The sequence below is a fragment of the Balaenoptera acutorostrata genome, chromosome 2 (assembly GCF_949987535.1).
Source record: "Balaenoptera acutorostrata chromosome 2, mBalAcu1.1, whole genome shotgun sequence".
NCBI lineage: Eukaryota > Metazoa > Chordata > Mammalia > Artiodactyla > Balaenopteridae > Balaenoptera > Balaenoptera acutorostrata.
Window position 1 is genome coordinate 41463486 of NC_080065.1, and position 72089 is coordinate 41535574.

The following is a 72089-nucleotide window of genomic DNA, read 5'->3' on the forward strand; positions in this document are numbered from 1 at the left end:
ATCTTCTATTTATCTTCTGATACTTTCTATTTATTTGCTTTTTTTCCCATTTGTTCATAAATGCTCACTGAAGCATTTTGATGATGGCTGTTTTAAAATCATCATCAGATAATTCTGTTTTCATCATGGTATTGGCATCTGTTGATTGTTTTTTCTTATTCAGAGAAACATTTTCATGATTTATGGTAAAACGAGTGAGGTTTTTATCGAAACCTGGATACTTTAGGTATTGTGAGACACTTTGGTGGGAACAGGGGTACTTCACCTGGTTACTGTCAGGTAGACTTGGAAATCCAAGTTCTTTTGCCTCCACATTGACATCCAGGGAAGGAGGGGTACCTTGTCCCTCTAGGATGGAAGTGGGAATTCAGCCTTCCACTAGGAGTGGGAGAGGTGCCTCATTACCACCAGGTGGGTTGAAAGTCTCAGCTCCCCACTCAGCTTTTGCTGCTGGTTGTGCATGGGGGAGCCCCAGTGGTGGTGTTTGGCTGGAGAAAAATAGTTATTATCTGAATGTCTTTCTGCCTCGCTAGATTTTTCCTTTCCTGGTTCTTTGGCCAAAGAGAGGAGAGCTTTCTGTACCTGAACCCATTGGTTTTTCCAGGCTGTTGGCTTCTCTAGCACCTAGAATCAGGAATCTCATTGGTGTGTCATAACTTGTTTCCCAAAGTTCCTAGTTGATCTGCATTCTTGTCCTCACTTTTCAGAATATTTTACTGTAAATATTAAATATTTACTTACTTAATAAGGCACAAGATTGTTAGCTATACTTGGATGGAGGAATAGAGGAAAATATATCAACTACATCTTTCCAGACATGGATCTCCCCAGTCATTTCTTTTTTTTTTTAAATCTAGTCACTGCCCAAATACAATTACTCCTTTTAAATTGGCCTCGTATGCTTTACAACACAAACACTTCTTTATTAGCCATTCATCATTTTAATATATATATTTAATTATTTCAATTAAAGTAAGAGTCAAGTATAATACATAGTGAAATATGCTATTATTCTCCCTAATGTGTTTTCCTTTTTACCTTGACTGACTGGCAGGATCATTAAAATGCTCTGTTTGGAATATTGATTCTCTTTTGTGGCAGTAGACATTTGTATAGAATACAAATTTTGAAATATTTTGTAACTTTTTGCTAAACCAATTGAAAATGACACTGCAATGCTGGGGAAAAAAAATCACCCAGGACAACAAGCAAATATGTTCTATACATTAATTTCATTTTAAATGTCCATTTTTGTCAAGGCCACAGTTGTCTTTTAAATTTTCTAAACATATCTTGGTATATTTTGAAAATTCCTTTCTAACTTCCTATTTGATGTGTCAAAATACAGAATCCCAGCTGTAGGCAGTTTTTTTTGTTGGACTTGAGAAGCATGAATTGTTTTCAAAACTTGAATTTCCTGTGTGTATAATCAAAAATAAAAAATAAAAAAGTCAGTGTTTTCTATTATCTAGTGCCTTTAAATTCACATTTAAGTGATTATTAAAAATTAAAAATTTAAAATACATTTTATAATACTTAAAATTTTAATTCAGAGTACATTTTATTGAATTTAAATACATATTAGGCATATCCTTTGAGTTAATGCAACAAAAACATTTTTAAACATTCTAGTACAAACATTTTCTGTGCTGTTTACATAATACAGAAAGGCATTAATGAGAATTTAGACACACATGCTAAAAAAAAATTACAACTACTAGGAAATATGTCATAATAAATCCATGGTCCTTGACTTAAAAAAAAAAAAAAGTAAAGTTTATGGTCAAATTTCTATCTTAAGAGACACAAAAGCAGTTCATGTCATCATATTTTGTGATATTTTTAAACAATTACATAGCATTATAGTTAATTATATATGTAATAAGTCTAATATTTTCATTTGTTTATCAAATAAACTTTAGAAAAATAAGAATTTGTGCTAATTATTTTCTGAAGTAAATTACAAATTAAATAGCAAAATCAATTTTTATAAGCAAAAGTTCTTAATAGATAACACACCAAAATAATATATAGACTTTAACCAATACCCTAAACAAGTTTCACTAGCATTCTCCCATTTGGGACATGAGAAATAATGAAATATAAATGTTACAGGTTAATCATGTGATTAAAAGTAATTTTGACAATGTTAGTCATGAGTGGTGTTCACTGATTTCATAAGTAAATTTTATTATAAGGGCATAATCAGGCATTCCTGACTTATTGAGAATTACATAGATATTATCATTATGACACATTAATCATGAAGGTAAGCAAGTCCAAAGAATTGTCTAGTTCATTTCACAGGCTATCAAAAACAGGACTTTCTTTCCCAGCTTCTCTTACAACTTGTGAATCACATTTTCAAATGCTGATACACTTTAATCATACTACTTTTGAAAAGTAATAAATCTTTAAGCTTACTAAATTGTCTCATTATAGGCACATCTCTATAGTGAGACTCACCTGGCATTTGCTAAAGATAGGTCGTTCCTTGGAGGTAAATTTCAAAGTGTTTATCACTCAAAATTGCAGATATTACTGCTGTGCCTAGGCTAGATCATCCATAAAGTACTTAGCTCCTACCTACAGGCTAAAAATGTGACTTAACAGTCTGTTTTCTGTTTGTCCTGGTAAAATTACAAATAGCACTTTATTTCATTCTCAGTGTTTGGATGATAAATTTTATGGTCACACTAGTTATTGAGAAAACAATGAAGACTCTCAAAACAAACAGAAGTATATTGATTCCCCAGGACCACTGCAGGGACACAAGTATGCCACAGAATAGGTTCTATAAGCCTTAAGAATAAAATTATGGAACTTATGATTTAACTGACCATCGAAAGGAGTGAAATTTTTTTTTTTAAAAGACAGTTAATAGATAATAGCCTCATTTTTCTAAGAAGCACCTAAGTAGCAGGCCAAAGCTGTTCAACGTAGTTAAACCTAGACTCTTGAGGAGGACTCCTTGGATTTCAATCCCAGATCCAAATACCTAATCTCTCAAGCTTTAGTCTCCTCATCTATAAAAAAGTAGTTAATAGTTTCTATAGCATAAGATGATGTGTAAATTAAATGAGATAACACATTTCAAAGTATTTAGCACAGTACCTGTCACATGCTAAGCACTCAACAAATGTGTTTATTACTATTTAATAATATGATATACCCTCAATAAAGAACTCAGCTGATAAACTGAGCATGTAACTGACCTTTCAGGTATACTGCAAATACATTCCTAAATATCACGTGAAAGAAATGCATGTAGATAGTTCCAGTTTTCTTTTTATCTATGCTAGAGAAGATAAATTCACAGTTAATTAATCAAAATCAAAGTAGATATTACATAAATATGTATAATTTAAGATTCCAAAATAATTGAGTCGTTCATCTATTTTTCAGTCATTCAATAAATATAAATTCAGAGAAAGCTATAATAGGTCAGTGTGCCTTTTAATTAATACTGGAACACACACTTGAACTTGCTGCCACCTAAACATGCTAACAGGAAGCAAGTCCCTAATTCACTGCATAACTTGTTCAGTTAGAGAAGATTCATTTTCTATAAAGAAGTAGATATTCAGTAAATAATTTGCATAAATCTATTTAAATGCCTCAAAGATGAAAACCCAGGGAATAAGTGAGCAGAACTGACATTTTTTCTTTTGATGAATTTAATTAATTACAAACTTTCAGTGACCAAAACTAACCAACGAAAGCTTTCTAAAAAATATATTTAATACAAATTTTGAATTGGATTCTGAGATATTCTGAGGTACTCTTGAGGTACTGGCAGGGAGGAGGAAAGAGAAAGTTAGGGAAGTGGACACTAATATCTACAGTACCATGCAAAGAACTACAATTACTAAAATTCTTTATGTATATAAAGTCAATACACTATCTTATTAAAATAAAGGATAAAAATAAGGTTAACATTTGCACTGCCTATGAAAAATAAAGGACAATAGGAACATTTTTTTTAAAGTTTTTTTGATGTGGACCATTTTTAAAGTCTTTATTGAATTTGTTACAGTATTGCTTCTGTTTTATGTTTTGGTTTTTTGGCTGGGAGGCATATGGGATCTTAGCTTCCTGACCAGGGATCAAACCCGCACCCCCTGCATTGGAAGGCGAAGTCTTAACCACTGGACCGCCAGGGAAGTCCCAATAGGAATTTAGATAAGTTGAAAGCAACATACCCTGTATAATAGTTTAGGAATCAGAACTCCCTTTGCTCATTAGATTATTACACATTATTAAAATCTGACAGGACTTTTTATTCTATTACTACTGTTTTTCAAAGAAGTAGAAGCAAACAGTGAAGTTTTAAAGGCTTGTTTATCTCTGTTAAAATATTTTGTTTCAATTTTTTTTAACATCTTTATTGGAGTGTAATTGCTTTACAATGGTGTGTTAGTTTCTGCTTTATAACAAAGTGATTCAGTTATACATATACATATGTTCCCATATCTCTTCCCTCTTGCATCTCCCTCTGTCCCACCCTCCCTATCCCACCCCTCTAGGTGGTCACAAAGCACAGAGCTGATTTCCCTGTGCTATGCGGTTGCTTCCCACTAGCTATCTATTTTACGTTTGGTAGTGTATATATGTCCATGCCACTCTCTCACTTTGTCACATCTTACCCTTCCCCCTCCCCATATCCTCAAGTCCATTCTCTAGTAGGTCTGTGTCTTTATTCCCATCTTGCCACTAGGTTCTTCATGACCTTTTTTTTTTTTCCCCTTAGATTCCATATATGTGTGTTAGCATATGGTATTTGTTTTTCTCTTTCTGACTTACTTCAGTCTGTATGACAGACTCTAGGTCCATCCACCTCACTACAAATAACTCAATTTCGTTTCTTTTTATGGCTGAGTAATATTCCATTGTATATATGTGCCACATCTTCTTTATCCATTCATCTGATGATGGACACTTAGGTTTCTTCCATGTCCTGGCTATTGTAAATAGAGCTGCAATGAACATTTTGGTACATGACTCTTTTTGAATTATGGTTTTCTCAGGGTATATGCCCAGTAGTGGGATTGCTGGGTCGTATGGTAGTTCTATTTTTAGTTTTTTAAGGAACCTCCATACTGTTCTCCATAGTGGCTGTATCAATTTACATTCCCACCAACAGTGCAAGAGGGTTCCCTTTTCACCACACCCTCTCCAGCATTTATTGTTTCTAGATTTTTTGATGATGGCCATTCTGACCAGTGTGAGATGATATCTCATTGTAGTTTTGATTTGCATTTCTCTAATGATTAATGATGTTGAGCATTCTTTCATGTGTTTGTTGGCAATCTGTATATCTTCTTTGGAGAAATGTCTATTTAGGTCTTCTGCCCATTTTTGGATTGGGTTGTATGTTTTTTTTTTTTATTGAGATGCATGAGCTGCTTGTAAATCTTGGAGATTAATCTGTTTCAATTCTGATGTCACAATTTAGATTGTTCTTCTAAAAATCAGTGTAAATTTATGAAATTTGATGTTTACCTGTACATTTATCCATGCACCACACACTTCATGGCATCTCCAATGTACCGTCTCTGTGGGAGGTACGGGATACAGAAATAAAAGCAGAGTCCAGGAAGGAGGCGTATAAGTGCGTATTTGTAATACAGGGTAGTAAGCACAAAGAAACGTGGAGTTATTTGAGCTCATAAGCTGGCACATACTCAGCTGGGTGTGAGGGATCTGCCAGGAAGTCACATCAGATTAAAGTCTTGAAAGCTAAACTTGAGTTCATCAAAAGGGAGGAGCACAGGGGGCAGCATTCTGGACAGACTCTCTCTATGTCAAGGCTAAATCAAGACAGTGGGAAAGGATTTGCAATTTGGAAAACTGCAATATTAAGATATGGCAAAGGTGAGCCTGTAGAGCTTTGTCATGGAAGCTGCCACATTAAGCTACATAGTGAGATTTGTGTTTCAGAAATATGGCCCAGCAGCAATGCAAAAAATGATTAACCGAAGATGAGACTGAGGTAGGAAAATCAAGACCTTAGCTGTTGCAGCTGGCGAGCGTGGGGTAGGGGAAGCAGTGGGTGGATTAATGAGCTATGAAAAAGGCCAAAGGAATAGAGATTCATGACTAATAAACATTAGTTAATAGAGAAGAAAACAGCACAATGAGCTCTAGGTTTTGGCCTGGGTAACTAGAGGCTGAGAAAAAAGGGAAAGACTGCAAAGAGAAGATTTGCATTAGAGCATAAACTGAATATGAAAATATCTGGGAATTTTAAGACATCATTAAATCTACTTATTATGCTGCAAAACTCTGTTAGCTAGAAAGATTAATAGAATTTCCCAAGGTGTCTAATATATAAACGTGGAGTAGTTTTCCTACTTCAGCTTTTCTGCTTGCTTAGTATTTTCAGTTGGTCATTTCAATTTACAGTTGGTCATTTTTAGTTAATCCATTCATCTCCGTGAGGTTAGTTAATGGAAGCATTCCATTTTTAACCTAACGGTGGTAGAATAATTTTCTGGAAGTTCTCCGGAGAGACTCTGAAAAGGCAAAATTCAACTTTAATTTTCTGAGTACCTTTTCTGCTTAAAGTTACTGAATTGAATTGTCTTTGCTAGGAAAAATAGCAAGCATTAACACTTAAAAATTCAATTTACTACATAAATATTTCAGATTATTTTACATTGCAGAAGCAATTTTTCTTGCTTGAGAACCATTTTGTGGTGGCAAAAGAGAAGAATGCATACTGCATATGAGCTACAAATTGGGGATTTGTATATGTCCAGTCACAAATACATTGTTTTGAATTGGACTTAGTCAAATAGCAGGTCTGAATAATTTTTCACTGAATTCAAACTGTTTAGATTAATTAAGTGAACTGCTTGGTTGTCTGCCATCATATAGATACCACCCAAGATCATTTTGTCAAATTAATAATTAATTAAACCAAAACAAATGCCTGGCTTATTGCTCTAAAACAATAAGGTGAAACCTGCCGTTACTTAAATGATGTAGTCTGTTCAGCAAAACTTGTGTCAATAGTTAACATGCTTTACACAAAACACTGCTGCAACAAAATGAGTAGCTTCCAAGTGACACTTTATGTGTATTATTTATACTAGTAATATTTTTAACATTAGTTAAAATGCCATATAAAGTATAATTTTTCACTACCTGAATTTTATTATAATTTTCTCAGCCAGAACATCATGTAAATGTCTAAAAAGTATTTTTTTCAAACAATTGAACTCCTCTTTTCAAGCTTTAATCCCCTAGTCACCAAGATCATGGGTTCTTTGCCCCCATCCCAAACCCTTCCCTCTTTGCCTGTGATTGTTCTGAATGCTGCTGCGCTGTGAGCAGGGGGACAGTGGACTCATCAGCACCAAGGACCCCCAGCAGGTTTCACATCACTGTCTTCAACCTAACCTAGTGTCCTGCCATATGATGTTAATGTTACATTCAAAACCATTAACAACTTTCCATGTCTGTTCAGATTTCATTGGACTTACAGTGATTTTTATAAAATAGTCCAGTTATATATGCAATAGAAACAAAGTATTCTATTTTTAAAGAAAAGTCTAAGTTACTGGCAGCAACATAGAACTACTTTAGTACTTCTTGATTTCAGACAAAGGCATTAGTATTATAAACCACTAATAATGCATTTTTAGATATTTAGCCAGCCATGGATACCAGGAAACCATGAAGCACGGAAGCATGCCAGTAGCAGTGCTACATCCCGTCTGTGTGAACCTGTACCCTACAACATCAACACCAGCTGTCACTTAAGAAATCCAAAACCCATAGCTTTAAAAAAATGTTCTCCAGAAAGACTAAAAATCACTTTAGCCTGGTGTGGGAAAACAGTGGTGATGAGTGGAATGAGATTGGGAAATCTGCTTTTGTGGTGCTGGAGATTTGGGGCAAGTGTATGGTTTCATTTTCTTGCCTTAAACCAATATTTTTGTAGGAAAAATATGTTTTTCTTATGGAGATTGTAGAGTAACCATCATTAACAAAGGTAGAAAGTACTAATTTCCCCTTGAGGACACTTTTTTTCAATATGACTGAAGGATGAACTTTACATGAAAATTATTACAAATACTTCTACACCTAGTAAACATGATTGGGGAAAAAACCTTTTTAAGACAAATGGCAAAGGGTTTGTCTTTAATGAATTCTTTGGTTATAAACAGGTCTTGAGTGACATTCGCTCTGTGTACTATTTGGTTTTGCTGGTGTCTGTTCTGTGTGTCCCTTGAGGACTAGAATGAAATTAATTGTCCTGGGTTACAGCTCATAGAACATACTTAATACAATTTACCTTGCTTTAATGTAAAATAATAATAGAATGAAAATATATCTTTAGATCTGAAATAGCATATATTATTTACAAAGCTACTGCTGAGCATCTTGCATAAACTTTTCATCCTTTTAAAAATAAAAATTCACGTGTTCTTAACAGGAAGCAGAAACAAAGCTGAGATCCAAACTCTTTGACATCTTCCTGTGACTCTTGACATGATGTTTCTCATTCACTGGCCCACAGATTCCTGAGTTACATAAAGCATAATGAAACATAATTAGCATAACCTGGTTATTCTATAATAACTTATTATCACTTTAGCAAAGCAAAAATGTCTGGGAAGAGGTGATCCAAACTACTGCCAAAACCAACAGTTCCTATTCTAAATACTCAAGGAAAAAAAATGTTTATGAAATATGAAAATTTTGATTCTAATCAGTGAAGAAAATAAGCTAATATTGATTCATTCATAGCACCAAGTATATGGGAATATGTGAGAATAAAATAAGAGAATCCAGAAAAACTGAGAGAGAAAAAAAATAAGACCACATAAAAAGTTGTAAAAGAAACTAGCCTGTGGTGACAAAAGAAAAAATATATATCTGCAGTGTAATAGATTCACTTTTAGATTGGTTGTTACATGTTCTCTGGTGGAAAAAAGATGATTATTTTTGTGTAACTATGTATATTCTCCTATAATATTGTTTAAAAAAGCATATCCAAGCACATAGTGAATGACTAGGTCTTTTTAAAACTAAAAAATGTAGATGGATTAATAGCCTATGCATATTGAATTTTAGCTTTTATTTGGAATATCATTTGGAAGCAACTTACATTTTTTCTGTGCCTGGGGGCATTATTTTCTATACCATTGCTATCATCTGATTTCCTGTAGAGAAAACAAGAAAGAAAATTACTAGATGTTTACATTGCATAAAACTAAGTCAGTGCACCATCTATATCATGGCCATCAGGTTAAAATTTAAAAGGTCAGTACAGACAGAATTTATTCTTCCTAAAAATGTTTTACTCATAGTGTTGATTTTATTTGTATGCCATTGCTTGGAGTGGAACTGTTGCCACAGATGACAGTGACAAAGGCCTGTTTCTTTCATGCAGAGGGAGAATTGCTTCTCCCCAGGCATGAGTGGAGGCTTGGGTATATAGCCTAACTTATATGTTGCTTTGACACGTGCAAGATAATAGCCAATCAGGAGCTCAGCCAGTATGTGCGATACAGGTGCTATAATTCAACATGTTTATTACATTGAATTAGAGGTTAAACATGTTTCTTTATCTACCCAATGTGTATCAGAGTAAGACCACAATGTGGGCTCCAGATTCTTAAGGAAGACTAAACTAGGTTACAAGGGTGTATAATAAATACCCTTCTAGATGTTATTGGCAGGCTTGAGCTCATTAAACTAGTACCACCAGATAATAAATTCAACCACCTAATCAGCTATCTCAAAATTTGGGGGATGGGGCAGGTAGGTTCAATATTGTGTGAAATTGTGTGGGTTAAATATCTGGGTGGATCAGATAAATGCTGTTTGAAATGACTAGCTTGTTTTGATGTTATATGTTTATTTAGTACTGTACTATTTTTTTTTAAATTTATTTATTTATTTTTATTTTTGGCTGTGTTGGGTCTTCGTTTCTGTGTTAGGGCTTTCTCTAGTTGCGGTAAGCGGGGGCCATTCTTCATCGCGGTGCGCGGGCCTCTCACTATCGCGGCCTCTCTTGTTGCAGAGCACAGGCTCCAGACGCGCAGGCTCAGTAGTTGTGGCTCACGGGCCTAGTTGCTCCGTGGCATGTGGGATCTTCCCAGACCAGGGCTCGAACCCGTTTCCCCTGCATTAGCAGGCAGACTCTCAACCACTGCGCCACCAGGGAAGCCCAGTACTGTACTATTTTTAAAAGTCATTTTCACCAAGAAATTCTATGAATCACTGGTATCTAAACACATATATAAGCATCAAATATAAAATGTATTGATAAACAATATTCTCTGTAAAGAAAAATTTGTCTCCTAAACTAAAAATTCTAAAAACATCATTGGTGAAAAGTTGCTCTAAATGAGTACAAGTGCCCTTGATACTTGATTTAAATCTAAAGATACTGAAATAACCTAAAGATGAGAAATGTGACTGCAAGGGACTGGATAGAAACACTGGGGAGGCTGAGCTGGGAGAACAAAAGAATCCAGGCAAGGGAGTAATTGTTTCAAATATCTGCATGACGGTCATGTTTTTTATATGACTCTGAGTATTAAGAAAGGTAATCAATACATGGGAACCAGAAAGATAAAATGTTCAAATCAATACAAACAAGATGTCCAAGTTCTCCGGAAAGAGGTTCAAATTGCTTCCAACCATGAGAGTCTCTGATTCTAAGACAACACTTTTTTCCTATCTGGGGTTATGGAACTCCTGATATAACTATTTTATGCTCTTAATTTAGAAGTTCATATCCTGTTGATTTAAGTTACCTGCCGTGTGTGAACTGAGTAAAAAATAACTATTTGAATAATGTCTACGAATATCTGCATGACAGCTGTCCGCCCCACTCCTGCTTTTTAACCGTGGCTATAGCACTCACACCTCAGAGCCCCTGTTGACTGAAAAAGATAAACTTCACGTGTCATTTTGGGTTGGTAATAGCTGCTCAGCCCTCCCATTTCCTAGGTTTCTTTCGGCTCCTTTAATCTGGTCTCATTTTCTTGGTCCCCAGTCCTTGGCTGTGTTACTTGGACTTTAAGCACCTCTCTCACTGGGCTCCACTGTCAGTTCTCTGGCTTGGTGGATCCAGTAGCTCCCACGTTCACCAAACCAAATGATATCCCTGGTAATTTTCTTCCTAGTCCTCCTCATGCTCAGCTCAACTCTAAACAAAGGAGACTGTAACAGAAATATGGCACAATTTGTGTTCCTTCAAAAATAATGACACACAATTCTAGCCCAGTGATTTTCAACACTGAATTCTGAGAATCACAATCAGTGATAGGCACTTTAAAGAAATACAGATGCCCAGGCACCAATTCCAGAGGTTCTGATCCGAGATATCCAGTTAGGTCTGAGTAACTGTAATTTTAAGGAGCATCCTAAGTGATCAAAAATATAGCCAGGGTTGAGAATCACTGCTTTACACAAATAATACTTCCTTATGGTTCTTGAGTGCCTCCTGTGCATCAAAGCCTATGCTAAGGATTTTTACACATAGAAAGTCATTTAATCCACAAACCTTATGTGGTAAGTAATATCATTAAACCCATTTTGTTGAAGAGAAAACTGAAGCACAGAGAGGTGAAAGTAAGTGGTGGAGGGGGATTCTGTTGCATGCAGGTAAATGCCAAACGCCATTTTTCACCACAACACGGACATGTACAGAAAATAACACACACGTTATATACTCTTATACTTTCTTCCTCTAACTGCAAACATCTTATTTAATTTCATATTTATCTGTATTTTACGCAAGTGAAAATTAATCTATAAAAAAATAATACTTACAGCTGTTCAATTTGTTCAAATTCCTTCCCATCATCTGTGTAACAAAAGAAGAATTTAACTGTTAAGATTGGTTTATTACTCTTACAAAGCATATATGCTCAATTCTACTTTCCCCTGAATTCAACATCCCCTGACTGCCTGTGCTGTTTTCCCGCTGTGGAATGAGAGAGATGGGCCCCATCAGACAGCTGCCCCTCCATCATGTCCACTCCTTCCCTGCTCTCCCGACTTGCGAGATCGCCTGCAGTTTTGATCAGGCATAGTCTGGTGCCTGGGATCATCAAAAACAGAACTGACTGATTTGTAATTATTTAAGTTATGAAAAATTTAGTACAAAATCAGGAAAAAATACAGAATGTAAGATAAATTTTCTTAGGGGACCATTGGTTTCTCAGTCTGTTATCCATCAGGCACAGGCTATGAAAACAGAAAGCTGGCAGGCAATGTCTTTTATGAGAATTTCAGAATGTTTGATAAAACGTTTTTAAAAATGAGTTATCTAAATGAAAGAATAATTGTTTGTCTTTGAGATCTTTTATATTAAGCTAATGCAGAATTTTCTAATATTCCGGTACCAATGCACATATCACTTAATTGGTGTGCTGGTCCCAGTAACACCAAATACAAGGGAAAAAAGGTATATTTTAACATTAAAATTTTTTAGGCAGTTGACACAGGAAGACCATCAGTATAAGCTCATAGCTCACTGTCACCGCTGTTATTAACATAAATACCACTACAAAAAACAAAAGTTAGATTTTTCTCTAAAGCCACCATTAATGGATTAAGTCATAACATGAGAATTATCTAAAAAATAGAAATCCTACCTGAGTGCTTCTTTTTCTTTTGGGTGTACATTTCACAAAGCAGAATAATAGCCACTAAAAGAACCACCTCAGCAGCTATTCCAAGAAATGCTTTGAGGGGCACCCAATAACTCAGCACGACAATTTCAATGTGTTCTTCACTCTCGCCTAATTGGAATATTGCCTGGCACCAGTAAGATCCCTGATCTTCCTCTGAAAGTTGCATTATCTTGAGCCTTGTTTCATTAGCAGTTTTTCCATTGATCACATACTTATTGTTTATTGGAACACCAACAGGAACCTAATAGAAGGAGACATTAAAATCCATTCCTATCATATTGCATAAAAGATACATGTCCTGCATGATCTAGTTTTGAGTGAAAGCTACAAGATAGTACCAAGAAAACTGCTTACCAGAGAAAGGGCATATTAGGGACTTCCCTGGTGGCACAGTGGTTAAGAATCCGCCTGCCAATGCAGGGGACAGGGGTTCGAGCCCTGGGCCAGGGCAACTAAGCCTGTATGCCACAACTACTGAGCCTGTGCTCTAGGGCCCGCTAGCCACACCTACTGAGCCCGCGTGCCACGACTACTGAAGCCCGTGCACCTAGAGCCCGTGCTCCACAAGAGGAGCCACCGCAATGCGAAGCCCGCGCACGGCAACGCAGAGTAGACCCCGCTTGCCGCAACTAGAGAAACCACGCGCGCAGCAACGAAGATCCAATGCAGCCAAAAATAAATAAATAAATATTTTAAAGGGGGCACATTAAAGTATGTGAGAAGTTATACATACAGAGCTCAAGTCTTACCATAGTTTGATCTTTCAAAGGTAGCAAACAAAGGAAAAGTACACTTTGCTTTAACTACTTAGCACTGAATGTTTGAAACTACAGTGTGCAAGTCATCGTGGGTAAATATTCTATGAGAATTAGAAATACAGGGCTTCCCTGGTGGCGCAGTGGTTGAGAGTCTGCCTGCCAATGCAGGGGACGTGGGTTCGAGCCCTGGTCTGGGAAGATCCCACATGCCACAGAGCAACTGGGCCCGTGAGCCACAATTACTGAGCCTGCGCGTCTGGAGCCCTTGCTCGGCAACAAGAGAGGCCGTGATAGTGAGAGGCCCGCACACCGCGATGAAGAGTGGCCCCCGCTCGCCGCAACTGGAGAAAGCCCTCACACAGAAATGAAGACCCAACACAGCCATGAATAAATAAATAAATAAATAAATAAATAAACAAACAAACAAGGCTTGCATTCCTTTAAAAAAAAAAAAAAAAGAATTAGAAATACAGAAAAATTCCAGCCATCCGGGTTTCATGTTATAATCCCTGACTAGTTCAAAATACTTCCTCCTTCACAAGTGCAGGCATACATTCATTAAATCAACTATTAAATTAATGAAGCTATTATATCTGATCATTCCTGTAAAGGAAGTTCACTGGCTCATGGCATTGGGAGTTCCTCAAACTGGAACTGAAGACGAAATCTTCAGGCCTTTGAAGCTGATGTAGAAGAAATGGTAGAAATCCCTGTAAGCCTAGTATACATGGTGGTCTGCGCACCTTCTGTCTTCTCATAGCTGAATTTCTCTCTCTTTCTGACACGTTGGCTTCTGAGATTCACTGGCTTTTCCTCAGCCTTTTTTTTTTTTTTTTAATTTTATAGCTACTTTATTTATTTATTCATTTTTGGCTGTGTTGGGTCTTCGGTTCGTGCGAGGGCTTTCTCTAGTTGGGGCAAGCGGGGGCCACTCTTCATCGCGGTGCGGGGACCGCTCTTCATCGCAGTGCGCGGGCCTTTCACTATCGCGGCCCCTCCCGTTGCGGGGCACAGGCTCCAGACGCGCAGGCTCAGTAGTTGTGGCTCACGGGCCCAGTTGCTCCGCGGCATGTGGGATCTTCCCAGACCAGGGCTCGAACCCGTGTCCCCTGCATTAGCAGGCAGATTCTCAACCACTGCGCCACCAGGGAAGCCCCCCCTCAGCCTTTTAAGATCCATACTAAGCCATTTGGTGGCTGATTTATTTAATCCATTTAAATTGAATTTTATTCTCAGGCCATTTGATGCCTTTGTTGCTCTATCACTCAACTGCACTGCTCAGTAAATGCTAATTTGCATACAAATATTCTTGGAGGTTATCTGATGAAGAACTGTCTGTGTGTTTATTATTTGCCAAAGAAATTATAGCAACCTGGCTCACTGTGCACAGCATTGCCTGTGATGCTTGTTACAAATGTACTCTCTCTAACTCAGAGCTGATAAATCAAAGTACTGCATGTTTAATAGGTGCCCCAGGTGAGTCTGATGCAGATGGTTCGCCTACTTTTTGAAAAAACACTTGACCTAAAGTTTTGACTTGCACCCTCTTCCCTGCACTTTTCTTATATCCTAATATAACCCATGCTTAGGGCCAAATTGAGAGAAACTTAGTATAGCAAATGGAGAGAAGTACAGACTATATTCTAAAAGTTTAATATAATTAGACAAGCTTTTTTTGTCTAGTATCACATATGCATAAATAAATTAGGCTATGTAATTCAAAAACTGTCTGTTACTTGTTTTTACAAATTTACATGCTCTTTAAAAATATTTCCATACACAAAATGATTGCCTTTCCTAATCATCAATAACAAGATAAGTACAAATATTAATAGTTTAAGTGATTTGGAGCTATCTCTTTGAAAACTCAAACCAATCACAGAATCAGTAACTCACCCTTTTAAGTCCTTCCCTCTGTCATCGTCAACAGTCTACAATAGCATCAATATTGTCTAAGAAGGAATTTAATATTTCACTAAGATCTACACTGTTTCATACCGTTCCTTCTAGAATTGCCTTTACAAGACTTCATTCAATGCTCATTAGCATCAGGGCAATAAAAGGGTGTCCCCTAAAGGACAATGTCCTAAATTTCCCTGCTATTAGAGGCTATTTGGGAGGAAGAAAACCAGAAATGATTTCTTAAGTACTCATGTTTTTCTTAATATCAGCTCTTTGAAAAGCCATTAATTCTTTACCAGGAATTTAAAGTATTTGGCTTCCCTTAGGTCTCTGGAAGTCCAAAAGAGGTCAGTGACACTAAAAGAACCTAAAACCTGAGTTTAAGTTACCAAATTTTCATTCTTTTCTCAGATGCTGCCAGTGTATTGCATTCTATCACAAATGTTTCCAGAGACAGAAGCAGGAAAAGAAAACTCCCTTTCTTTTTTCTAGTTACTCTCATGAAATGATAAGAAAAAAAAGAATCTTTTTTGTTGGGGTTATATCTAAACTTGTCAACTAAAAATGAATTGTAACTTCCTTTCATAGAATTTTAATAAATTGCTAAATCTAAAAAACAAAGTACCACCTAATGAAACATTAAGAGTATCTTCAGATGTATAATGTAATATGCTAAAAACACCAAATGACAGCTCCATTCATCACTGTTCTTTCTTCATGAACACATATTAAGGAACAACAGAAGTATAAATATTCCTAAGAACTGTGAGTGTATTATAATCATTAAATAAAAGTTTTTATTTTGTTTTCTTCAAGTCAAAGAAATATGATCTTACCTGTACACTCCCATTACTACTGTACCAGGTCCAATTTAAAGGAAAACAGCCTTGACATTTACACATCAAGACAACTGAATCCCCTACATAAGTGATCAACGGTTTCTTTTTTTCATGAAGTTCAGGGACTAAGAAAAATGGAGAGAAATGTATGTTACTGAAAGAGTTTGAATAGGGGGAATGTATTCAAGTTGAATATAATTTCTCTTTTCATGTTTTCACTAATATATGATTTTATTTCTGTAGTTTTAGTTCTATATAAAATGAACTAATTTACAGTATCGTTAACTATAGTTAGGACGTATAGTTGTAGTAGGTAGATGGTTCAATATAATTGTCAGTAATATAGAAACAGAAGGAAGGTCTTCTATTATTGAGCCAATAACAATTACAAGTATTGTAATAGACTGTTACATGCTTTGGATAAGAAAGAAACTTCATGTTTTCAAGACTATTCTTTCTTCCCACCTACTAAGTTACGTTAGAGCAAATATTTTTTCAAAGTTTACCCTTAAATGGCACTCTAGTGAGGAGACAAAATTTTCGGGATTTAAAATTTTTATTTGACACAGATTTATGAAAAGAGTTGGAGAAGATGGGAAGATGAGAAAGGAGCAAAGGAAATTTAAGAGAAAGAGAAAAGAATAGGAAAGAAAATGAGATAAAAAACACTTTCATGTGGTTTTGTAGGAAAAAAACAAATATTCATTGTGATAAATTTCTTAAAGTTTGAAGCAGATGCCATTAGTAAAAATAAAAATGAGCACTGAATTTAGAAAAATTAAGTTTTAAGGCTATGAATAACTTGGTAAAGAAAATTAAAGCATAAGAACATAAGCAAAGCAATAAAAAGCCAACTAGCAGCTTCCATGGTGAAATCAGTTCCTTCTGATTGACCTCAAAGGACGTATTATAAAATGTACACTTTTATGGAAGACAGACTTATCAACAAAGATGACTTCTGTTGATTTTTTTTTTCTTTTACTAATTTTAGCAGGTTTTGTGTTTTGTTTTTCCTTTTTGTTTTTTTGGTTTGCCAGCAGAGAGACAATGTCTAAATTTTTAATACTGTGTTGACAAATTTTATAGATACTGTTTGCTATTCACTTGTTATCCTGTTTTTAGATTTTATTTTGGGGAGGGTCAGGGTGGAAAATGGAAAGATCAATTTTAATTGCTAATATTAGGTTTCCAGATTAAATACATTTTCTAAACACTCTTGGCTTTCTACTACCAGAAGAATATTGGGCATTTGCTGGATGTATGAATTGTAAAGATGAGGAAGGGGGAAATAATTGGTAATAACTGGAAAAGAAATTCTGACTTCTATAATCACTTGTATAGGGGTAAAAATAGGGTTGGATTTCTTCACAGGTTCTGTCTTTAGGTGATTAATGTTACAGTGATGAGTGTCGGAAGTCTTCAGTTTTCCTTATGGTTTAATGTGGCCCTAAATACAATTGCACATATCACCCCCCTCCTTCATCAGCAATGCTGACCAGCAGAGTGTTGAATGAGGCACTGCTAATAATAAAGAGATGCAAATAAGGAAGGTATATCACCACTGAAAGTGTAAATCATAAGATGACAGAGCAATCTATAAGTCAACGGTTCTCATACTTTTCATAACCAAGGAAATATGTTTTGATAAAATTGAATGATCTACAATTTTACATTACCCAAAGATGTGAACTGCCCATCAGAATTTATAATCATCCCACTAATAGTTTATGAGCACCTAGTAAGGTACCACTAGGGTACTCCTGAGGTAGGAGAGAAGTGAACACATGTGACTGGCATGACTGAAGTCATCCCAGCCAGAAGAAATTGGTGAGCTGACCTTGCCAGAGGATATTCTGAACACTCCTTTTGAATGGCTACTAGTGTCCCACACTCCTTATTGGTCACCATTAGGCTGAGGGACACTAAGGGAAATGTGGTTAATATGTGTCCATTTCAAAGGTCAATGAGCGTTTGAAGTAGTTAGCACAATGAGACAATGATGTGACAAACATATAAGATTTGGGTCCAGGAAATATTTGAATTAGAATTATAGCTTCAGTGTTACTAGTGTTGAGGACATAGGTTGGTCATACCCTTCTACAATGTTACTGTAAAGAATTAAGTACAGGAACACAATATATAAAGGGCTTGGTGTAGAGTAAACACCACAAAATTCAAACTTTTGTTGTCATCATGTACTGGTGTTGCTTTCTTAATTGAGTTATCGTACAATTTGTAATGCCCACGGCCTTCCTACATTAGCCAGCTTAATGGCATGGATTATTGTCATGTGCAAGAATGATTTCTAGGCCAGTTGGCCATGTGGAGCAGAAAAGAAATAAGACACAGAATAAAAGAACTGGCAATTCACCTAAATTCATCTCACAACCATAGGAATGTATAAAAACACCCCCAAATGTGGAAAAGGGTCCAAACTGAGCCATTTACAGAACACCCAGCCCATCTGAGAAAGGCCATTAAAAGAGATTAAAATGATGAAAAATAAAAGATGAATTCACAGGAGACAAGGCCCAGAATAATGAAGAAACAGTAGCGTTGAGATGCTGGAGGTGGCACCAATCCATCCTTTAATAACATATATTAAAAAACTTTTCAGTGAAGCTGTAAAACAAATTCTGCTGCTTGAAACACTTATGCAAGTCCTTGGCTAAAGCAGATGAATAAGAGTTTGTGGAGAGGAACCAATATGGCAGAGTAGAAGGACGTGCTCTCACTCCCTCTTGCGAGAACACCAGAATCACAACTAGCTGCTCGACAGTCATCAACAGGAAGACACTGGAACTCACCAAAAAAGATACCCCACGTCCAAAGACAAAGGAGAAGCCACAATGAGATGGTAGGAGGGGCGCAATCACAGTAAAATCAAATCCCATAACTGGTGGGTGGGTGACTCACAGACTGGAGAACACTTATACCATGGATGTCCACCCACTGGAGTGAAGGTTCTGAGCCCCACGTCAGGCTTCCCAACCTGGGGGTCCAGCAACGGGAGGAGGAATTCCTAGAGAATCAGACTTCGAAGCCTAGTGGGAATTGATTGCACGACTTCGACAGGACTGGGGGAAACAGAGACTCCACTCTTGGAGGGCACACACAAAGTAGTGTGCGCATTGGGACCCAGGGGAAGGAGCAGTGACCCCAGGGGAGACTGAACCAGACCTACCTGCTAGTGTTGGAGGGTCTCCTGCAGAGGTGGGGGGTGGGGTGGGCTATGGCTCACCGTGGGGACAAGGACACTGGCAGCATAAGTTCTGGGAAGTACTCCTTGGCATGAGCCCTCCCAGAGTCTGTCATTAGCCCCACCAAAGAGCCCAGGTATGCTCCAGTGTTGGGTTGCCTCAGGCCAAGCAACCAACAGGGAGGGAACCCAGCCCCCACCCATCAACAGTCAAGTGGATTAAAGTTTTACTGAGCTCTGCCCACCAGAGCAACAGTCAGCTCTACCCACCACCAGTCCCACCCATCAAGCCACTTAGATAGGCTCATCCACCAGAGGGCAGACAGCAGAAGCAAGAAGAACTACAATCCTGCAGCCTGTGGAACAAAAACCACATTCACAGAAAGATAGACAAGATGAAAAGGCAGAGAACTATGTACCAGATGAAGGGACAAGATAAAACCCCAGAAAAACAACTAAATGAAGTGGAGATAGGCAACCTTCCAGAAAAAGAATTCAGAATAATGATAGTGAAGATGATCCAGGACCTCGGAAAAAGAATGGAGGCAAAGATCAAGAAGATGCAAGAAATGTTTAACAAAGACCTAGAAGAATTAAAGAACAAAAAACCACAGGTGAACAATATAATAACTGAAATGAAAACTATACTAGAAGGAATCAATAGCAGAATAACTGAGGCAGAAGAACGGATAAGTGACCTGGAAGACAGAATGGTGGAATTCACTGCTGCAGAACAGACTAAAGAAAAAAGAATGAAAAGAAATGAAGACAGCCTAAGAGACCTCTGGGACAACATTAAACGCAACAACATTCGCATTATAGGGGTCCCAGAAGGAGAAGAGAGAGAGAAAGGACCAGAGAAAATATTTGAAGAGATTATAGTCGAAAACTTCCCTAACATGGGAAAGGAAATATCCACCCAAGTCCAGGAAGCGCAGAGAGTCCCATACAGGATAAACCCAAGGAGAAACACGCCGAGACACATAGTAATCAAACTGGCAAAAATTAAAGACAAAGAAAAATTATTGAAAGCTGCAAGGGAAAAATGAAAAATAACATACAAGGGAACTCTCATAAGGTTAACAGCTGATTTCTCAGCAGAAACTCTGCAAGCCAGAAGGGAGTGGCATGATATACTTAAAGTGATGAAAGGGAAGAACCTACAACTAAGATTACTCTATCCAGCAAGGATCTCACTCAGATTCGATGGAGAAATCAAAAGCTTTACAGGCAAGCAAAAGCTAAGAGAATTCAGCACCACCAAACCAGCTCTACAACAAATGCTAAAGGAACTTCTCTAAGTGGGAAACACGAGAAGAAAAGGACCTACAAAAACAAACCCAAAACAATTAAGAAAATGGTCAGAGGAACATACATATCGATAATTACTTAAAACGTGAATGGATTAAGTGCTCCAACCAAAAGACACAGGCTTGCTGAATGGATACAAAAACAAGACCCATATATATGCTGGCTACAAGAGACCCACTTCAGACCTAGGGACACAAACAGACTGAAAGTGAGGGGATGGAAAAAGATATTCCATGCAAATAGAAATCAAAAGAAAGCTGGAGTAGCAATACTCATATCAGATAAAATAGACTTTAAAATAAAGAATGTTACAAGAGACAAGGAAGGACACTACATAATGATCCAGGGATCAATCCAAGAAGAAGATATAACAATTATAAATATATATGTGCCCAAAATAGGAGCACCTCAATACATAAGGCAACTGCTAACAGCTATAAAAGAGGAAATTGACAGTAACACAATAATAGTGGGGGACTTTAACACCTCACTTACACCAATGGACAGATCATCCAAAATGAAAATAAATAAGGAAACAGAAGCTTTAAATGACACAATAGGCCAGACAGATTTAATTGATATTTATAGGACATTCCATCCAACACCCATTTATGATAAAAACTCTCCAGAAAGTGGGCATAGAGGGAACCTACCTCAACATAATAAAGGCCATATATGACAAACCCACAGCAAACATCATTCTCAATGGTGAAAAACTGAAAGCATTTCCTCTAAGATCAGGAACGAGGCAAGGATATCCACTCTCACCACTATTATTCAACATAGTTTTGGAAGTCCTAGCCACGGCAATTAGAGAAGAAAAAGAAATAAAAGGAATACAAATTGGAAAAGAAGAAGTAAAACTGTCACTGTTTGCAGATGACATGATACTATACATAGAGAATCCTAAAAATGCCACCAGAAAACTACTAGAGCTAATCAATGAATTTGGTAAAGTTGCAGGATACAAAATTAATGCACAGAAATCTCTTGCATTCCTATACACTAATGATGAAGAATGTGAAAGGGAAATTATGGAAACACTCCCATTTACCACTGCAACAAAAAGAATAAAATACCTAGGAATAGACCTACTGAGGGAGACAAAAGACCTGTATGCAGAAAACTATAAGACACTGATGAAAGAAATTAAAGATGACACCAACAGATGGAGAGATATACCATGTTCTTGGATTGGAAGAATCATTATTGTGAAAATGACTATACTACCCAAAGCAATCTACAGATTCAATGCAATCCCTATCAAATTACCAATGGCATTTTTTACAGAGCTAGAACAAATCATCTTAAAATTTGTATGGAGACACAAAAGACCTCGAATAGCCAAAACAGTCTTGAAGGAAAAAACGGAGCTGGAGGAATCAGAATCCCTGACTTAAGACTATACTACAAAGCTACAGTAATCAAGACAATATGATGCTGGCACAAAAACAGAAACATAGTTCAATGGAACAAGACAGAAAGCCCAGAGATAAACCCACGCACCTATGGTCAACTAATCTATGACAAAGGAGGCAAAGATATACAATGGAGAAAAGACAGTCTCTTCAATAAGTGGTGCTGGGAAAACTGGACAGCTACATGTAAAAGAATGAAATTAGAACACTCCGTAACACCATACACAAAAATAAACTCAAAATGGATTAAAGACCTAAATGTAAGACCAGACACTATAAAACTCTTAGAGGAAAACATAGGAAGAACACTCTTTGACATAAATCACAGCAAGATCTTTTTTGATCCACTTCCTAGAGTAATGGAAATAAAAACGAAAATAAACAAATGGGACCTACCAAAACTTCAGAGCTTTTGCACAGCAAAGGAAACCATAAACAAGACGAAAAGACAACCCTCAGAATGGGAGAAAATATTTGCAAAGGAATCAATGGACAAAGGATTAATCTCCAAAATATATAAACAGCTCATGCAGCTCAATATTAAAGAAACAAACAACCCAATCCAAAAATGGGCAGAAGACCTAAATAGACATTTCTCCAAAGAAGACATACAGACGGCCGCGAAGCACATGAAAAGATGCTCAACATCACTAATTATTAGAGAAATGCAAATCAAAACTACAATGAGGTATCACCTCACTCCTGTTAGAATGGGCATCATCAGAAAATCTACAAACAACAAATGCTGGAGAGGGTGTGGAGAAAAGGGAACCCTCTTGCACTGTTGGTGGGAATGTAAATTGATACAGCCACTATGGAGAACAGTATGGAGGTTCCTTAAAAAACTAAAAATAGAATTACCATATGATCCAGGAATCCCACTACTGGGCATATACCCAGAGAAAACCATAATTCAAAAAGACACATGCACCCCAATGTTCATTGCAGCACTATTTACAATAGCCAGGTCATGGAAGCAACTGAAATGCCTATCGACAGACAAGTGGATAAAGAAGATGTGGTACATATATACAATGGAATATTACTCAGCCATAAAAAGAAATGAAATGGAGGTATTTGTAATGAGGTGGATGGATCTAGAGGCTGTCATACAGAGTGAAGTAAGTCAGAAAGAGAAAAACAAATATCGTATATTAACGCATATATGTGGAACCTAGAAAAATGTACAGATGAACCAGTTTGCCAGGCAGAAGTTGAGACACAGATGTAGAGAACAGACGTATGGACACCAAGGGGGGAAAACCGCGGTGGGGTGGGGATGGTGGTGTGTTGAATTGGGTGATTGGGATTGAGTGTATACACTGATGTGTATAAAATTGATGACTAATAAGAACCTGCAGTATAAAAAAACAAACAAAAAACAAAAAAACAACTAATATTAAACTTTCTTTGGGTTATTTGTATGGAAATATGTTAATATAAAAGTTTCAGGCATTACATGAAATTTATAAAAATATTATATGTTCTGGTATAATGTTATAAGTCATAATTCTAGTTATTACTTTAAAATGTATATCTCAGAAATAACTAAATTTCCTTGTCAATTGCATTATTATGAACTTTCATCAAATATTTAACCGTGGTCATTTTTAAGGCTTTTGTCATTTACAGACAGTTCTGGGTGTACTCTGATGCTTTTCAAAAATGTTCCTATAAAAGGGTTTCATATTCAAGGAATTCATGGAAAAGACTCTGGCAAGTACAGGTTTCTGGTAACTGACTATACTGCTGAACTGAATGAATAAGCATTTTCAGAACTCTAATGGAAAACTGATGAATTCATAAAAGTGCTAATAAAAGATCAAGATGAAAAAAAAATTAATTACATGGGACTGAGTGAACTGATGAGGATGATTATAATTTTTGTGACTTTCTGTTTGAATTAAAAAAAAAAAGAAAAAATCCCACAAGTACTCAGAGGCAAAAAGTATACAAATCAATTTTCACTGCAAAGTAAAGGAGCTGTTACAGTGGAGGATTACTGGACTGAATGTCAATATTATGACAGTATGAGTGTGTTTCGTGTGTGGTAATTGAAATCATTGTTGCTTTTGTTGAGGTCATCCATTTACAATGCTTGGTGTCAGTTTATCTTTTGTAAAAATATAATACAGTGTGTGTGTGTGTGAGTTGTGAGCAAAAAAAAAAAGAAAAAAAAAGAGTTTGTATAAGGATTACAATTTAAGTATAAATTAGAACAATTTCAATCAGGGGACCTAATTACCGCTCCTTACCATAAAAAGAAATGAAATTGGTTAAAGGTTAAAAAGAAATTATTGTTTCCAGACCTACGTAGTATATGGAGCAGAAAGAACAAATGCAATAGTAACTTTACATATTATTATAAAACCTAAGAATAAAAAGGAAATAGCCCATTCACCACGTACTGGATTTAATAAGAAAAGGCAAGAATAAAGCAAGTAATACTTTGACACACCATGAGCTAAATTTTAAAATAATATACACATGTTTTTATAATAAAAGTTTTTTATAATAAAAATTAGTTCGGTTCAGGGCTTCCCTGGTGACACAGTGGTTAAGAACCTGCCTGCTAACGCAGGGGACACAGGTTTGAGCCCTGGTCCGGGAAGATCCCACATGCTGCGGAGCAACTAAGCCCATGGGCCACAACTACTGAAGCCCACACACTTAGAGCCCGTGCTCCGCAACAAGAGAAGCCACCGCAATGAGAAGCCCTTGCACGGCAAGCAAGAGTAGCCCCCGCTCGCCGCAACTAGAGAAAGCCCGAGCGCAACAATGAAGACCCAATGCAGCCAAAAATAAAATAAATAAATAAAAAATAAAAAAAAATTAGTTCGGTTCAATTTCCTCAGTCTGCGGCTACCCCTTCAGGGCCATTTGTAGACCCAGACAGCACTCTAATGGAGGAACCAATATAAGAAAAGTGGAAGCAACTCTAGGATCTAAGAGAAAAGGTTGACCATACGTACTGAGATATTAACATAACTATATTTTAAGTTCCTGAAAAACAAGACAATAAGTTTAAATGTCAAAATGTTAAAGGCCTAAATTAGGCTGAGCCACGGAACATCATATTTTGTTTCATTTCTCTTATGGTAAAGCTAGTTTTCTCACTAGACACTGGAAGCGAAGGCAGCAGAAGTCTGGGCAGTGGTCTGGACAGAAGTCCTTGGTGATCTCAGTTTTAAATTCCCTCCTCTCATTCAACCGTCCAGTTTTCCAGTCCCAGAGAGGAAGTTAGTCCTGGATTGGTCATATTCCAGGGCACATATTGGGTCTTGTTTTCTAGGGCTGGGAATTTGGAGATGTAAATAACTCAGCCTCATGCTCAGCATGTGTCTTCTGGTTCCAGAGGGTATATCCTCCTATCTAGAGTAGTAAGTACCAAATTGAGCTTGGACTGTGAAATAGATGACTCTGCTTTGGTTTAAGGTTAGTAAGACCTAACTGAGAAAAAAGAAGCCATCTAAGGATTTCAGCGAGGTTTGTGGCCAAGGCTGGCCAATAATAAGATGTTACTTTTCTTTGGTGTCTCTGTTTTGTGTATATTTCCACATTTGAGATTTGTTGTGAAGAGGAATGACTGGACCAGGTGAGAATGGAGTTGTTCTTGGGTCTGCTGACAAAACACTATTGGCTTAATAGCACTTTCTAATCATACTTCATTCCAATATTCCCAGCATCTGGTGTGGTTTTTATTACTAAATGAAGTATGAGAACACACAAGCACTTGAGGGATAAAGTCCCACTTGGAAAGATCAACCCTACTTTAGGAGAGGCCTCAACTAAAGGCCTGCAGATTAAGTAGAGATTTGAGCTTGGCTAAAATAGGGATTCTTTTCTGAAGCCACAAGGTTCCTTCCAAACCTCCAATGGAGCAGAGCCACCCTTCTTCAGTTCCACATGGAGAGGTACAACATGTACATATTTGGCACTGCTTTTTGATAGTGTGGCTCTGGTGCAGTACTTCTAGAGCCAGGCTAGGCTCCCCTTAAAACAAACACTGCTTTGAAGGCAGACCGCAAAACTGGTTTTGTTGAGCACTAGTTAAGGGCACAGTTTCTGCTTTCCCAGCTTATGGATCTCCCAGATATCTGTGCTGTTTCTCAATTTCAGCATGCTTCTTTCTGGAAATCATGCTTCAGCCGGGAAATGTGTGTTGAAATATGATCAAAATATTGAAATCCACCCACAAGCTAAGAATCAAAAGTAGAAGAAAGGTAACATTTGAGGGGGAAAACATGCCAGAAGATACATTGGTCTGCAGTAAGCCTCTAAGAGGCACAGGCTTGGGAAGCATAACAGGTAGCTGAAGGGTGCTTTTCAAGAAAATCTTGGGTATTTTGAGGTTTGGGTGAGGAACACATGGGTATGCTATTAAACCATCCCAGTTAACTGTTAAGATTTGGGTACAAACTGCAGATAACTGACAGTGACTGAGGGATGCCACAGGGAAACAAAACCCACATTCTATTTTCTTTTCATCTCTTCTGTTTCCTTGACTATGCCCTAAACTAATGGCCAAGATGACATTAAACACTGCTCTATTATGCTTTATATGGCTGATAACAGTGGAACATTAATTTGTTCAAACTTCTCCAGAGGTAACAGTTGGTTCTGGGCTTCTGCTTATGTTTAGAAATATTTATGAATAGGAGGACAGTGATAGAGCATTCTAATGTGTCCTTTTGACCTTTTGGAACTCTGGATAAAGTAGGACACAGAATCTTGGGGTTGAATTCAAGTTTAAAGATGGTGAAATTGCTGATTCAGACTAGTGTCTAGGAAGATGCGTGTCTAGGAACTACTCAGTGAAAGTGAAAACCCTATGGAGTTGTAAGTCTTAGAGATTTATATTTGCATATTTATGGACTAGAAAACATTAGCCTGTGTCATTTTTGGCTCAAGGATGTTTAGGTGTTATCAAATTAGGAAAAAGATTCTTCCATATAGTCAAAGACAGCTAACTAGGTTTTAGCACTGGGGTATGAAGCTTAAGTTCAAACTGATTCTATTACTCTGCTCTTCCATTTGACTCCTTGGATGCTTCCCAGTGAGGACAGATGGCTGGGCCAAGGCAGGTTTCATAGCACTTGGTACTATCAGAATCTCACCATGTCTTCCAAGAAGTTCTATGTCCTATTACTTATGCTTAACCAACTAAGTTTCTGCATCTTTTTACTAAGAGATTTTAACATTGATGGTTATTATAGAAATTTTCAGCATCTACCTCAGAATATTTGACCTACTACTAAAAAACATTGCAGACCATCACCCATCTTTCTTGGTGAAAGGCCGTCAGTGACATTAGCAGTTGCAAGCTTCCAGTGTGACTTTTGCTTTCTCCCCTGTACTGTCATCAACAGCCAAACACACAAAGTCAGCAGGTTTTTCCACACTGTACTAATCAGTGATGTTGAGGCCCTTTTATAATCTGGTGTCCCATAAAGGCAGAAGGAGGGACTTTGCTGATAAATTGTTCTGAGGACTCAGGCTCATGCACTTTAGTTGACTCATGTGATCAATAGCAGAATTTTTTTTTTGGCTCAATTTTAAAGGGAGGATAAAACAGGCTTTTCATCCACACTCAATTGAAAAGATAATCCTCTTCTTAGGAAAAGCCATAAGCAATCCATGTGGAGAAAGAGTAAAATAGGATATTTGTTAAAAAAAAAAAAATACACCATTCTAGAAGCCTTACAAGATCTAATTAAATAATAACTAAAATATGAATTGTTCTGCAGATGCCTTTAAACTGTACTCAAATGAAATGATTCCTCCAAGCAATATTCAACTTAGATAAATTAAAGAGAATTATTATTTTCCCAAAGAAAATCTGGGAGGGCCCAACTTATTAATTGTATAAAAATCTTTAAGATATAGTACATACTTAAAAGTTACATTGTTAAGTGGGCATTTAAAACAAATAAACTGAACTAAACTGCTTTAAGAAAACTATAAAAAGCAAAAAAGTAAATATTCAGTGGCTCTTTGCATTCCTCAAGCACTTGATTTCAAACCTAGACCTTGTGTAGGTGCTTCTGACACCAGCCAGCATCAACCTAGTTACTCAAAATAGATACAGATCAAGAGGCCTTCTTTAAGACTACTTGGCATTAAATTTATTAGTACACTGAAAACTAAAATGCTTCTGTTAATCTTCACATTAGAGACTAGACTAGAATGATCACTTCCAAGTAATAATTTAAGTAATTTATCATAACAGTGCTAATAAGAAAAAGTGTAATATATTCGATATTTAAACTTTGAACAGGCATGACTAGTACATATTTCTAGAAAACAGTGCTATTTCGAAGAGGGGAAAAAGCAGTTTTTAAAGTTGAATCTCTTGGAGGCACTTTGAGCCTCAAGATTTGATGAGTATTTCCTCAAGACCTGTAGGCCTTCTTTACACATTTAAAGGAGACACATAAAATGTGTACTAGGATTGTGTGTTTGTGTGTGTGTATGTGTGTCCATGTGTTTAGTATCTGTTAGTTCATTAGGATGGCAAGGCAGGGGCAAGAGAAAAAGACTGAGGAAAGAAAAAGAAAAGGGAAGGTAAGAAAAGGAATAAGGGAAGGAAATGTATATGATATATCTATCCTTCACTAGGTTAAATTTGGCAAATGGAGGAAAGAAGGTTAAAAGAGAATGTACATGATCAAAATAATCAAAAGATGATAATAGTTTCTGCCTCTGCAGAGACCAAAGTGCATAAATACAAGGATTTATTATATTTACCCAGTAGGAATATTTATAAAACCACATGAAGGAAATGAGTCTGAGTGCAGAGGGACTATAGGGAGGGATTAAGGAGGGGACCATCTTAAACCATGGCAATGATGAATCAGGCCATTCTGCTATTGATGGGACTGTGGGGATAGAATTCATATTTTGTCATAGCAGCTAGCTGGATTTCACAATTTTTAGGAAAAAGTAAACAATTTCTCATGTGTGCTGGGAAATTAATGTGAAGCAAAGCCCAAGATAGTTAATATGGCAACAGACTGCATTTCCCAAATACCAGCAGGGACAGTGACATTCACTTATCTATCAGAGAATATGGGTTTTTTATGAAGATAATTACCCAACTTGAACAACGTCTTTATTATGAGATTGAGACCTTTAAAGTTTTGGTTTAATGATGGTAAGAGTAAAATACTTCGAGTTTATTTTTTCCTATGGGGGAGAACTGTGGATTACATTCTGGGGTTTGTCCTTACTTGATGAAATCAAAAGCAGGCAACCTTTGTGCATCTCCAAATTATTTTTAAATTTTATGGGTTCCTAAAATCCCAAGTCCTGGAGCCACTGATACAGAACACCAAAGCATATTCTCACAGTCTAGGAGTGCAATAACTCAGACACCTAGAGGAGTATTATAAAAGGTCTGAGTTTGGAGGGCTAAATAAATAAATTCAAGAAACTGCTACAAGAGAGGTACAAATAACCTGGCAGCCTGGTCTTTCAAACTAAAACCTGTGTTTTAAACTGGGGGAGGGAGCACTGGGAAGACACTGTGAAGCTCCATTTTCAAGGTCACCACTTATGATTCAATAGAAAGCACATGATGCCTTTTTTCAGCTGTATTTTTAGTATTGTAATAATAATTTTAAAACTTGAGGATTTATTTGTTTATTTTTTACCACAACAATTATTTTGTGAACACAACAGGATTTTAGACGATGGCATAAAATCCAAGACCTTTACATAATGGTAAAGATTTATTTCAGCACAAAAACTAGATATTTTCTTCCCAACAAATTTGAGGATTTAGAATTCTAAGAATATAATGCTAAAGTTATTACTCTACAAATTATTAGTACTGACCTTTGAAATTAAATGTGCCCCTTTGTTCCTTTTTCTCCTCAAAGAAACAAGAATAACTTCCCATTTGTTCGCTATTAACGATGGTGAACCTAAATATAATTTAAGTTATTAATACAGGCTTAGTTCTCAAAAAACTCTCCTTAATGAAAATGAAAGACTCAGCCGTTAATCAAAATTTAAAGATGAAAACATTTTGTAAATGTGCAAATTAGAATATTAGCATAACATTCAAGTGACAGCAAAGGAAAGAATGCTCAGTCAGGAAAATATTTAGAATTTAATTTCATCTAGCCATACAGGTTAAAATTTTGTTTACTCACATGTATTGGGTATACAGGATGCTTCCTGTTGCATTGATGAGATAATTATTCTCAAGTAGTTCATCACCTTTTCTCCAAGTCACATTTACTGAATTCAAATCTCCAGATGTCGTGAATTGGCATGTGAGTTCTATATTAGAAGGTCTTTCTAAAGTGATATTTTTTTCGACTGGCATATTGGAATGTTCTATTAACCACAAAAGAAAACAAACAAACAAAAAGATGTTGTAAAAGTTACATTTAGGGGAAATCCAAGATATAAAAAATAATCAACAATAGGGCTATATCAGCAGTTTCCTAATGTAACAACAGTGCTATATCAGCAGTTTCCTAATGTAATATTCCTTTGAAGAATTATTCCTCTGTAACATATATTTAGTTCCCTTTATTATTTTCTTTCATAGGCACAGCTGAAGAAAAGTTTTGTTACAACAGTAATGGAATCACAGAAGCCTAACGCTGTGATCTTCATCTGCTTAAACTCACTAGCTGACAAGGATATAGGGGGAAGAGTACTGTTTAAAGAAGTGCCATGTGCTCTGACAGTGTAGAAACAGTACAACCGTAGAAACTAACAGAAACTAGTAAGGAGAGAAAGGAGTGACCGTTTCAGCTCCTTTCAGTAATCATGTTATTGGTAGTTACTACAAGAAAGTTTTGTGTGTAATGTAGGTTTGTGTGATATACTAATTCTATCATTCCCAGTCTTCTTACTCCTTAAGAATTTGTAGGGATGGGATAAAGATACAGTCGTGAGACAGAAGAATTTAAATAAACATCTTGCAGTTCTGAATTTTCACTGCATTTTAAATATCAGTACAAAGCCATTAGGTGATATATCTATATATAAATATGTAGATATAGATATTGATATATATATCCAACTTAGAGCCAGCTTTTTAAAATTTTGAACAGTGGTAAATAAAGAAAAAAATAACAAGTAAGCACACTGCTCTTCCTATACTAAATGTACCACTGGTAACTAAATAATAAAGGAAGATAACTTTCTCTTTATAGAATTCCAGCAAATAAATGAAGAAATCATAGACATACAGTACAATGATGCAGGAAACCCTGGTGAATCATGAATCCAGTCATTTTGCATCAACTACTGCAATCAAAAACAGAATTGTGTGTCTCCTGAAGAGGAACACCCCACTACCTAAGAAGTAATCTTGTCCAAAAAAAAAAAAAAGTAAAGTGGAAGGGGGCAGAGCATGGGCTCTAGGCACTCAGGCTTCAGTAGTTGTGGCACGTGGGCTCGGTAGTTGTGGCTCGCGGGCTCTAGAGCACAGGCTCGGTAGTTGTGGCACACGGGCTTAGTTGCTCCGCGGCATGTGAGATCTTCCCAGACCAGGGCTCGAACCCGTGTCCCCTGCATTGGCAGGCGGATTCTTAACCACTGCGCCCCAGGAATATACACCTATGTAATAAAACAATTTTAAAAAGCAAGGAAGTGACTAAACAAAAATCAGAACAGTGATGCTTACTTTTAATGGGAAGGAAAGGGCTGTGTTTGGGAGAGGGCACTGCATTATATAAACACATTTCTCCAGCTCACGCTCAATAGTATAGTATCATTAAAAGTAGAATGCAGAGCCAAAATGTAGAAGGAAAAAAACCAGAACTTAAAATAGCATAACATCACTTTTAATTACATTTAAAACTTCACAAAAATGCTTCCTTAAGCAATGACTACGTGCAGAGTTTTGTCAACAGTGGAGTACAACTAGTGTGAAGTGCTTTGTGAGCACATGCTTGAAATAACTGCTCATGTAATTCCAAAATTGCTGAATTGGATTTTATGCCCAAAAAGGAAAACAAAACAAAACAAAAACCCTAGCTATGGGAAGACCTTAACAAAATTCAATTATACAGGGAAAAAAAATTGAGTCAGTAAAACTGAAGGGATTTATACATTTCAGCATATGTACGTGCAGAATTATACTAGGTACTAGTAATAGGAGAAAATGTTTCAAGATCTGCTGTATTTGGTTCTGAGCTTCTGTTTTCTATAAATTTTCCTCACTTCATCTTTAGCTCTATGATAGCCTTAAAACAGTCCTGTCTGCTGTCTGTCAAAGAAACTTACTTCGTTAGCCAATTTCTGAAGAGTTTTCTACACACAGTCTCTGTCCTCACCCACGTTCTCATTTCAGTACAGCATATTCTAGTATTTTACCACATTACAGAAAGTGCTTTCTCTTGGGTTAAAAATGGCCTATTTAACCTGATGACCTCTTTTCAGAGCTCACGTTTTGTTTGATGTCTCTGAAATATCAGATGTTGCCAGAGACTACCTACTCCTAGCAGTTCCCTTTACTTCGCTCCTATTTCATGATCCTAACATTCCACTAGCCACACCAATTCTTCCAACTACCCCTAAATGTTGGTCTCCCTTGGGACTTTGCTCTCTGGTCTCTTTACTTTTCTGTTTGACACTCCCATGTTGGATTCAATTATTATTTCTAATATCCTTTATTTGTAAAACTCTTGGCTCCATTCAAGACTTCCTTCTTGATCCCCAGGCCCACAGCTCCAGTTGCCTACTGAGCATCTAAACCTAGATATCCCAAAGGTTCTTCAAACTCAAAATATCCGAGGGAGGTGCATTAGCCTTCTCTTCTCCTGACCCCTAAGACTAAATCACATCCAGTAGAATTCAGTCGATTCTTACCTCTGAAATGTCAATCAGATTTGCTCAGTTGTCTCCAACTCTTCTTACTGTAGGGCTTTGATGGGGTTGAGAACACGCTACCCCCAAAATATGGCACCTTGGTATACTAAATGTCTTAAGCTGAAGGAGTTGGTGAAAATAGCAGAAGCAGAAAGGCCACTCTGACATTCCCCCTGCGCTTCTCCCCTGAAACAGGTCATAAAACCTTCATGAGAGAGGTGCCTTCCCTATACCTGGGGGAAAGGAGCATCCTTATCTCCAAAGACAAAGGGGCACATAGAAGAATTCTAACAAATAGGACTTGCTACATTTCCCCCAGTTTATTACACTTATCTCATACTCTCTGATCTATCATATTCTCCCACGACTCTCCACTCTTCATCAAGCCTAGCATAAAAATACTCAGATTTAACTGTTTCTTTGGGTCTTCCTCTCCTTATGAAGGATGCTGTGTCACATAAAACTTAAATTAATTTGTATGCTTTAATCCTGTTAAACTATGTTTGTCAGTTTAACTTTCAGACCCAGTTAGGGACTCTAAGAGGGTCAAGGAAAACTTTTTCCTCCCCTACACCTTCATTACCTTTCACCAGGATGAGAAAAATGACTTCCTAACTTCTCTTGGGTACAGTTTCTCCTCCTCTACATGTTTTTATTTAACACCACCAAAGTTGTCCTTCTAAAGTAAAACTCAGATTATTATTCTACTCTGATTAGATACCTTTCATTTGCCAAAAAAAAGTATACTTTTTTTTTTTTTAATTCGTGGTAGTAACACGAGACCTACCCTCTTATCTGTAGGCACAATGTTGTACAGTAGATCTCTAGAACTTATTCACCTTGCTTAACTGAAACTTAGACATTTGACTAATACCTCCCCATTTCCCACTCCTCCCCAACCCCTGGCAACCACCACTCTATTCTTTGCTTCTGTGAATTTGACTGTTTTAGATACTTCATGTCACAATAGCCAAGATGTGGAAACAACCCAAACGTCAATGGATGAACGGACAAAAACAATGTGGTATATACAAACAATGGAACATCCCTCATCCTTTAAAAAGGGGAAATTCATTTGTCAATATGCCACAACATGGGTGAACCCCAAGGACACCAGGCCCAATGAAATAAGGCAGCCAGAGAAGGACAAACACTGCACGACTCCACGCATGTGGAGGGGTCTGCATTTTTGCAGTCTCTGCTCATAGTAGTTACAGCCACTCTTGGTACTGCATGGCTCCTTTGAAGACTGAACTGGTTTGGTTTATCTCCCTGCCTCGTGTATGAAAGGAAAGCTTAGCTTATAAAGAAAGAAGAGGCCTCAGGAGGTCAAAATGCCTAGGACACGTGGTAGATGGACCATCACTCAACTCTACAAAAGATTCTTGCACATCTGGCAAAACTCTGCTTTAGGAATAAAATCTTTGTAGACGTCTGTGAGTCTCCTCCCTAGGTCTGAGCTGAGCTGATTCCTGCTGGATGCTGCTCAACCCAAGTCTAACTCGTGCAGGGTTCCTCTGCTCAGAACGAGGAGGCCCAGGCCTCGCTCCAGGGCATGGAGCTGTAAGAGGCTCCGGCGGTCGGAGCACCCAGAAAAGGCTATTTGACTCTTGCATTATTTCTTTGGCACCTGGTGAGGCTGATGACAAACTTTCCTGGGGAGAACTGGCAGGGAGATGTAGCTGCATTATCACCCCTAGCAGGAAACAGTATAGAGATATTTACATTCCAGAAGGTGATTCCAGGGCACCATGCTCTTCTTGGTGATGTGGTTCACTGGAGCCTCCTAAGTTAGAATATGAATTATTCCCCCATTTCACAAGAGAGCAGCCCAATGCCAGGGGCTCTGTGCCTCAGGTTACTTACAGGGCAAAACAAAGTATATTTATATTGGACACCTCAGTTTCCCCATTTATAAAATGGGACAATACATATTTCATAAGATAGTAGAAAGGATTAAATGAACTATCATAAGAAAAGTATTAGTAATATAGTAATTGCTGAATAATTACACACTTCCTCCCTCTCACCATTTATCTCACTGGGGAGTATAACAAAAGTTATCATGTTATGTTGCTAAAAGTTATACATTGATTATATCATTTAATCTTCACAGCAGTTCTACAGGGTAAGTACCATTATTCTCATCACTATTTCATAGATGAGAAAATTGAGGGAAAGAGAGGTCGACTGTCTTGCCCAAAATCATGCATCAAGATAATAACAGCAGAGAATCTCAAATTTAGGTGTGACTGAGTCCAGATTCTCACAACCAACTCTCAAAGATATGAAACGCTCATGACAGTGAAATTAACTTCTTCATCGCTTTCAAACTACTGAACCAAGAATTTAAATGAAAGAAACCATTAAAAGAAGATGAAACAAATTTATAATTTATCACTGTGATGATAGATGATGTGATCAACGTTTTTTTAATTTAAAAAATTTTTTCTCTTCCAGTTTAATTGAGATATAATTGACATACAGCACTATATAAGTTTAAGGTGTACAGAATAATGTTGTGATTTACATACCTTATGAAATGATTACCACAGTAAGTTTAGGGACCATCCATCACTTCATATAGATACAAAATAAATGAAAAATAAAAAATATTTTTTCCTTGATCAACATATTTTAAACATTCATACTTTCAACTAAATGCTTCTATTAGAACTGCAATGTAACCTTTCTTCTTGCCAAGCCATCCTCCAAGCCCTAATTGTTATCTCACTGTTTTTTATACTTTGCTGGTGCTTCTGCAGCCTGATTTCCTTCCTGTCAGGAAACCACAAGCATCAAAAATACGTAGAAAGTTTTATCCCTAACACTAAAATATTTTTTGGTTAGCCAGAAAACTAATGTGTCCATTTAACTCAATGGACAATGTTTCAACTTCCCCAAAACTCCACAACTGCAATGCATTTCTGCTGTTTTAGAGTGTTATAAAAACTTCCATGACATCTACATTTCCAATACCATACCCATTTGCTCGGTTTCTGAACTATACTTTTAAAAAGAATGTTCTTTAAATCATACAGTAATTTACCTCTGTCTAAATACTCTCTTAAAAATTTAAGGGTAAGCTGGGACAAAGTGAGAGAGTGGCATGGACATATATACACTACCAAATGTAAGATAGATAGCTAGTGGGAAGCAGCTGCATAGCACAGGGAGATCAGCTCGGTGCTGTGTGACCACCTAGAGGGGTGGGATAGGGAGGGTGGGAGGGAGGGAGATGCAAGAGGGAAGAGATATGGGGATATATGTATATGTATAACTGATTCACTTTGTTATAAAGCAGAAACTAACACACTATTGTAAAGCAATTATACTCCAATAAAGATGTTTAAAAAAAAAAAAAGTATATGGACCTTTCTTAACATCAAAAACACAAACAGGGCTTCCCTGGTGGCGCAGTAGTTGAGAATCTGCCTGCTAATGCAGGGGACAAGGGTTCGAGCCCTGGTCTGGGAAGATCCCACATGCCGTGGAGCAACTAGGCCTGTGAGCCACAACTACTGAGCCTGCGTGTCTGGAGCCTGTGCTCCGCAACAACAGAGGCCATGACAGTGAGAGGCCCGCGCACCGCGATGAAGAGTGGCCCCCGCTTGCCACAACTAGAGAAAGCCCTCGCACAGAAACGAAGACCCAACACAGCCAAAAATAAAATAAAATAAATAATAGAGATAATGTTACAAATCTCATTATAAAAAAAAAAACCCCACAAACAACCTGATTAAAAAATGGGCAGAGGACCTGACAAACATTTTTCCAAAGAGACATACAGATGGCCAACAAGCATGTGAAAAGATGCTCAACATCACTAATCATCAGGGAAATGCAAATCAAAAGCACAATGAGATATCACCTCACACCTGTCAGAATGGCTATTGCCAAAAAGACAACAAATAGCAAGTACTGGTGAGGATGTGGAGAAAAGGGAACCCTTGTGCACTATTGGTGGGAATGTGAATTGGTGCACCCCTTACAGAAAACACTATGGAAGTTTCTCAAAAAATTATATATAGAATTACCATACGATCCAGCAATTCCACTCCTGGGTATCTCTCCAAAGAAAACAAAAACACTAATTCAAAAAGATATATGCACCCCTATGTCCACTGCAGCATTATTTACAATTGCCAAGATATGGAAGTGACCTAAGTGCCCATTAATAGATGAATGGATAAAGAAGATGTGGTGTATACACACACACACACACACACACACACACACACACACACACACACACACAATGGAATATTACTCAGCCATAAAAAAAGAATGAAATCTTGCCATTTGCAACAACATGAATGACCTAGAGGGTATTATGCAAACTGAAATAAGTCAGACAGAGAAAGATAATTACTGTATGATTTCACTTATATGTGGAATCTAAAAAACAAATGAACAAACATAACCAAACAGAAACAGAGTCACAGATACAGAGAACAAACAGGTGGCTGCCAGAGGGGAGGTGGGTATAGGGTTGAGAGAAATAGGTGAGGGAGATTAGGAGGTATAAACTTATAGTTATAAAATGAATAAGTCACAAATATGAAATGTACAGTGTTGGGAATATAGCCAATAATAATGTAACATATTTGTCTGGTGACAGATGGTATAGACTTAACTATACTTATAGTGATGATCATTTTGAAATATATAGCAATATCTAATCACTATAATGTGCTCCAGGAACTAACATAGTGTTGTGGAATCAATTATACTTCAAAAACAAACAAACAAACAAACTCATAGAAAAAGAGATCAGATCTGTGGTTACCAGAGGCGGGGGTGGAGGGGAAGGGAAACTGGATGGTGGCCAAAGGGTACAAACTTCCAGTTATAAGATAAATAAGTACTAGGGATGTAATATACAATATGATAAATATGATTAACACCTGCTGTATGTTATGTTAATACTGTATTGAACACTGGAAATATGCTAAGACAGTAGATTTCAAGTGCATTCTTCACATACAAAAAATGATAACTGTGAGAAGATGATATGTTAATTAGTTTGCTTGACTGTAGTAATATATATATCCATATAGTTATGTTCTACATCTTAATTATATACAATGTTTATTAAAAATTATATATATATATGGAAAAATTTAACTATAATAGATACCCTAAGTCAAATGAGATCTAAATCATCACAGGTGACAATAGAGTATCATAAAAATACTAATTCTCCCCCAAATTAATCTACAGATTCAGTGAAAAATCAGTCAAACTCCAAAAAGTATTTTTTATGGAACTTGATTACAAACAAAAAACCCACATGAAAGAGTAAAAGTCCAGGAAGTAGGGAAAGTTATTTTTTAAAAAAAGAACAAAAGTATAATGTTTCAAAAATTAATATTAATTTGTTAGTGCTGCTAGAAAACACCTAGAAAATTAATGGAATAAATAAGAATTTTTCAGAAGCAAGTTGGAAACTATTAGTGCATCAGGAAATCAATTTAGTAGTTACCACCAGATTTGTTTTTTAATGGGTTGTAAGAAGAGAGAAATTATCAAAGTGTAACACATCTATTAGGTGTGGGTGTTGCTTGACGTGTGCGTGCATGCATGGTAGTGCATCAGTTTACAAAGTAAGTTGTTCCTTACTTTGTGTAGCACTATAAAAAGTTTGAAAAACATTGAAACAGTAGAGACAGAATAGCATATGGAAATTTGGAATATGATTAGTGTGCTATTTCACAGCAGTAGGAAAAAGAACTGTTCAGTAAAGGATGTTGGGACATTAGCTATCTATATAAAATAGTAATAAAGTTAGTGCTCTATCACACACAATACGTAAAACCATATTTTAAATGGTTTGAAAACTGAAGGTTAAAAACTCCTATTAAGAACTCCTATGAAAATATTAGGAGAAATGTGTAAATGAAATTTCTACACAATAAAAAACACCATGTAAAATTTTAAAGACAAGAAAGAACATTTGCAACTTTTATAAAAAGTACAGATTAGTACTCAAAATGTATAGCTGTCTCATTTACATAAACTGAAGAATTTATAAGCCCAATAGGAAAATGAATAAAGGGTATTAACAGATAAACATACACAGATATAAGTATGCCTAATTCCAGGATGCAAATTAAAACAATAATAGTACAGTTTTTCACACTCAGAAAAGCGAAGAGTTTAATACTGTCAAGGTTGGTCAGGATCTAGAGAAAATTATACTCAAATATGCAGATAGGGGGAAGGGGTAAATTGTCAGGATACTTTGGAGGGCAGTTTGCAAGTATGTATTAAAATTAAAATGTGCATAGTTTCTAACTCAGCAATTCTACTTGTGGCAATTATCCTAGAGGAACACACACAACCATGCCCAGAAACAGATATGTAGAAGTGTTCATTGCTCATGGTTTAAAATAGAAAAAAATTCAAACAAACTCAGATCTAGTGGGTAGAGGCCAAGGATGCTGCTAAACATCCTACAATGCCCTGAACATGCTCCCCCCCAACTCCAGCAACAAAGAGTTATCCAACCCAAAATGTCAATATTTATGCTAATGAGAAACCCTAGTGTAAAACAAAAGTTGCTAACAGCCACTACCAATTGTGTTACTATGGGCGATCCCTCTTCTACCTTCTCTTTCACTCTCTGTGTATATTAGGATTCACATTTTTTTTCCTCTGTACATCTACAGTCTACATAAGATTTGATAACTGGCGGTCTGCTTCTGAGAAACATCCTAAACATGTGCACCTCGTTGGAGTCATTCTGGGATCTTCCCGGCAACAAAGTGTCTGAGCAGCCAAATGTAAGGGACTCTCGCTTCTTTTCTTTTTTCAATCTGATTGACCACGCACTTGAACCAGGAATCTGAATGGTCCTAACACAACTTCTTGTCTAGCTGGTCTAAGCAACATGGCTGCCTTTCCTGACCTTGACTAATCTTCCCAAATTTTACTCCATGCCTTAATATACGTATCTGTAGCTCCAATGCCTGCCTTGTCTACCTCCCTGTCTCACGAGGTCCTTGCCAGGCCAGCTGCTCACATCTCAAAATGATAAATAAAATGTGCCAGTGGGGAGAGCCTATGCCAACATTACCAGGGTAGTCAAGAAAACTGCCAGCTGACGCTTCGATTTTAACCTCTTGGGTTAAACTATAACACACTAATGGAGGCACCAAACACTATAATATGCACAGAGAAAGAAAAAAATAAAACAATAAAGAAATACTCTAATTGCTATAATACAATGACTTCTGAATACTGACATTGGGAAACCTAGCACAGTCATGTTAAAATAGTCCATTATTAAAAGATCAATTTTTGAAACGCAGTGACATCAGACAACTGGAAAAAAAACACTTCATGCTTAGTGAAGTCAATTATACTTTTACAAAGATATCCATTATCTCAGCAAATGCAATTTCCAAGACAAACCTATTTAGCAAAGGGCAATCAAAATACCTTTGTTTTTATTGTTTTTGAAACTTTCTTCCATAGTCTCATAGCGAATCTAAGTTTCCTTAAAATAGGTATAATTGTGTTAATAACACTGCGGAAAGAAGCGAGTAACTGGGCATTAAGAAAGACTGCATAGCATGATGGGTAATAGCGTGGCGCCTGGTGCCAGACAGTCTGGGTTCAAAATCAAACTCCCAACTTACCACCTGTGACCATGGTCAGTTCACTTGATCTCCTTGTGCCTCTTTTTCCTCATCTGCAAATTGCAAATAGTAATAGTACCCATTGCTTAGGGTTCTTATGAGGTTTAAACTAAGTTATATGTAGAAATACGTACATGGTACATAGTCAATACCATATGTCTGTTAAGTAAATGATTAACAGTATTTTAAAAACATAAAACAAGTAAACAATTAGGCTTTCATGAATCAAAGGTCATGTTTTTCACTCTCCAAGGCACAGGACCTGTTTCCCAGTCTCAAACATCTTTGAGTAAATGTGCTATGAACTGGGCCAAAAGTTGTCATGCTGGTCCAAAATCTGCAACTAATGTACTACATTTGCATCTCTGTACAAAAAAATTTTTATCCCAACAGAGAGATCAACTTCTAAAATGGCCAGAGGGAAAGAGAAAATAAGTAACAACAGAAATGTTAAGCACAATTCAAATAAACAATGATATGACAGAATATGAAAACATTCTATTTATGAAGTAGATTAAAAATCCTGGTGGTAACAAAAAGAAGAAAGCCTATGGTTCCTAATAAGCATAAGTACGTCTTCAGATTTAAATTCTATATTTCAATAAAGGCAGTTCCTAAGACCAAACTTCTTGATGGGAAGGCAAACAGAACAACAAGGGTCACAGTTCAGAGATCCTGTGTTTTGAAATTAATGTCAAATCTTTTCTTTTGTCAAATAAAAACAAACCTAGACTTAAATAAGGAGAGACTTTATTCCAAAAGTCTATTGCAATAGGGAAAAATGCTCCAAGCTTTGGATCTTCAAGTATCTCACTGTCAAACAGAAAAAGACTTATAGGGAGGGGTAAGCAGGCTAGCAGGAACTTTTGAGAAGAAATGAGGCAACCAGTGGGTAGAAGCAGACAGCACGATTGGGCTGTGGTCATGCATTTGCTGCTTGCTCAGACTTGGGGCATGCCAAGTTCAGGGGTCTGGGAGGAAGAGAAAAGCCTGACTAAAGTTTGATCAGGCCAGAGCTGAAGGTGAGTGACGGACAGTTGTGAACACCTGCTCTCATGAATACTGTAGGAATACTGGTACCAGAAAAAAAAAGTGGTTAGGAGTGAAAGCCTCCAAATGGGTTAAGTAAATAACCAACCAGACATCAACTAAAAAGTCCAATTTTTGCTCTCCCTTTGGGCACCTGACCCTTTTTTCCCGGGCTCCAGCTACCCAGGATAAGTGAGGGGTGTGCTGCTGCCAGCACTACCAGGCCAATCAAAGGATTTGCAAACTTTTGTTTTCACATAAATCTCTCTTAAAGAAACATTCCATCCTAACAAAGGAAACCAACGACTAGAACGTGCAAAAAGTAAAAGAAGAAGTAGCAACACAGGAGTGTTGTAATTAGTTTTTACAAGTAGGAATAAGCTCCAAATACTAGGATGGGGACATCTGGGAACAAACAGGGGTCATAAAAATGTTCTCCCCCCGGGCTTCCCTGGTGGCGCAGTGGTTGAGAGTCTGCCTGCCAATGCAGGGGACACGGGTTCGAGCCCTGGTCTGGGAGGATCCCACATGCCGCGGAGCAACTAGGCCCGTGAGCCACAACTACTGAGCCTGTGCGTCTGGAGCCTGTGCTCTGCAACAAGAGGGGCCGCGACAGTGAGAGGCCTGCGCACCGCGATGAAGAGTGGCCCCGGCTCGCCGCAACTAGAGAAAGCCCTCGCACAGAAATGAAGACCCAACACAGCCAAAAATAAATAAATAAATAAATAAATAAATAAAATAAAATAAAATAAAATGTTCTCCTACCAGAAAACTCACTGCAAATATTCCACTGGTATCAGATTGGGGGGAGGGGCACACCTTTAATTCATATTAAACAGAAATAGAGAAACCGTTCTTAAGACTAGAGGACAGTTAAAGCCTGGACATATAATTGGATGAAACTTATTAGTGACTTAATAAATAGGATTAAAATTCTAATTATACTTTTAATATTGTTGCTAAAACAGATAACTGCTCTTGCTCATTTAAAGAACTCTGAGATTACTTTTAAAATACTGGAATCCAAAACTGTGAAAAGAGAAAGCAGACTTTAGTTTTATGTCAGGATTCTTCGCTTGATTTTCCATAGCAGTCATAGATAACATATTTAATTTTTTTGCCTGAAGACCTTCCAGCAGATACATGAATTCTCCTCTCAGTGAACAGTGATTTGAACAGATGTACCAGCAAGGTGTGATGAAAACCGAAGAGCATCTGCACGTCAAAATGAGCCCTCCTCTCGTCCCAGGTGCCCTCCTTCTAGAGAGCATTTAACCCCCATGCCTGGAAAGGCTGCCTCCTCCCTCACACAGGGCACGCCGGCCTGGTCGCACGGGACCCCGTCACACTGTGTTATGACTGTATAAGGTACTGGTGTGTCTCTCCCGCCAGACTGGCAGCAGACTTTAGTACTTCATAATTCATACAGTAGCTTAATTAAAAATGAAAAATTATCTGGCATTATATTATTTAAAACACAATACACTTACCAGTCAGTGATATGTTATGACTCTCCAAGGAAAGGTTAGAGTATTTTGCCATCATTTCTTCCCGGACAGGTAGACTTGTGAAAGGTGCAGCTGTAAGAATAAGAACATGTGATTACATATTATTATCAAGGTTAAGTGACTGTCTGAAAGCTAGTTCACAACAGCTAAAATGGTATATTGTATACTATTAATGAAAAATAATGTTTTCAGGAAGCTCTGATTCACTAGGTCTTACATGCTCCACAGACATTCAGAAACACACTGAGCTATTAAATATAACAAAATTTCCAATTTTTCTCTGTTCTTTTCTTACTGAAAAATCCCTATTGATTACATCAAATGGCTTTAAAAAAAAAACCTTTCCTTATCCTAAAATTTGTAGTTTCTTTATAAAACATAAATGAAGATATGGAGAAATTAGATAAGAGTGCCAGGGGAAAAAAAGGACATAGAAAGGCAGAGAGAAGATGAGAGCACAAAAAGGGACAGAGAGACCAAAATAAGGGGCGTAAAAAAGAAATAAGAGAGAGTGCACCGGGCACTAGAGGACAGAGAACATAAATGGACGGACAGGGAGAGTCTGTGCTACTATGTTTTCCAGCTACGGTGACGGTCCAGTGTGTCCTCTACCAAACCAACTTTCCGTTTTTCTCTGTCACTTATCTCTTCTTTCAAAAACCTTCATCGAAGAAACAAGGTTTCCATTTCCACCTGTCCCACTCTCCTCAAAGATTCTTTTTTTTTTTTTTTTTTTTTAACACTAGCTACTGTTTCTTTGACTTCAGGACACAGACCTTACCTCCCACGGAAACTACCCCAACTTTACCAAACAAGTCAGAGGAGAAAGGCTCATTATTGTAAACTTGGCTGCATTCTTAAGACCCTTCATTCACTTTAAATTAAACCTGGGCCTTTTTCACACCACATTTTTTAACACTCTGCTCAGAAAGTTATTCCTAGTGCAAGATTAGATTTCTAGTTCTTTACATTTCTTAAACGTATGAAAAATGTTATCAAAGCAGGTGATCATTTTTGTTGCTTCAGCTTACACACAGCTTTTCAATATTGCCTAATAAAAAAAAATCTACCTCGCAGGACCTAGCTCTCCAATTAGCCATGTTCCAGAGCTTTGATCACTTCTAATACAGTCTTGGAAGGTGGGATGCACTTTCCCATAAAATAATCCTTTCACAAATAACATACCTAAATCATACTACCCTCTGACGGTGATTATTTAGGAAAATATGCCCTGAGTTTCTCACTAGGCTGTCAGGAATACAAAACTTCTCCTCCACCCACACCTAATATTCATTCATTCCTATTCTCTCTCTCTGTCACTCTCTCTCAAGCACACACACACATTGCCAAAAAGTCACCTATCAATATGAAAATTCTTTTTTTCTATTACTGGGCAGAGCTCACTTACAGGTTGCATTAAAGAGAAAATATCTCAGGAAGATCAAGGCAGATGCTGTTCCCTTCTGGACAGGAAGCCAGGAGGGAAGAGCATCTGGGAACAGCAGGTGGGAAAGAAAGGACTGTTCTACTCTGTCATCTGCTCTGTGAAGCTTGCAAACAGAAGCTTTGATACCTTTGCTTCCTTTGCTCGGGAGACCTTTCTTCTCAGCCTAGCCTACTGCAGAGCAGAATGCCATCATGAAGATCTTCACTGCACTTTTTATCCCTGAAACAAGCTCATAACCCTTTTGAGATGGTCTGACATTTATTATTATTATTATCATTATCACTATTCTTATTCACAGTATCAGCAACAGTAAGGATGACATTAGCTGAAAAAATGCTGTCATTCTGATTCTCATTTCACTTAAGTAAGTGAACATATACAGCATACATGCTTGATGCCAATAAGGAATATGAAGCTGAGTAAACTTGGTTCCTGGAGGGCTACATGGATCATAATAATGTTGGTTTAGGCCCACAATTTGTGATTGAGAGTCATTAAAATTTCAGAGTAGCACCCATTTATAGTATTGACTGTAACTAGCCTATGTGGTGTATACAAGTTGGTATTTGAGCTACAGAGTATGAAGTGTGATCTACATCTTTGAAGGACTCTGGAGGTAGAATAGAGCTGGAGATAATGCCAAGGATATGAGCTCTGAGGCTGGGGTTATCTTCCCATTTTGCATCAACAGGATGTGGATGGATGGGTCCCCCTAGGACCTACATTAGAATAAGGAGAGAAAAGGGGTCTAGGCTTGACTTGGGCAAAATTAAGCTTATGGAAGTTGAAGGAATAGGAGGAAAAGGAAAAATCAAGCTTCAAGAGTAGGAAAATTTGGATAGTTCCAGAATATACTAACTGTTGTGACCACTTCCAATTGCCAACTCATATATTAAAAATACAAACAGACATCTATAATCCAGCCACCACCTGTATCCTAACTTCCTATTGCCTTTAAAGCATTCATGATCAGGCTCCAGACTCCACTGAAGAAGCCCCAAGTGCAAAAGGGCATGTATAACTGTTGTGATTTTTGTCTTGGGAAAAGTTCCTTTAAGAGTCTTGAGTACAAGAGCAGGGCAGTCTGCAGAAGGTGTTAGAATATTAAAGTGAGAAGTTCATCGTTTAGCCAAGATATTTTTTAATCAAAAAAGTGAGAATGTAAACCTTATTGCTTTCAGTAGGAGGACAGCTGGCAGGAGGCTGACGCAGCTGATGTTAGTGTTTAAAGGACATTGGCAGGAGATTCAGGCAGATGTGGTTTGAATACTTCCCTGAAAGGATTAGGCTGAGTCACAAAAAGAAGTACAGAATGGAGAGTCAGGGATTTGTATCCTGGTCCAAGTTCTGCCACTGACTTGTTACTTGGGGTTTCATTTCATAGAGAAGGGAGGATCAGAAAAGCTGGATAATATTGAGTGATGGTGCCAAGATCATAACACGCATTCCTTCAGTTATCATACTCACTCCTCTATTAATCATTGCTGGAAATTTTCCACTCGGCATTCTTTTACAGGTAGTGGCCAAAATGCCAACATAAAAGAGTAGCTTTTAGTAGTTGTCACAGAGATTAAAAGATTTTTCTCCCTCTACTTGGGCGATGGGGCATGAGGGTGTTGCATCAAAGAACTGTGTAACATTCTAATTCTCACCTGTATTGTTTCATGGGAAATTGCAAAATGATCTCCACTTAGATATCTTTAACATATTACATTTTAAAATAGACATTGCTAGAAGGGTTTATAATTTATGCTATTAACATTTTAAATGAAATAAACATGCTATAATTTCTATTTAATATTAAGGTAACATTTTCACATGTTTAAATGGGGCCCTATTTAATTGAAGTAAATTGGGAAGAAAAAAAGATAAACACTAAAAAACTGCATTGGGTTTTAAGATTTGCTTTTACTTAAGTCAGAAAATCAGTTCAACTATACCTCTATTTAAGAATAAGCATTTTCTCTAACATCCCCCCCGCAAATCTCTTATATTTTAAAATCTTGGCAGGGTCTGGACATCATTTAAAGAAAGGTATAAGAAACAGCTATTAGGATAAATACCATTCCCTGTCTTTCTCTCTCTCATCCACATAATGTATTGATTGCTATCAACATGTATAATTAAAATTATTTTAATAAGTCTTAGTTTTAGCGTTCTGATAAATAGCAATATAAATGTGCAACCCAATTATAGAAACACAACCTAGGAATGGATAACATATACTATTTATAAAACAGAGGTTTCAAACTCGGAATATATTTCCCTGTGGAAGCAACACTATCAATATACATAACCATGAGATCCCATACCAAATTGTAAAAGCCATTTAAGCCATGATATAGCTGAACTATAGCATTAAAATATCTAATTACCAATACTGCTTGTAAACAATACATTTAGAGTTCTACCGCTGGGCTCTAGGAATATAGGATACCTGTCCCCTGTCCCCAGCGGCAGTAGTAAAAGAAGAGAAGGGGAATACGGCTACCTTGATTGCTAGACGCTATACCCCAGAGACAATTTGTCAGGAAAAGAAGAGGAAAGAAGCTTTGGCAAGAAAATAAATTCCTGATGGGAACATTTATAAGTCAGACTTTCTAAGTCAGGGACAGGTAACAGTCTAGATAGGGAACTCATATTTTTTTATATACATGGGAACTATTGGACAAGAAGGTCATTTTTAGATTAGTTTAAAAAAAAATTAAAGAACAATTAAAAAGCCTAATGACAAAAGCAATGTGTACTTTTACACAGCCTTGTAAAACTATTTTTAAAACTTGGTCACATAGAAATGCAAATAAATTGACCTTTTCTTTAAAATATGATTTTTGCAATAAAATATATTTTGAAGGGCAGTGTGGAAACTAATGTTTCAAACTACCTCCACCTGGGTCATTAAGATATTTTAACAGTGAAACTTATGCCAAATAAAACTAGGATTTCTGCTCTTTCTAGAGACTGGGGGTTTTTTAAATGTTTCACCCACTAGGTTATTCTTTGATAGGACTTAGATTTTGTTTAATGGTTCTCAACTAGAGGTGATTCTCTTCTTCCCCGCACCCTGCCCAGGGGATATTGAACAATGTCTGGAGACATTCAGGTTATCACAACTTGGAGGTTACTACTTGTACCTGGTAGGTTATATTAGTTTCGTAGTGTTGCCATACCAAATTACCACAAATACGGTGACTTAAAACAACAGAAGTTTATTCTCTCAGAGTTCTAGAGGCTAGAAGCCTGAAATCAAGGTTCAGAGCCTTGCTCCCTCTAAAGGTGCTAAGTAAGAATTGTTCCTGCCTCTTCCTAGCTTCTGGTGGTTGCCAGCAATCCTTGGCATTCCCTGGTTTGTAGATGCATCACTCCAATCTCTGGCTCCATTTTTACACATCCATCTTCCCTCTGTGTGTCTGTGTCTCTAGATCCAAATCTCCCTCTCACTTCTTTCATAAAGACACAGTCATTGGGTTAAGGGTCTATCCTAATGTAACATGACCTCATGTAACATGACCTCATTTTACCTTGATTACATCTGCAAAGACCCTACTCTCAAATAAGGTCACTTTCACAGATACCAAGGGTCAGGACTTGAACATCTTTTGGGGGGTGACACAACTCACCCACTACAAAGGTAGAGGCCAGTGAGGCTGCTAAGCATTCTACAGGACAGCCCCCCATAGCAGAGAATTATCCAGCCCAAAATGTCAATAATGCCGAAGTTGAGAAATCCTGATTTCAAAACAGGTACATCTTCAACCCTCATTCCTCAAAGTGATGATTCTTTAAAATCTTCAAATAGCCCTGTAGCCCTGAGGTGCTGTTTTACATGGTTTAGGTGCAGATATTTTAAAGCATGAACATTTCTTGCAGCCCTTCCTATCTTGAGGACCTTTTCCAAAGAGGTACCAAGTGCTGGATGGAGTTTTAAAATGCAAACTAGGAAACCAGTTACAGCTGTTAGCTAGCTCCAGGCTCTTAGCTACATCACAAAAGCACTCTAGGCTTCAAGATCAATCAGATGAGACATCTAAATTCCCTTTCAGGATCTCAGAACTATATAATTGTAAGGCAATAGTAAAAAAGATTCTATCTTGAGAGTAGGGATACACTAGTAATGATATGACCACAATAACTTTAAAAATACCAGAAAAATATTATTTTCAATTAAAAGAGAAACAGCATTTTTAAAGATAACATCTATTATTTCTATACTAACAATATATTATTTGAGATATTTTGTTGTGCATGAATAGTGACTATGTTTTATTAGGAGTAGAGAGTTTATTTTTAGTAAACCATTGTGAGGTTTTTTCCTTCTGTGTCAATGTGTGTGTCCTAAGTTGTTTATTTCCGAGGTTCACCTAATATTGTGAAATATGTGAGGCCAACTATACAAAAGTAACTTGATAAGATTACAATCTAGGACAGACAGCCTCAACACTTATAATCTGTCTCTGTTTGAGGGCAAATACTCCTTTGGAAAATCGTACCTAATTACATAAACTGATGACTATTTCTCAGCTATCCTTGTGGTTTGTCTGTTAATTCAAGCTTTCGCAGAGTTGAAATTCTTTTTGCTTTTCAAGCAATCTCAAACTAACAGAAAAGTTTTACATACAGAGTAAAGAATGTTTCCCCTGAAACACTGGGGAACAAGTTGGTCACCTGATGACCCATTCGACCTCAGAAACATTACAACATTTCCTACAAAGGACATAGCCCACTTCACCCCAATACTGCTGTTAAAATCAGGAAATTAGCATTTATGCACTATCATCTCATCCCACATCTTATCTAAGTTTCAACAAAAGTCTTTATAATGTACTTTTTTAGCCAAAGGTTTCAGCTCAGGATCACATGAGCTGCCATGAGCCATGTCCCTCTATTCTCTTCACTCTAAACAGCTTTAGTCTCTCCTGACTTTTATGACCTTGATGCTTATGAAAGTTCCAGGATAGTTAAGTTGTAATACGATTAGATTCAGAGTAGACATCTTTGGCAGGAAAGTCACAGAGGAGATGTTGTGTTCTTCTCACTGCACCCTGTCAGATGACACACAATTTTCTTTCTTTCTTTACTGATTTACACTCTGATCATTTGATTAAAGTGGTGTCTGCCAGGCTTCTCCACTTAAAAGTTATTCTTTCTCCCTTTTCATTAATGCCAATTTTGTGGGAAGTTACTTTGAAACTATATAATATTTTGTGCCTCATCAAACTTTCAATTGACTCATTTAATTAATTAAGTTCAGTACGTACTCATGAATACCTATATAATTCAATGGACATTATTCAGTGCATATGGATACTAGTCCATTAGTATTATTATTTACTTTCATGCTCTGTTTGTCCAGTCGTACCCCCTTCACTTTGGCTTCTGTATCCTTTTGACATCACCCATCATTCTTTGAACACTTTATTGCTTTCTGGCATAAGGTGTTCCAGGCTTATCCTATCCTTTCCCCACTCCAGTCCTGATATCAGCCATTTCTACAAAAAGTCCAAGTTATTATTAGTAAAAAAAAAAAAAAAAAAAATGTATTTAGAATCAAGATTTGGGTGCTAAGTATGTTCATCACTGCTGGGAAATCACTGCTCCATTGCAGTGGGCAGACCTAAGAATACATGTGTACATATTCATACACACACAGACACAACATATATATAATGGGTATAATATACATACATATATACAGTTGGCCCTTGAACAATGAGGGTTTGAACTTCAAGGGTCCACTTATACGCATATTTTTTTCAAGAGTAAATACTACGTGACTACATGGTCCATGGTTGGGTCAATCCTCAGATGCACTGATGCAGAAGGCTGACTATAAATTATACATAGATTAACCTCTGTGTTCAGGGATCACCTGTAAATATATATGACACATATATGCATTATACATATATTTACACATACACGTTTATATTTATGCATCTATTTATATAGATATATATAGACATAAGACATGGATAGAGATAGATAGATATTTAAAGTCATTATTTCACACTAATGCTGCCAACTGCAGTCCAACACCACAAGGTTCATTTTAGTTTTCCCCGTTTATTTCCTTCTTCTCTAGAGAAAGATGTAGATTCTGTTATCCTCACCAGCTTTACTTATTTGATCAGTCCCCCCATATATAACTAATCTCCCATTGGCTCCAAAGAGGTGTCTTCCTCACGCACTTAGGCTTCAGCATCCTGCACTGTCCGCTCCTGCGTGCTTTACCTCCATCCTGTGATCAGGATCAGACCTGCATGCCATAGCTGCGGAGAAGCCCTTGTCAGTGCTCAGCTCTGAGGGCTCTCGCCAGACCACCCTTCTGCAGGAACGCCCACCTCATGTGCTTCGGCTCTAACACTCTGCACGGGGCTGCTCTCCTACCTGGATGCCATCCTGACTGAGCTCAGCTTCTAATTCCCTGATCTGAAACCGTTTGGGTCCCTTCAACAGGGGAGACGCTTCCGCATTTCCCCACCTAATGACTACAGGACTCATTCCCAGAAGGGAGGGAAGGAGATGGGGATGAGAGGTGGGGATAAAAGACCAGGACGAGGAAGAGCCAGTTGAACTAATTCTTAACAAATGTGTATATAATGTAATTTCAAATGTGATGGTAATTTAGGGTCAAAATTTTGATGCCTCAGATACAACCCTATTAAAGACAGGCTTATATCCAATCCGTTCCTTTAAAGTTTAAATGCCATGAAAGGTAAAAACTGCTAAAGTTTTCTGCTTAGATATAGACTAACAATGTAAGGCATGTGTAGGTGCTCGAATATTTGTTCCAACAAATATTTACTACCGGGCAGTTGCTCTGTGTGTCTCTAGAAAGGAAGGGGGCATTGATCAAGGAAGCATATAAGCAACATCCTCTAGAAGTTAAAAATGATCATTTCAAATGACTCCCCTGCAAACATTTTTCAAAAGATAAGCATGACCCTTTCCTTCGATTTGTTCCCCCATAAGAGTAATAATAATGATTTTAAAATATTCCCATTTATGTAATATTTCTCCTTCATAAAGATATTTTACATTTCTTATTTAATTAAAACAGCCCAAAAGAGTTAAGGTGAGTCCTTGTGCCAACTTTATTCCAGGACTCAAACTGAGTCAGCAAGCCCTACAGCCCAAATCTAGCATTTGTATCCACACACTCTGCTCTCTGTCAATGATTCCAAACTTTCATAGACATACCCACTCATCTCAGAGAGACAACTGAGTTTAAGAACACAGTATTTGGAATCGGACTGAACAGTGCTAAATTTCCTGCTCTACTGCTCAATTATGTGTACTTAGGCAACTATTTAGCCTCTCTGAATTCCAATTTCCCCATCTGAAAGTCAGGGATAATAAAAACTAACCCATAGAGCTATAAACTATATGGTGCAATGCCTGGCACACAGTTGTTACATAGTAAATATGATACATTTATGATAAAAAATGATAAACATTTTTATTTTTAAAATTTGGCCCCAAATCTTAGGTTTATAGAACACCTACTTCCAAGTAGTTCAAAAGCACCTAGGTAAAAAATAACCAGTAAACTTCACAATGGTCTTTAGCAAGGAGGAAACTGAACCTCACCGAGATCGATACACTATCTATAAAGTGAGATGAGGCTGCCTCACAATTTTTAATTCTGCCTTGAAATGAAATGTTAACTTCATGCCTTTTATATGTCACATTCTTCCATAATTTTAGCTTAAGTGGAGCTTAAAGGACAGGACTTGTGCTACATACACACACAGACATCTGCCGTACATATATACATCATTATATTTATTTAAAACTTTGTTAATTTACTCCACCTTCATTTGTTTCCTACTTTTCTCTTTGGAAGTCTGCTCTAAGTGTCAATTTAAACCTGACTCCCTCATACCAATGGAACACCTATCCAACAGTGCACTCTCTAGGCCATATCATTTCAAAGCAGTGGTTTTCAACCTGCTTAGGATCATATGATTAAAATCACACGGGAGCTTTTAAAACTCCTCACATGTAGGCTGAATCCCAGGCCAACTGAATCAGAATTTTTGAGGGCAGGATCCACGGATCAGCATTTTTAGTGCTCGCTGGTTATTCCAACATACAGCCAAGTCGAGAACCAAAGTTCTAGGACACACCTAGAATGCGTTGGTCCTCAGAAGTGCAGTACTCTCAGGTGAATGATAGGTGAATCAGGGATACGCAGGGTGTAGAAAATGTCCTTGACCATTCTTTTTAAGTGGTGTGAATGAAAAAGAGAAAGGTGGCTGCAAAGCGGGGTGAGGAAATTTAGAAACTGAGGCAACCCAAAATGTTTTGTCCAAGTTGTTAACAGCTAGGCCTATTAAAGGACATTTATTAAAAAATGAGTAATCTTATTATTTATCTTTCCATCTTCAAAGTATGTTACCAAAAAATCTACATGCTATAAGCGCATAAAAAATGAATTCCTATTAAAGGTTCGAGACCTTGTGTAGAATAATATCCTGATTTTAGTTACTGATGGGCAATATTTGCAAACTTGGAGTTGGTCTGTTATCCTAATTAGCCGCTAATACTTTGAAATTTATAACACAGGAACTTGCATTAGAAAGTACGTTAGATGGAATACTTTCACCATAAAAAGTAATTATAAACAGGTGAAGCTAAAATGGCAAATCTGGTGTTGGTTTCCGTGATGTTTTGCACCAAAATCCCTCTTTCAGTGTCTTAATAATACAACCACAAATACAAAGAAAAACCCATGGTCTTTGTTTTCAAAGACCAAGGTAGAAAAGAAGATACACACATTATCCTTAAGTCGTGGGGCTTTGTTTGTTTTGTTGTTGTTGTTATTTCAGCTCAGCTCTAAAAAACATCATCAAAGCCAACCCACCTGCCAGGAAGGGAGGAGGGGATATTTAAGCCTCACTATCGATTTAAGTGAAGGGCCTTGGGAAATGTGGCTTTCAGAGATCCTGCCACTTTAGCAGAGGCCAAGTCGCTGCCTTGTTCCTGCCCGCACCCTTACGCCCTTTTCCTAGGAACACCCAGACACTGCCCTACTACCCACGACCCCGTCTCGTAGGGCGCTGTTCGTTCCAGAGGAGGAACCCGAACCGCACCGGCCTCTCGGCCAGTTTAGATAACCCTAGCGGGGCAAACGGGCGGGGGCGGGGGCGGAGGCGGAGGCCGTTCCCCACCCGCGGTCGCCAGTATCCCCGCGCCTCTGCCCCAGGATCCCCGCGCGCTCTCCGCCCTCTCCTTGGCCCTGCAACCATCACACCTGGGGTACGGCCGTCCTCCGAGCTCCGGCGCACAGGGGCGAGGAGGCACAGGAGGAGCAGCGGCAGGGGCGGCGCCCGGGGCCCCCGCAGACTGGAGAGGGAGCGCATGGCGCCAGCAGGTCCGCCGCGGTCCTCGCGCACCCACCGCCGTCGGTGCCCCGAGTCGCTGCGCACACTCGCCGGCGGCCTGGCGCCCGCTGCCAGGCCCGGGGGCAGGACACTCGAGAAAAGGCGGAGTGGGAGGGGCCGGCCGCCCTGCCCTCCTCCCCTGAGACACTCTCACCGTGCCAGCAGGACACCCAGAACTGCGCCCGGCCCTCCATCAATTATGCAGCCCGCGGCCGGCGCAGGAGCGCCCGGATGTGCGGTGGCCACCCCCGCGCCGCATCCTCCCCCGCCTCCTCTCCGCCCCAGCAGGTCAGGGAGGGAGATTGCTAAAGACGCTGGCAGGTGGCGCCTAGCCCATCTCCTGCGAGAGAGGTCGAAACTCCTAATATCTATATATCTATAGATATATCTGCAGACTATCCTTTGCAGTTCATCTGAAGCAAGGTTCACTTATTTACTTTAGTGGGACAGAGGCTGGGAACGCGTTTCAGCTCCCCCGGCCATTCTGGGTTAAGAAGGCTTATGTGTGCGCTGGTGGAAGGCGCTATCCAGCTGCCCTGCATCCTGGACTAATCTGTCTTTGCTCTGCCTACCAATCGCACACAGCCTCCTCTCCAGTCTCTGAAGGCTTAACCGGTTCGCTCTAGATTAAGGTTTCAGAGTCTCAAGAGTCCCGCAGTCTGTTTTCCTTTTTCTTTTGTTTGCTTAACCTAGCAGTTTCGGAGAAGCCACGTAGAGCTCAAGAAACAAAACTATGGGAAGTAGATAACTGTGTAAAATGCACAAGCCTGTAGACCTTTGTCAAACTCCAACACCGTTTAAGATAATGTTATCCCTTACTTACTGTAGCTTGGAATTTTTCAGTGCTCCCGACCGACCAAATAAAATAAAACAGCTAAAAGCTACTGCTTTATCGGAGAGGATAGGAGGAATCTAATTACCACATAAAGGAGTAGTAAGATGTGATAATTCTCCAGGCTGTTATAACACGTTAAAAGATATATTTTTAAAGTATTTCTCATGAGTTTGTTCCCTCTGCCTTTGTCTTTGCAATGTCAGGTTTGATAGTCATAAATTCAAAATATATGTGTCAAAAAAAGGATTGAAAGAAAATGTTAGATACGAATTTTGAAAATTGAAGTGCAAGACAAGAGCTATGCTCACCGCATACAGGAATGATTAATTTTTAATTGGTGTGTATTTTAAAAATATTCCTCTGTTTCCAGTTTAATATTACATAGGCAAAACTTTGAGGGAAAATGTAGATTATTTAAATTTGTATCGAGAGAACATGAATAATACAGTTCGTTAAGCAATATTAAATTTCCACCAAGTGCCAGGCACTGTGTTTATTTCTTGTACTGCAAGGAGCGCGCGTGCGCGCGCGCACACACACACACACACACACACACACACACACACACACACATCTAGAGAGCTATTTATCTATGAACAAATCTAAGGAAAGCCTCGTCTCAGTCAGAAAATTATGGCTATAATGATTAAACCTTTCTGAACAAAGCCTTATGAGAGACTCTGAAGGACTAAACATTTTACATCATGACACTCTTAGGACCTTGAGCGGACTTGCTAAACCCAAACTGCCTATCACTGGTCGCTAAGTCACACCCCTGTGTTGCTGCCCTGCATCCTGTCTCAAGACTAACTACAAGCATCTCCCTATGCCTTTGGAGAGTTTTAACAGTTAAGCACTTCTCAAAACAAACTGAACTCTGACTGACCTTCCCCAATTACTCCAATAAAATCCTTAAGCTCAAATTCACCTTTCTTCAAATAAGCTGACCTCATTTAAGGAAAAATTATCTTCCCAGTCAGCTCAACGTGTTTATGAACAGGAAACAGTGACTTGCCAGGTTGAGGCTAGTTTCCACTTCTCTTTTGCTGTTAGAGCGAAATAAATTGAGGAAGAAATGTAATTCTTGTTTTGCTAAGCATTTTGAAAGTTTTCCCCATTAGTACTGGTTTATATTTATATATTTAATATTTTTTAGCCTTATCCCCAGTCCATTTTTTTCAAATGATCCATATCCTTTAAAACCAATTTATATACTACCTTCCATGTATGGCATTTTCTGATCTTTCTGGTCCAGATTGACCTTTCCCTCCGTGGTGAATTAAATATGGCCACATCGGCTTTGACACTGTCCTCATCATGAGGTATGTTGAAGAAGAAAGAGGGTCCTGTATGTCCTCCCCTTGAGCTGGGTGACTCCTGTTGACATATTGAATATCGCTGAAGTAACACTGCGTGAATTTCCAGATCCAGACCACAAGAGCGTCCGTTTCCTTCCTTCTTGTTCTTACAAGACAGCTGCCAGGAAAGAAGTATGACTACCTTGAGATCACCGTGCTGTGAGAAGCCCAGACTACATGGGGGGCCTAGAAGGATGAGGTACCATGTAGAAAGAGGGGCTGAGGGGCAGTAAGGTGTGCTAGTTTTGTGAGGGACCCTTCTTGGAGCCTCAGACAAGGCCCGTTGAGTGCCACGTGATGCTCCTTGAAGCAGAAGAATTGCCCAGCTGAGCCCTGCCTGTACTCCTGGCCCACACAATTGTGAGATATAAGAACACTATTGTTTTAAGACATTAAAGTTAAGGGTAGCTTGTGTCACCACAATAAATTATACAACCACTCTCCTCTGAATCTCCCTAGGATTAATTTGACAATTAACAATTTACAGCCTTGTGACTTGACCTTCATTGTTGGTTTCAACCCCCATTTAAATATTTTATTGGTATTTAACTTATGTGATTATATCTTCTTTCCCGACTACATTACAACTCTTTTCAGTATAGGCAAAACATCTCTTTTCTTCTTCTGTTTTTCCTAAAACTCTGTTTTCCCTTTTTCTATAGTAAAATAATGCTATAAAATCTTTCTTTTTTTTTTTTCCTTAAGCTGTTGTTGAGTGAAAAGTGTATGACAAGATCCTGGGAAACTGTGAAAATGAGAATGGGAATGTGGAGTGGGTTAGTTCCTACTGAAAATAATACTTAATTTTAAAATTTTATTAGAAAAAAAGCATTATATCAGACAGTAATATGTAAAGTACTAAAAATAAAGGTGGGAATTTGCTACTGCCCATTAGTAGAATACAAATCCAAGTCATGAGATAATGGTAGGCAAAATTCTGCAGTGGCCCCCAAGATTCTTGACACTTGGTCACATGGGGTGATCCTGGAATGTGGGCAGGTTTGTGAATATTTTGGGGTAGTCACTATTTTGATTAGGTTACATTTGATAAGACTCTATTTCAGCAGGCTGGAGGGAGACATTCCTAGTGAGGCAGATACCCGCATGCTTGTCTGGAAAAAGCAAACAGCCACATTGTGAACTAACTGCCCATGGAGAGGGGCATCCTCCAGGAGCTGAGCATGTCAGTCATACAACCCCAGGGAACTGAATTCTGCCAACAACCAGTGAGCTTGGAAGAAGCCCCAAGCCTCAGATGACATCACAGCCCCAGTCAACACTTTGCAGCCTGGTGAGACCCTGAGCAGAGGATGCAATTAACTGTGCCTGTCTCTTCTGACCCATGGAAATTATGAGACCATAAATTTGTGTTAAATCACTAAGTTGGTGGTAATAAACTAATACAGGGCAGCCCATCAGATGTGATTCTAGTTACATTGTAAAAAAATGATCCTATACTTGAACAAGGTCAGGAATGGATATGGAAGGAAAAAGAAACCACTTTAGTTGTCTCTGGATATTAAGAATTAGATGAAAAAGTTCCAAAGGTACTCAGAAGTTTATACCATTTCTAAATTGGGACCTCTGACCATCTGACAGTCATTTGCTCTCCTCCTCTGGAAGGAAGAAAAAGAATATATAGATATATTGATATATAGGTATATGTATGTGTGTGTGTGTATATATATATATATATATGCACATACATGTGTGTATATATACATGGGTATTACATGTATAGATATGCATGTATATATACACATATGTATATATATTTAATAATTGCTAAATTATTTAAGCAATGTATGGAGATCCTTTGATCTCAGGGGTGGAAGTCCTCTACTACACGCTAGGAGATAAATCATAATTGGTCTAAAACCATGAGTAAAATCTCATTCCCCTTAGCAATGGTGTGTCTAAGGGGAGCATAGCTGATGAAATACAAGAGCAAGTCTGCTGTGAATGGCTTCCCTCATCAAAGAGAGAAAAGCTTTAAGTAGAGAAGGTTTTTTTTTCCCCATCCCTTTGCCTCTTTCTTCCTGCCTTGAATATAACCATGATACCAGTATCAGTGGTGGCAACTTTGCAATGATGTGGTGACCAGGCAACTTTTCCAAGAATAGCAGAGAAGAAAGAAGAAAGAAACCTGGGTCCTTGGTACATCTCTGAGTTACTGCACCAGCCCTGAGATGCCTCCCTCCAGACCTGTATCAAATAATAACTACTGGTTACAGCACTCTTTTTGGTTCATAGCAGTTGAATACATTCCTATCTGTTCCAGTACTTCCTTAGTTTAAATTAAAAGCCTTGCACTTTGCCTTGGAACTCCCATTCTGTCTCCACACAGGATTCTTCTTCCACCTCCTAGCTTTAGTTACTCACCTTTTCTGTGAGGATAATATCCAATATCTAAGGACCTTAAATAATTCTTTAATCTACTTTTCGACATCTTTCCCCACCCAAACTATACTCATCCTGAAATACTTAGAATTCCCCCAAAGTTGATTGTTTTGTGTGCCTCACTGACTTTACCTCTGATTATTTTCTTTTTCTTTTCTTTTCTTTTCTTTTTTTTTTTAATGCTTGGAATAGCTTTGCCTATAGCTCCACTGCCAATTCTCACTTCAATTTCTGCATGCCCTTTTCTCCAGAAAGTTCTCTTTGTGCCACTTCAAGAGCTTCTTCTCTGGCTTCCACAGCATCTTGTGTACACACCTATCCTAGCTCTTAATGCATTATGCTATAATCATCTGTGTAGTTATGTCATTTAGCTCCCTAAATGCTGAAACAGTGTCTGGTTTACCTTCATGTCCCGTGTGCCAGAGTAAGCAGCACACAGTTGTCACAGAGATGAATTAAAGAATGAAACTCAAAATCTACAGATATTCTCTGAAAAGTAACCATCTCTTGGCATGTCCCTCACCCAGACTCCCTCCCCAGAGATGATAGTTATCTGTGCTGCCTTCTTCAGGGATATTCCAAATCTATGCAAAACGTTTCTGTACGCCTATGCCTTTTCACATGGATGGCGGCATTCTGTGCCTAACTTTTCTACTTTGACAATATATCTATTTCCTCTGTATAGAGCTTTCCCCTTTCAACAGCTAAATATCATTCTATTCTGTGAATGTCCAACTATGTATTTACCAGGTCTCACTTGACTGCATTTATATTGTTTTAAATACTTCCATTTACAAGAAGCTTAACAATGAATATCATTGTACATTTCTTTAGTGGTTCGTACAAGGGTATACATGTAGAATATAATCATGGAAATAATATTTCCTCATCAAAAGATATTTGTGTTTTAAACTTTGATAGATACTGTACCATTGTTTTTCTTCAAAATTATTAGTTTACATTCTCACCAACAATGAAAGGGCTTGTTTCCCTATATTAATGCCAAGAAATCAAATCCTTGATCTTTGCCAATCTGACAGTTGAAAAACGGCATGTATTTACAATTTAATTTGTACTTCTTTAAAAGAAGTTGTAAGTCGGGATGAGTATTTTTTATATGTTAAAATGTGATGTACAAACATTGCAAACAACAAAATCCAGTCTGGCTAGTTTAACCAGAAAAATAACCTCTTAAAGTTTATTAGGTCCTACTTGGGATTGTTGAAGAAACAAGCTCAAGGATAAACTTCTAGGAACACCAAGAACCATGCAGTATACTGGTCTGATATGGATACCACTGATGCCCCCTACATCAAACATGAAATGCCAGGGACTCAGCACCCCACATCCACTACTGCCTCCATCACTGATGCTGCCTGTGTGTCAGGAACTTGCTCTTGCAATTCCTGCTGCCACCTACACCAGCCAAATGGGAGAGCTACCCTGCATAAACAAGAGTGCCGCCAGGCTCATCCCTGAATTGGTCTCACTCACCTGAGTGTGTGAAGGGCTAGGGCACATGCCTGAGTGCTAACTGCAAGAGAGGCTAGTATTTGAGTTCTGATCTCAGTGGGTGGAGGTAGGATTCATAATGTGAAAATTTCCCCAAATACAGAAACGTTTTCAAAATATAAGAAGTCCTGAATATGTCAAATATTCTCTCCAGTCCTATTCACTGTTGACAGGCAACCCTTCTTCATACTTATTCTCTGAAACAAAAGTAGATACTCCTTCAACTTAATATACCTTCTACTCATATCAAATGCAGGCACTCCATCCAACCCCAGAAATAGGCAAGTCTTGTTAGAAGGGGAAGTCAGATCCATGACTTGTACAGATGCATTCTAAGGCTCTGGGACAGGAACTAGTAATATGTTCATTGTCCATATGAATTTTTGTAAAATTTGCTAAAGTAAGCTATTTTAACTGGAACCACTTAATATGACCATTTATTTCTACTCTAACTTCTCTTGCGTCATACTTTCCCACATTTCAGATGGCATGCTGTGACTGTTTTGGGGGTCCTGCTGAAAGGAAGTTGAATTAAGGATATACTTGGTAGAGATTTATTCTAATATAATTTTGTGTTTTGCAGTCCCTTTGGTATAGAGACAAGTTATTGCTAGCCACCTAGTCTAGAAATGACTTAAAGGTATACAGACCTTTTGCTGTGGGACTCACTCAGCACTGTGACTGAGGAGATTCTGGGCATCCCAACATAAAGGTGAAGAGTGGAAGACCAAAGCCTGATACCCTATGATCACTTGGCACAGTGTTATGGTCTGAATTGTGTTCCCCCAAAATTCATATGTTGAAGCGCTAACCCCCCAGTACCCTAGAATGTGAGTGTACTTGGAGATAGGCCTTTAAAGGGGTGATTAAGGTTAAATGAGGTCATATGGGTGGGCTCAGAATCTAATATGACTAATCTTGGACATAATCCAAGATTATAGAAGAGACACCAAGGATGTGCATACAGAGAAAAGGTCATGTGAGGACACAGAGAGAAGGTGGCCATCTACAGGTTAAGGTAAGAGGCATCAGGAGAAACCAAGCCTCCTTGGGTCACTTGTCACTGTCTATTTCACTTTTGGTGGTAACTTTTCCCAGTATGCCTTTTGTCTTCTGACATTATCACCAAATATTAGGTATTATGCAGTCAGATTAACCAGTCTTTAGAAAAAAAGAAAAATGACTTCTGCTTTTGTCATAGCTAGAAAAAGCCTTCATTATTTTAAGAAAAATACAAAAGTATCTATGATTTCTTCTAGTATTTTTTGCTTTCTCTTTTTATGTTTGATTTTTTGATGCATTTAAAAACAACAGTTATGACTCATCTTCCTGTCATATCCAGTCATCTTTTATTTTAGAATTTCATTTTGCTTCTGCGTTTGGGCCAATAAAGTAATGCACTCATTTAAATGAATTATTCATTTATTATTTGTTTAATATTCCTAACTGTTTCTCGTATTTCATGCTAGCTGAAGGAAGTGACAATGTCTAATTAAAACTATGGGGAAGAGGGCTAACCGACCATATGAATGAGAAAGGAAAATTAAATAACCTGAATATACCCAGTTATCTGATTATTTAGACTGAGGGAAGTGAAGATTTCATAGCTGGACTGATTCTCAAGAGATCCCATTCATGTTCACATTTTAGAGATAAAGCAGTTTACAGAAAGCAAAATCAAAGATGTCAAGCCTGATCCATAAGATTTTATTTCAACCTTTACAATAGGAGTGAGGGGTGAAGGAAGGGATGGCGAGGAAGGACATTTTCCACTATAACTGCTTTCAAATTCTCAATTTTTATCCAAATGTTTGACTTTATGCAGAGAGTTTTATCTCAAAATAGAGCCAATATATTATTTCCCATGACATTTAAACTGTTTTGTTAAAATTTTTTAAAAATAAGATTGGCAAGTTAAATAAAACTGATTGATCTCAACAACTAGATATTTGGCCATTTGTAGTGATGTCCTCTTTTTTTTCATTAAACTGTTGCCAAGAAAACATATTCTTAGTTTTTACAACCTGTTAGGTGCTCTATAAATGTCTTTTTGAAGATGTGGCATAAGAAATCAATCAATCGATCTATCATTCGTAACCCTGATTTGCGTTCTGATACAAAGCAGCTTTGTAGTCATTCTGGAAGATTAATGGTTGCTAAGGAAAGTGTTTAGTTAATAAACTTAGGTATTATTTAAGGAGCTCTTGACTAAGAGGGAAAGACAGGAAGATTAGCTTTCCTCAATGAAAAAATTAGCAAAAATGGAGATGCCATATAAAAAAAGAGAAAACTCAGCCTGTGGATGAGACAGCCTTGCATGTTCACACTGATTAAGAAAATATTTGGAGGCAGCAGTTTTGAGACTGAGCAATACCACTTAATCTTTTTGTAAATTTAGGAATATCACTTAACCACTCCAAGCCTCAGTTTCTTTTCCCATAACATAGGAAAATAATACGTATCTGCCAGTGTCGTAAAGGTGAAAATAGCAGTTTTGGCAGTATTGCAAATGATAAAACAAAATATGTGACTGTTTGTTGTTGTTACTATTATTATTGTAGATTTCACAAAAGTTATATTTTTTTCTAGTTTTGTGGTGTCAGGGAGGAAAGAACATTTTTCTCTACCTCTCTAGGTTTTTCTGGCTGGTCTAAGAATGAAATTGACATGAGATAGATAGATTAACAGGAGAAAATCAAACAAAATTTTAAGAACATCTATATGTGGGAGAGACCCAGGAAAACTAGGTCTCTCCTAGTTTAGTTTGGCTAAACTAACTTAGCCAAAATGGCCAAAACCCTTATCTTTAATACCATCCTTAGCTAAAGACAAAAGAGGTTGTTGGGGGTACTGGTTTGGGACTTCAAAGGGGAGGAAGGCAACTGACATGGAGATGAAAAAGCAAATGTTTGGTAAATAAATGGTTTCTGAGCCAAACAGACACAATGGGAAACAGAGCGGACTCTGATCTGCAGGCCTTGCTGAGTCTGCCCACCACACCTAGCCCATATTCTTTGCAGATATCTCTAGCGATAGCGCTATTCTAGGAACAGGCCCTTTATATACATTCTGCAGTTAAGGGGGAGGTAAAAAGAAAGACTTCTGAGTCCTCTGTTTCTTAAAAATAAGCAGCCTAAATTAATCCTTATTCCAAAGAGACACATTTTGGGGTGGCAAATTTTGCTCCCCCACAGTGTCAAATGCATCCGTTTGGAGCTGTGTTTTGTTGAAGCCGCTACCAAGTCACTCTAATGGGTTAAGAAACATATTTTATTGGCAAAGCATGAAGTACGTGATCACCAGAAAGAAATGCACAGGTCCTCCAATATGTCCCCTTATCACACAGAGAAGTATTCTAGGGCCAGGGTGCTCTACTGGACACAGAGGGAGGGTTAGCATTCACGGGAAGGACCCTACCCCACTGTTAATAAAGAGCAACCTTTTTGGTGGAGGAATAAAAGATTACTTATCGACAGGCATTCTGGATTTGGGTAGCTAGCCACATATAGGAGTGGCAGAGAAAAATCAGCTACTAGCAGTCTGTGACCTTGGTGCCCGGAAAGCTAGATTTAGGCACAGCTACTTTTTGAGGGAGGGGGAAGGAGGGTGAAAGGCAGTGCTAGAGAATTCTGTGAAGTCCAATTTAGAAACAGTTAGATCCCTAGATGCCCACTTGAATTATACGTTGCTGGGCAAATGCCCTTCTTCCACCCTTAAAGAGAACTGGAGAAGATAAAACTGATGGTCTTTGGCCTTAGATCTGCAGACTTGAGGGTGTGGATACCCAGGACTGGATACATAACTTGCTGGGTTCATTATTGAAAAATTACTAATTCCAAGATAATTACAGTGGACAAATCAAGTGTGGGGCTCTTCTCAGGGCTCAATGTGACTGTACCATTTGGTTCTGCACCCATATAATTGGCTACATAGTACTTTACTGAAGATAGGGTCAGTGTCCACACACGTAGTGTATGCTGAACACTGAGAAGCCTTTACTAATGGGCCATTACCTTTACTCTCCAGATAGGAGATTGAAAGAATATTTTCAAGTGTATATGACCAGCCCAAGGATCCCTCAAAACATATTATTTAAGATAATCTTCAAGTGAAGTTTAAAGTCAAAAAAGTCCAATACACTCAAAATGATTAAAATAAAATTCTAATCCCACAGTCTTAAACAAAATAAACAACTAAAGATTTCCAAACACCCAAGGAAAAGATTTAATATGGAAAGAGAAACCAAAACAGAAGAAACATCATTTATAAGTAAAAAATATACACAGAGAAAAAATTTCAATAGAAAACTATCATAAAAACCCTCATATTAAGAGACAATTTTACGGGCTTCCCTGGTGGCGCAGTGGTTGAGAATCTGCCTGCCAATGCAGGGGACACGGGTTCGAGCCCTGGTCTGGGAGGATCCCACATGCCGTGGAGCAACTAGGCCCGTGAGCCACAACTACTGAGCCTGCGCATCTGGAGCCTGTGGTCCGCAACAAGAGAGGCCGCGACAGTGAGAGGCCTGCGCACCGCGATGAAGTGTGGCCCCCGCTTGCCGCAACTAGAGAAAGCCCTCGCACAGAAACGAAGACCCAACACAGGCAAAAATAAATAAATAAATAAAAATAATTAAAAAAAAAAAGAGACAATTTTACATCTATGAAGAAAAGAACAAGTTATTATGTAAATGAACATTTAAGAAAGAAAAAGGTGATCAGATTTTAAAACATGATAGACTAAATGAAAGAAGTTTTGGAAAATAAAGTTAAGAAAAATCCCACAGGAAGTGGAGCAGAAGGGCAAAGAGAGCTGTAAGAAGAGAAGAAAGATAATATTAAATGATTAGTCCAGGAGGCTCAACATCCAAATAACAGAAAGATAGAACAGAGCAAACAGAAGGGAGGAAGTCCACAATGAAACAATTCAAAAATTAAAACGGAAGGAAATTCAGGCTGAAGGATTCCACCACGTTCCTTGTCAAATGAATGAAGATAGACCCACACCAAGGCACATCATGGTAAAATTTCAAAACACTGTGGAAAAGGAGAAAATTCTATAGGTTCCATAGAAGGGGGAAGGGATATGGAACTGGTCAGAAAATAGAATGGTTTTGATGGTCTTAACAGAAGAGAAATACCTCCAAAATTCTGAAGGAAAACATTTACAACCTAGAATTCTGTACCCCGTTGAAAAGTTAATTAAATATGAGAATGAAATACACACATGTTAAAGTATGAACTGTCTCAAAAAATTTATCTCCCATGCATACTTTTTCTCAGCAAGCTACTGAAGAAGGTTCTCCTCAAAATCAAGAGAGTAGATCAAATTAAAGGGGGAGATACAGGAACAGAAATCATCAGGATGACATTGAAGGGAGAGCCCAGGATGATAAATGAGCACCGGCACAGAGCGCCATCAGCTCAGATTAGAGTAGATGAGGGCTCTTATCCCCCTGCCTCTGCAACACATCAAGTAAGAGGAAGATGGGAGCCATGAACAATAGATCCAAGCCAGAAAAAGACAAAGAATTCAAAGTATGAGGGAAAAGGGGAGTCCTACTATGACCATTGTGCTTCAAACCCAGAGTACAACCAGCTCAGACAGGAAAAAGAGGGTCTCCAGGAGGGTTGTTTCCAGGAAAATAATTGAAATGTCTGCGTTCACCTGATGTGATTGACCTTGTTGGAAATTGTATTTAGAGGCTACTACTGATAAGTGGTGGAGGGAAATAGCAACAGATACACACACACACACACTCTCACACACACACACACACACACACACACACACACACACGAGAAAAACAAAAATATTCCTAATATGCTAAAATTATCAGCTGTGAACTATATAGGCCTAATAATGTAAACACTGAATATTTATCAATACCACCAATAATACCATAATAGCAATTTAGCAATAACACCACAAGGTCAAATGGGGTATATTTTGAAAGAATAATTCAACCTTAGGGAACTACTCATGTAATTTATTATTTTATATTAATGGAGAAAATTATACAGTTATCTCTATACATGCTCAAAAGGTATTTGATAAGAAGTCAACATCCATTTTTCTATTAAAATAATAACAACCCAAAAACTTTCAGTAAGCAAGGAATAGAAGGAAACTTTCTTTGTATAATTATGGGTATCTAGCAACAACAAAAATATATATTTAACAGCAGAATACTATAGGAATTCCAAAGTATTCAATAAGATCAAAATAAGTCACAAATTTTTAACTATATGAAATTTAAAAGAAAACATTTACATAATGAAAAATGAAATACAGATTGGGAGAAAATATGTACAGTTTATCATCTACAAAGCATTAATACCCTTAATATTAAAAGAATACTAATAAATCAGTACAAAAGATAAAGCCTCCACTTGAAAACAAGTGGGATGGGATGCATTTGAGACAATATATAGATGGATTAGGCTTAGTCTTAAAAGTCTGTGTTAAGAAAGTAGAGTCTACTGCAGTTTCTCACCCTTCTTTTCTAGACTCCAAACACCACAGATCTCAGTTCATGGCTTCTATAATGAGCTTCTGCATGGATTAGAAATAAAAAGAACAGATAGAGCCATCAGCAAAGTCACTGGCACAGAGACAGCCGGAAAAGTAACCAGCAGGTTCATAGAGATCACGGGGTCCAATGGAGGAGCCAGGTGCCGAGCAAGTACTGCAGGTTCTTTGTATCTTTCAGACCTTTGAGGGGATGAATTACATTCTCCATCTGTTTGTGGCTCAGCCAGGCTCCTTAGGCAAAGGAAAAGAGCTCTATTGTCTTGGCAATGCTGTGAAAAAAACATTTTAGAAATGCTGGCCCCAGGGTTGGCAAAGCAAGTTAACAGGGCAGGCCAGGGCAATGGTGTGAGTCTGAGTGAGTTGGCCCCAGAAAGCTTGCAAAGAGAATCTGGAGAGGTTTGCCACAATAGTGGAGCCAGGAAGGATGGTCAAAGAATCTGCTGCAGCACCTGCAAGACGGAATCACTGACCTCTGTGCCACTGTGATATCCTCTCCAGGGCCTCGTTAAACTGGACAATGAATAGCTCCATAATTTGCAGAACCCAATGCAAAATGCAAATGTGGGCCTCTTGTTCAAAAAGCAGGAAGAAGTTCCATTACCAGTACTAAACTATAAAGTTTTTAACTTTCTTCTGTGGTCTCTCCCTTGACTAATCATGTCTTTTTTATTTCCTATGTGATGGTGTTCTAAGTAAAGAAAAAAAATTTTTTTTAATTATTAGAAAGAATTTCACCGTTCGTCGTTAGATTATGCAATACCAGATTAGATGTAAATATAAGAGCATTTAACTCATTTGCAGGACCTCTGAAATTACACAATTCATATTTCATAGCTTATATATAAGTATATATTTGGTTCTTACCAAGTGAATGAAAATGCTGCTCAGAAGTAACTCAACTGTTTTTATTTTGCCTTTTGACACATGCACGTTATACCTACTCTCTACCTTCAACTTACTGATGAGTAAGGAAGGACTGACACATGAAGGAACTAAGGTTTGCCCTATGTTTCCTTCTATGTCATTTTCAGTGTATGATGAGGGCTCATGGTTTACATGTATTGATTTCAAAGGTGATCCATTCTTCCACACATCAGCATTTATTAATGAAGATTACTTGGTAGATTAGTCTTAAAAGGATTATAATGTACAAATAATAAATGTACCTTACATTTCAATATTTAATTATTTTCCTGAATAGATGAGTCTGTTATACATCAACTATACCTCAGTAAAAACGATTATATCAATATAATACAATTAAACTTCAGAAACCATGAAGAAAGTATTTTATATTTAAAGTTAAATAATCATTTTTACTTTAAAATATTATCAGAAATAACTATAAATACATAGCAAAGTTCTTTTTTTTTTTTTTTTAAATTTTCCCCTATCTCATCTTAAAAGCTACAGTATTTTGCAATTTCCAGAGTATTTTCAAACAACTGATCGGACCCATCAGTGGCCTTATACTACCTATGTTTCCTATTTTAACAAAGCCATTTATCTTTGAAGTGGAGTAGTTTGAGATCAGATATCATTGCTCCTCAAGGAACTGAAATTCTAGACATCTGTCTTTCAGTTTCACTTCTCTAATCAACTCAAGTTTATAGATCAGGAGACAGGTAAGTAACATTAAGAGAAAGGCAGAAGAGAAGATGGACTCTTGCCAATCTGTTACTAAAGAAACTCCTTGGGTGAATTTGCTTTCTTCCACAACTTCAGCCATTCCACCAACTTTACATACATTTCCGTTAAGAGTTAGTACTTGACTGGGTTAGCATCTCTACATTCGGAGTTATTGTTTATTTGACAGCAATAGCCAAATTTTTCTCTAAAATTTATATTTCCCAAAGTTCCAAATAGAGACTGGTCCTAAATATGTATTGTTGTGTGTGTGTGTGTGTGTGTGTGTGCGTGCATGCGTGTATGTAGTATATGGAGGTACTGACTACTGTCTGTTAAGTAGGATCTGTACCTTATATATCTACTACCAATTTCAAGGAGAGTAAATGCAAAAATATTTTATGAAAATTATAATATTTACCTTTAAATATTACATATATTCATCAGATAGCTCTACTGCTACATTCTGCATTGCATATAAATGGACTTGGACTATAAAATGGTATTTTTCTCTATATTCTCATCTAATGAGGAATTTCATCAACATTATACATATGTTATAAAAATTTTATACCATTAGACATACCATTAGACTTTTAGCGTGACTAGAAATAGTTATCTATTTAATATCCTTTATTGCCCTGAATTATTATAATTAATCATCTAAAACACTTGTTAAATATTTTGTCTAGATTATTTTCCTTAATTCTATTTTATCTGCAGAAAAGAATATTCAGAAACTCTCAAATAACAAAAGTAGTGCTCTCAGGGAATGGAAGCAAACAAGATGGCCTTAAAATACATAAATTCAGTTCAAATCACACACACACCCCACTATATAGATTTATATATATATACATTCATATATATTATATCAAATTCATTATATAACAAAATTTTTCAGTTTAATAAATCTGTATCCCCAAAATATATGATTAAAGTCAGAATATTTGACTGACGTCTAAATATTCCATGAAAAAGCAAAATTTAATGTTTATTACCCTTTGAAATATGAAACTATATATACAACTTATAAATAATCAGAAATTTTTTGTATATGAACTTATTAGTGGTATTAAAATAGCAACATAATCCTGTCAAATAGCAGTGGCTGTTCCATATAAACTCCAACTTTCTCAGTCTAGGATCAAACCTAAGCTTACTTCAATCCCTATCTTTCTCAAATTAAACTATGTAGTAAAAAAAAGACAAAGCAGAAATGCACTGTAGTTTGGAAACTACACATCACTGAAGCTCTGATACTGGTTGATTTTTAAAGATATTTTACTAGAAAATAACTTTAAACCTCTGAAAATCAAGGTGTCTCAAAATATAACTACTGGGCTTCCCTGGTGGCGCAGTGGTTGACAGTCTGCTGCCAATGCAGGGGACACGGGTTCGAGCCCTGGTCTGGGAGGATCCCACGTGCCGCGGAGCGGCTAGGCCCGTGAGCCACAACTACTGAGCCTGCGCGTCTGGAGTCTGTGCTCCGCAGCAGGAGAGGCCGCGATGGTGAGAGGCCCGCGCACCGCGATGAGGAGTGGCCCCCGCTTGCCGCAACTGGAGAAAGCCCTCGCACAGAAACGAAGACCCAACACAGCCATAAATTAATTAATTAATTAATTAAAAAAATATATACGTCACATTAAAAATATATATATATAACTACTGCAGCAAAGTCCAGTTTTAACATTGTAATCAATTGTAGTTAATTTGGTTTAAAAATCTGTACTCTGAATAGATAATGTTATCCCTTAATACTTCTATATTATATTCATGACAGCTTGACTTTGAAATTTATTATGGCTTCTGATTCTGTGTAGTTGTTTTTCTTGGGCTTTTCCTGTCTCCCAAAATTTGTTATGGAATAATTTGGAATAATATTCCAGGTAATTCTTTTTTTTTTTTTTTTAAGATGACAGGTTTTTTTTTTTTTAAACTTTGGGTTTATTTTATTTATTTATTTATTTATTTATTTGTGGCTGTATTGGGTCTTCGTTTCTATGTGAGGGCTTTCTCTAGTTGCGGCAAGTGGGGGGCCACTCTTGATCACGGTGCGCGGGCCTCTCACTATCGCGGCCTCTCGTTGCGGAGCACAGGCTCCAGACGCGCAGGCTCAGTAATTGTGGCTCACGGGCCTAGTTGCTCCGCGGCATGTGGGATCTTCCCAGACCAGGGTTCGAACCCGTATCCCCTGCATTGGCAGGCAGATTCTCAACCACTGCGCCACCAGGGAAGCCCTCCAGGTAATTCTTGATGTGAGAATGAGCTTGATGGAGATGAGCTTCCAATTTTGAGCCATCTTTTTTCCTTTGGAGAGATCCTTCCTGCTGTAAACGCTCCATACCCACCCAGTCTCTATAATTTGTATTTTCTTACACGCAATCCTTATTGCTATATTTCTCTCATATGTATTATCGAATTTATAAGTCTATAATTAATACAGAAGAGAAATAGATCATTAGAAATATAATTGAAAAACTCTTGATGCCTCAAAATTATCCTAATTGCAGAAGAAGTATTGAGAAATTCTGAAAATAAGATATCAACATCTTTTTTTTTTTTTTTTTTTAACATCTTTTTAAGGAAACGGACAGTTTTTTGCATGTGGATCAAGTCAGAAAATTTACTGGTGTTTGATTTACAGGTGATCCAGGGAGAGAGCAGTAGAATGTGACCTAGAACCAGGGCAGCTATTTGTTGATGCAATCCTGACTATAGGTGTCACTAATATTCTAATGGTGGATCAGTATCTTACACTAGACTCATATTATAGATGATTTTTTTGTGGTTGTGCTCATTTTTATATCAGTTCATTGTCAAACCCCTTAGATGATGGTTCTCAACCTGAGTTGCACATCACCATCAATTCTGGAAATGTCTGAAACTACAGTTTCACAGTACAACCCAATTCAGATCTACTGAATTAGAATCTTTGGGAAGAAAAACCTATAACCCTTTTCCTACCCTCCTTCCCTCTCTCCCTTCCTTCCTCCAACTTTCTCTTTCCTCCCCTCCCTCTTTCTCCCTTCAACCATACTACAAGGACAAAAATCACTGATGTAAGATGGAAGAGAGAAACAAAGAAATAACGAAGAAGAAGTCAGTATCAAGAAATCCTTGCTTAAGAAAACAAAAGCAAGGGCTCCCCTGGTGGCGCAGTGGTTGAGAATCTGCCTGCCAATGCAGGGGATATGGGTTCTGAGCCCTGGTCTGGGAAGATCCCACACGCCGCGGAGCAGCTGGGCCCGTGAGCCACAATTACTGAGCTTGCGCGTCTGGAGCCTGTGCTCCGCAACAAGAGAGGCCGCGATAGTGAGAGGCCCGCGCACCGCGATGAAGAGTGGCCTCCGCTTGCCACAACTGGAGAAAGCCCTCGCACAGAAACGAAGACCCAACACAGCCATAAATAAATAAATAAATAAATAAATAAATAAAGTTAACTGTTTAAAAAAAAGAAAACAAAAGCAAATATTCAAATATCCAAGCTCTGAGTTTCTTTTTTAAGTGAAAAATATGATGGTTTATCCAGCCCATTTAAAATCACACCAAACTGTTCAAAAACAGATGTAAGACCAGAAAGACAGCCCCCATTTTATGCCTTTTAAAATATGAACATTTCTTTCAAAAGTCAGTGGTCCCTACTATCATTTTCCTGTAGTATTTTTTGAAATTTCTGGCGATGCTTCAGCTGTAGGCCTAATCTGATGGTTGGTTCATTTGCCTACCTACGTTTCTATAATATTAATTCCTTAAAGGAAATTTAATAGTACTGAGCTTGTCCTCAATTTTGCCCAATGTGCCCTGCCTGTTCATTGCTTCCACTGCCTAAAACACCCTTTCCCACCTTATTCATCTCTTGAATTCCTATTTATCCTTCTAAATGAAG

General features: G+C 37.8%; 1 protein-coding gene across 3 annotated transcripts; it reads right to left on the reverse strand.

Annotated features, from left to right (window-relative positions):
* Positions 1 to 1564: 1564 nt before the first annotated feature.
* EMB (embigin) lies at positions 1565 to 54116 on the reverse strand. Of its 3 annotated transcripts, none has more exons than XM_057541835.1 (9): positions 54090 to 54116; positions 43085 to 43174; positions 30246 to 30432; positions 29926 to 30014; positions 16159 to 16286; positions 12624 to 12903; positions 11797 to 11830; positions 9119 to 9173; positions 1565 to 8531 (listed from the first exon to the last, which is right to left on the reverse strand). In XM_057541835.1, exons 2-9 carry the CDS (start codon positions 43137 to 43139, stop codon positions 8514 to 8516), a joined length of 846 nt encoding a protein of 281 aa, XP_057397818.1. In that variant the 5' UTR covers positions 43140 to 43174; positions 54090 to 54116; the 3' UTR covers positions 1565 to 8513. The 3 variants fall into 3 exon arrangements, with proteins under 3 accessions (XP_057397818.1, XP_007195690.2, XP_057397819.1); XM_007195628.2 differs by lacking the exon at positions 54090 to 54116 and adding an exon at positions 53806 to 54082; XM_057541836.1 differs by lacking the exons at positions 43085 to 43174; positions 54090 to 54116 and adding an exon at positions 40566 to 40613.
* Between the last annotated feature and the right edge of the window lie 17973 nt (positions 54117 to 72089).

Coding starts and splice junctions, on each gene's coding strand:
- EMB (XM_007195628.2), bottom strand. CDS start 53,914: ATGCGCTCCCTCTCCAGTCTGCGGGGGCCCCGGGCGCCGCCCCTGCCG. Junction 30,015..30,245: donor ATCCTGTATACCCAATACAT/GTGAGTAAACAA, acceptor AATTATATTTAG/GTTCACCATCGTTAATAGCG. Junction 12,904..16,158: donor GTAGTAATGGGAGTGTACAG/GTAAGATCATAT, acceptor TCCTTCTATTAG/GTTCCTGTTGGTGTTCCAAT.